The sequence below is a fragment of the Candoia aspera genome, chromosome 1 (assembly GCF_035149785.1).
Source record: "Candoia aspera isolate rCanAsp1 chromosome 1, rCanAsp1.hap2, whole genome shotgun sequence".
Classification (NCBI taxonomy): domain Eukaryota; kingdom Metazoa; phylum Chordata; class Lepidosauria; order Squamata; family Boidae; genus Candoia; species Candoia aspera.
This window is the reverse complement of record NC_086153.1, coordinates 231,691,471-231,763,093: the sequence shown is the minus strand read 5'-3', so window position 1 is coordinate 231,763,093 and position 71,623 is coordinate 231,691,471. Positions and strand designations below refer to the sequence as shown.

The 71,623-nt window shown below is 42.6% G+C and overlaps 3 protein-coding genes across 3 annotated transcripts; 1 reads left to right on the top strand and 2 right to left on the bottom strand.

Annotated features, from left to right (window-relative positions):
* The first annotated feature begins 32 nt into the window (after nucleotides 1-32).
* LOC134505637 (macrophage-expressed gene 1 protein-like) lies at nucleotides 33-3,544 on the top strand. Its single transcript, XM_063315500.1, has 2 exons — nucleotides 33-55; nucleotides 735-3,544. The coding sequence occupies exons 1-2, from the start codon at nucleotides 33-35 to the stop codon at nucleotides 2,935-2,937; spliced, it is 2,226 nt and encodes a 741-aa protein (XP_063171570.1). The 3' UTR covers nucleotides 2,938-3,544.
* Nucleotides 3,545-18,973: 15,429 nt separating this feature from the next.
* Nucleotides 18,974-24,774, bottom strand: CNTF (ciliary neurotrophic factor). Its single transcript, XM_063292739.1, has 2 exons — nucleotides 24,614-24,774; nucleotides 18,974-19,510 (listed from the first exon to the last, which is right to left on the bottom strand). The coding sequence occupies exons 1-2, from the start codon at nucleotides 24,725-24,727 to the stop codon at nucleotides 19,076-19,078; spliced, it is 549 nt and encodes a 182-aa protein (XP_063148809.1). The 5' UTR covers nucleotides 24,728-24,774; the 3' UTR covers nucleotides 18,974-19,075.
* A 5,207-nt stretch (nucleotides 24,775-29,981) lies between these two features.
* Nucleotides 29,982-55,205, bottom strand: ZFP91 (ZFP91 zinc finger protein, atypical E3 ubiquitin ligase). The gene is made up of 12 exons (XM_063289132.1): nucleotides 55,048-55,205; nucleotides 54,058-54,834; nucleotides 52,757-52,782; nucleotides 45,807-46,022; nucleotides 45,386-45,422; nucleotides 43,634-43,720; nucleotides 43,183-43,311; nucleotides 40,405-40,455; nucleotides 39,497-39,575; nucleotides 34,782-34,896; nucleotides 33,641-33,740; nucleotides 29,982-33,502 (listed from the first exon to the last, which is right to left on the bottom strand). The coding sequence occupies exons 2-12, from the start codon at nucleotides 54,435-54,437 to the stop codon at nucleotides 32,992-32,994; spliced, it is 1,731 nt and encodes a 576-aa protein (XP_063145202.1). The 5' UTR covers nucleotides 54,438-54,834; nucleotides 55,048-55,205; the 3' UTR covers nucleotides 29,982-32,991.
* Between the last annotated feature and the right edge of the window lie 16,418 nt (nucleotides 55,206-71,623).

Sequence of the window (71,623 nt, the reverse complement as noted above, 5' to 3'; positions counted from 1 at the left end):
CTGGGAGTTCTTTTGGTGGACAGAAAGAAGCCATGGATCTGGAGAGCCAAGCAAGGTAAGGAATTGATTCAAATTAATTTTCTAGAGTCCAGATGCAACCCTATTAGGGCCAAGGTGTTCAGGAGATTTGCAAGGTTTTAAACATGCCCAACTTTGTTTTGGAGGTCAAGCTCCTGCAGATTTTCTACTGAAACTGCTTCCTCCTTGCTGCTATTCCACCCCGCCACCTCCCACTCTGCCCATGCTGTGTAAAGCACTTTCAGAGGCAAATGGGCACAAGGAGGGTAATTCTCAGCAGAGAGCCAGAATAAAGTCATAACTTTTTGTCACAGCTTTTTCAACTAAATAAAAGCAACCTGGTTAACATGCATTATAAGAAGCACAAGTAATACTTTATTATATATGTATTGCAGCCATTCATTTTTTTTGCAGTAAAACGATATTTGAAAAGGTTGGATTATATATTAACTTCTGCAGCAATGCTTTTTTTTATCATCAGTTATGTCTACCATGGTTGGACTCATTTGTGTACATTTATACTTCAACTGAAATGCTACAGATTGTAATTGTAACATTTGGTTGCTGCCTTATGTAGCTTTCTTCCCCTTTAGCATCTTTGCCTTTGGTGATGCTGGCTGTGAGTTCTGACATTTGGAGCGCATCAGCTTGGAGAAGGCTGGCTGAAGTAATAACAAATGGTCTTTTAAGAAATGAAACTCCTTCCTGTTTTTCAGGGCTGTGCAAATAAGTGGCCTTTTTCCTTCCCCTACCTTTTGGCTTTGGCCTCTCTTGGTGTTGCTGCTGGCAGAGGGTGTAGGAGCTCAAGACCTAGGCTTCAAGGCTTGTAGACTTCAGGGTCTCAGTGAAAAAGTGCTAGAAGTGCTACCTGGAGGTGGCTGGGACAACTTGCGCAATGTGGAGATGGGAAAGGTCATGAGCCTCAACTACTCCCAGTGCCGCACCACTGAAGATGGTGAGTACCTCATTCCCAATGATGTCTTTGTAGTGCCCCTCAAGAAGAGCACAGTGGAGATCCACTCTGAACTTATTGAAGACTGGCTAACCTACATCGATGCAATTTCCAAATCCATCAATGCTGAGGCCTCCTACCTCACAGTACTCAATGGCAAGTTCTCCACCGGGTCCCAAGAAACCAAGATCCACAATGTCTATGATGAGACAGTCACCACAAGGGTGCAGGTACGGCATCACATCTATTCTGTGAAAGCTCATCCATCCTTCACCTTCCACAGGGACTTCCGTCATCAACTTGTGGGCATAGGCAACCAGTTGGAGAACAACCAGAGTCGGATTGCTGAGTATCTGGCAGAAATGCTGGTATTAAACTATGGCACACATGTCCTCACAAGTGTGGAAGCTGGAGCATGCCTCATACAAGAGGATCAGGTGAAAAAGAAGTTTTTGCTGGACAATGATGCTAAGAAAGCAGGCATCACTGCCTCTGCCTCTGCTACTTTTTTCAGCAAGGTCAATGTGGGAATTGGGGCCTCCCTGCAGGCTTTGGATAATCTGACTAAGGGCTATCTGGAAAACACTGTAAATTCCAAATTGGAGAGCTGGGGCAGTGTGCCCTTCTACCCTGGCATCACCCTCCAGAAATGGCAGGAGGGCATCCCCAATGATTTAGTGGCTATAGGCAAGTCAGGCTTGCCTCTGCCGTTTTTCATCACCCCTGAGGCCTTACCTGAATTGCCAGAACCTACAGTCCATCGAGTGGCCACTACAGTGGAAAATGCTATCCGCCTCTACTACGCAATCAACACCCACCCGGGCTGTGTCGAGCCCAGTTCAAAGAACTTCAACTTCCAGGCCAACGTTGATGACGGTTCGTGCCAAAACACCAGCACAAATTTTAGCTTTGGTGGAGTCTTTCAGGAGTGCCATGGTGTTTCGGGCCAGGACACAGAAGAGCATTGCCAGGCTTACCGTATCCAGAACCCTCTGACTGGCAACTACTCTTGCCCAGAGAACTATTCGGCTCTCCTGCTGCATGGAGAGCAGCGTACAGTGAGCCAGCCCAAGATGGAGTGCCATAAGCAGTGCCATTCCTGCTGGCTTGTGTTCACCTGCTGTAAGAGAGTGTGTGGCATCCACTACTACCCCAGCACAGTGAAGTTCAGTGCTTACTGGTGTGCTGCTACAGCTCCAATAGCTCAGAGCACAGGGTTTCTCTTTGGAGGACTGTACAGTCCTGGGAATGAGAACCCAGTGACTAACACCTATGCCTGTCCAGCCTACTTCTTCCCCTTGGTCCTATTTGATAATTTAAAGGTGTGTGTCAGCAATGACTACGAGATGGGCTCCCGCTTTGCAGTGCCCTTTGGTGGCTTCTTTAGCTGCCAGTCTGGCAACCCTTTGGCAGGGTTACGGAAGGGGCAGAGCCCTGGAATCCTCCAGGATTTTTTCTACCGGGATTCCCTTACTAAATTCCCCATGAAATGTCCACCTGGACATAGCCAACATAAGGCATACTTGAGTGATGGCTGTGAAATTCTCTATTGCTTGCAGGCAGGGACACTTTTTGCTCAGCAGTTGGCTCCCATCAAACTCCCACCCTTTCTGCGCACACCATCCCCAAATGTCAGCTTTTCTGAAACTATCCTGGTACGTTCTGATGGTAGCCAAGCCTGGGTCAAAATACGCCAGAGTGGAAGCTGGAGGCTGGCCAATGGCACAGATGAGAAGGAAATAGCTCTTCTTTTCCAGGGACACGATAGTTTGGGACTGTCAAGCGGGGGCATTGCTGGAATTTCCGTGGCAGTGATTGCAGTCTTGGTGCTCAGCTTTGTTTTCATCATGTTCAGAATCCGGCGTTCCAAGATCAGAGGCTACCAAGAAGTGACAAATGAGCCTCTAGTCAATGATTGTGAAAACTATGGAACCGTAGCAACACCTCCAGAACTTAGTGCTGCCTGAAACATCTTTTCATCTATAACTGGAAGTTAACATGTCAACTTTAAATTGTGGGGGGCTGAATCTGGGAAGTGGGAGGGACAGAATAATGGAGAGTTGTGCAGAGGTTGCGGGGAGTAAGCGTTAACTGTGGATGTATGTAACGATGTTTGGCTGAAATGATGATAACCAACTTCCAGAGGAAATAATTGGCTCTGAGTTGAGTGAATGAAGGTAAAATCAGCAATTTGAGAGGGAATTAACTAAAAGATCTAGGCTTTATGATGAATGTCCAGTTATATGAATGAAAGGCAATGAATTCAAATGTAGCGATACACTTTTTTCTTTGAGCACCTGCAGTTTTGTAGTTGAAAGAGAACAGATTACACTGACATAAGACAAGACAAGAAAGAAAAGTAATTTTAGCAGACTGAAGTAAGATTTAGAGCAAGAACAGCTCTTGCAGTAGTGTACTGAGAGCTCATTTTTATTTATATGTAAGGGAACTTATTTTACTTTTATTGCACCTTGACAGTCATCACTTGATATTTAAAGCAGACAAGCAACATTACTGAGTAGAAGTAAGCTTCCTTTGGCAGTCACTCGATAAATCTTTTGTCAATCTAATAAATTCTGTGTTGTTGTTGTTGTTTAAAAAAAACCACTTTGACCCCTTAGGTGATGACTTTTCATCACTGCTTTATAACATTAGTCCTAATCAGCAAGATTGAGAAAAACTGCTTTAGTCCTTGAAAGTCTGTGATTTATCAGCATTCTAAAGCAGTCTTTCTCAACTTTGGCAGCTTGAAGATTGTGGACCCCAGCATGCTGGCTGAGGAATTCTGGGAGTTGAAGTCCACACATCTTCAAGCTGCCAAGGCTGAGAAACACTGTTCTAAAGTATCACAAAACTCTACTTGTATTAGAACCCAGAGATCAATTTAGCTTTAAGCCAAATGTGCGTGATAATATTCTGAAACATTTTATTGCCAAACACTTTTGTTTATCTATCCCCTTGTTCCCCAGAATAAATTGATACCTTTGGACCTTTATGGTTAGTTACTTTTCTCGCCTTTCTGTCCTTAATTAGGACTGCCAGGGAACCCACACTTCTTCTCTCCTCACTTTGTCTCATCCCCAGGCCATGGCTGAAGTCTGGTCATCTTCCTGTTTACCACCTTGCAAAAAGACAGCAATTCCAAAACACCAACCAGAGTCACAGCAATTCATCAGGATGCTAGGATTTCTTCTCTGGGTTCCAATATGGGCCTCTGCTGCGGAAAAACTCTTAGATAAACAGCTCAGACATTATATTATGCTAAGAAAATAATCCTGTTCTGGTATTTGGCCTGAACAAGGTATTTAAATATACATAAAGAGGGATGGGATGGGACATGACACACTGGCCCTCACCCAAGTTGCAAACGTTGCCCATCGAGCAGGTAGGTTTGAAGGGCAGGAATGGAATTTGGCTTGCTAGAAATAATGTTCTCCTTAGCTTGGGTGCCTTGAGATGTTGGGGTGGCTGTGCCTGGAGAGCCATGGGGGTATTAACACTTGTTGACATGCCCAGTTCATGCTAAATGAGTGAACAGGGCAGGACTGTCGACAATGAATTGTTCAAGGCTACCCACAAGGTTTCACAGCTAGAAGACTCATATCTAGTATCTTTTGTTAAAGTCCCTCATCCCGGCTCTTCTGATAACATATTTCTTAACAAACTAGAATGGAATTTAAAGCTACAATTCATGCATGCTTACTTAGACATTGCTTCTCGATTAACACAAAAGAAGCTTCTTTATAGCAAATCCTATAATTGGTTCATCAAGTTTAGTACTCTGTATGTCAGCCTTTCCCTCTCAGATGTGTTGAGCTACAAGTCCCATCTTCCCCAGCCAGCATGTATTTCTGTTTTGTAGGCATGCCAGGGATTGAGCTGGGACCTCATACAAAGGATGGGCTCAGCCACTGAGTTACAAGCCCTTTCCTTGTGCAGAACTTTGAAAGTATCTCTCATGCTCTACCCTACCAGTCCATGCAAGACAAGCCTTGTTTTGCTCCTCAGACCAGAAAATAAGCATGTTGCAATTGTTCCTTTATTTTACCAGTAAGACAGCTGGGGGATTACCCAACCCTGAGAACAGAGAGCATCCAGACTCATGACCTTTTTAGCAAGTCAGTTGACTCATTGTTTGCTGCAGCCACCCTTGGTCACAGTAGAGCAGATACACACATACTTCACTAAAAGCCAAAATCACAAAGGAGCTTGTCTTGATATCAGAACTCTCCTGAATTGTGTCAAAAACTCATTTACTTGCAACCTGAGTGCTGGCAAGTACTGGGTCAGAGATGAGATAGCAATTCTCTCTCTTTCCAGCTTCCCCTACTCTGTATACACATTGCATTTGCAAGTCTTTGGGGATAGAAATCTGTCTTTAGCTGAAGCGCCAAAAAGACCCATAGTATTGTTTTAAAAATACCCTGTATTATTATTCTTACACTAAAAAGGCCTCCTGGTTTGGCTTTTATGGGAACTGTAAAACTCTTGCACACTCAAATAGCTTTTAGATAAAAGAGGTGACCACTGGACACCTTTCTGAAGAATTACCTGGTCAGACATGACTCGGTGCTTGCACAGGGGACCTTTAACTTTCACAATAACAACAAATCAGGCAGCTAACGGTCCTAGGAACTTCACCCATAGGAGGACTATTCCAGACCCCACAGAGTTATAGCTGATCTCTCAATCCCTGGCAGAAGGGCAGCCTCTGCATAGCAGTGGCTGAATGATCTGCAGCTCTTTGTTTCTTTGCCATTGGTGCTCCAATAGTAGAAAGGGTGAACACAAATCAGTAGAGTCTTTAGGATCAGTAGGCAGAGGGAAAATATCTGTCTAATGATTGGGGTACCAATTTTCCCTCCCATGAAATTATCTTCTTCTTCTTCTTCTTCTTCTTCTTCTTCATCATCATCATCATCATCATCATCATCGTCATCTTAAATACCACCCATTTCATTTGGGCACAGGGTAGTTACCAGACAAAAATGTACATTTTTATTCATTTGTTCATTCATTCATCACATTTATATAGCTGCCTATCTCACAAATGTGACTCTGGGTGGCATACAGTTAAAAAAGAAATCATAAAAAAGAAAACTACATTAAAAACATTCCATAATTTAAAAACATCAATATTATTAAAAGACTAGAAGAGAGTCTCTTTGATGTTATAGACAATGTAGCCATTTCACCAATTCTTTGTTTCCCGAAGATCCCCAAGCCTGCTGACATAGCCACATTTTGAAGGACTTCTGGAAGGTTACCAAGGATGAGGGTAGTCTCACCTCAGGGGGAATGATGTTCCACAGGGCAGGCACCATAGCAGAAAAGGCCCATCCCCTAGATCCTGCCAATGTGACTCCTTAACAGACAGGACCCGCAACATACCTCTTCTGCCGGATCTGATGGGATGGGCAGATGTGATCAGGAAGATGGAGTCTCTCAGTTAAAAACCTAAACAGCTAATAACCCAAAACAGGCACCCTGTACCCTAGTAGGCCCTAAATGCTTGGCAGAACAGCACAGTATTCAGCAAGGCAGAGAGGTGTTCCCGATCTCAGGAAGCAAGGAGGTCCATAGCATGGGGGCAGCTAAGAGAAGACTTCACATTGTGTGGGGATTCTCAGCGAGCAGTCCTTGCAAGAAGGCAGCAAGACTGCAGTTTTTGACAGGAAAGAGCCTCTAGGGCCTGGCAGCCAAGCCATGTAGGGCTTAAAAGGTGAGAAACAGCACTTTCAAACGTTTTGAAAAGAAGGGATTGGCAAGTAGGACAAAACAAACAATAAGCATCTTACTTGAGCTCTAGATTTGATGGTACTTTGGCCACAGATTCTTCTTCCTTAACCCAGTTAAGACTGCAGTGTTCATATTTAAATGACCCTTTCCTGTACAAGTTCAACACTTCATTTACACTCTCTGAGTAATCCCTAAAAAAGTAGTGTAAGGTAGATAGCTGGTATGTCAGTTTTGCTAGGAAATCCTTGGTTTTTCTTACCTCATCCAGTGTAAAAAGTAGTAAAGTAAAACAATGCTTGTATAGCTTCTGAAGCACAGCTTTTTTTAAAGTATAGTTTGAAATGAACTTCAGTTATGCTCAGAATATTACAAAATCCCAGATTTAAAGAACAAACATCTAATCCCTTGACATGTATAGTTCATCATCAAGTATTTAAAAATGCAAATCATCTAAGAAGGACTGAAACTGGTGAGGTAGGAACCAGAAATTTCTGGACCAGAGAGAGCCATTATATAACATGTCTCAACCAAGGCCATCAAGTTACCCAACAGGTGTCTATTAATTCAGAATAGCAGGAGGAAGATGTCTCACGTTCAACACCTCAAGCACAGATGTACAAGTCTCTGACTTCTTTGGACTGCAGTGGCAAACACTGCATTTGGACCTTTATTCTTATTGCAACATACATCCTAATCCAACCAAATCATGTCTGGCAGTCTTCTGCCATGTCTAACCAAGAGCTAACTATGGGGTTAAATGACTGGAGGTCTGCTATTTACTGCCAAGCTTGGGTGGGAAAGCTGGCAAATCCCATTTAAAGAGATTCAATTAAACACTTCAGCCTACACCTATGGGTGTCTGTGCCTGTTTAATATAAAAATATATGCATGTGACATTTTATGATCCTAAGGGGAGAAAAAAACATTCACTACACAGATAACTTATAACTCAATTATTCTTATTAGATTTGTACTGAAGAGAGGTTCTAGCAACCTATCAATGGTACCAAGCCCACCTCTGACACAAAACATTATTTTGTGCCAGAAACCACTTTATACTGAACAGGAGATAAAAACCAAAGATACCAGTGGTAAAAAAAGGTGAAAGGTGAAAGGTCCCCTGTGCAAGCACCGAGTCACGCCTGACCCTTTGGGGGACACTGCTTTCGCTATGTTTTCTTGGCAGACTATAGAGCGGGGTGGTTTGCCATTGCCTTCCCCAGTCATCGTCTTCCCCAGCAAGCTGGGCGCTCACTTTACCGACCTCGGAAGGATGGAAATTTACCAGTGGTAAAGTTGACTATATATCAGAATTCATAGTTTATCACTTCCACATTTCTATACCTCGTTGTCCCTATATAATATGGGTAAGTTGGGAGAAGAAGGAAATAGTATTAGGCTGCTCTAAACTTCCTGGAGTTGACCAGAGATTGAAATTAGACTTTTTAGCCTGTATTTATTCTTTTCATCACACAGGCCTGGCCTAAGCTTTATGGAAGGTGAGGCAACTCCAGACAGTAAAAAAATGGAAAGCACTAGAAGGGTAGCATTGGATTGTGGGAAGGTAGAGCAATAATGGCCTGCCGTAAAGAATCCCTTCACAGTGCAGGATTCCATCTCCTCAGCAGTGATGAAGATTTAGTTGCAGTACAAGTAGTTATTTTGTATTGCATAGGAACTGGGAGACTCTTCATCTCCCACCTCTGTCCAACTTTCTTCCCCCTGTGAGCACAATTTTCCCCTTGTGAGTAAAAATTTTTTCTCCACTGTTTTTTGTCCACTGAAGTCAGCGGCCTTAAAAAATTGGAGTCCACAGGGAAATCCAAAATACTGAAATAATTCTTGAAGTTTTATTTTAACTAATGCATTTTACCACCTTGAATTAAAAGTCTATCAATCCATTTTGAATACTGAAGCATACATTGGATGGTGCCTTCATGTATGGGGCCTGGAGCAATTGGACCCATTGAAACCCACCCCTCACAAATGAAAGAAGACCTCAGCTCCTCATTTCCTTCAGGCAACATAATATCTTAAGTCAAAACAATGTAGATTTATAGTGGAAGATAAAACTTTTACAGACTAATTCTGTTACACGTATAAGGCCAAAGGAGTATTCATGCTTCATCTCATTTATCCTCTCCGCAACTCTGCAACCTGGCTGATACTACCCTAAGCCTTAAAGTAATTTCTGGGGTTTGATTTAGCTTTACTCCTCCAACGTTTGAGGACTCTGTTGCGTTTCAGGGTGGTAATTGAGACATACCCAGAATTATTAGCAGATAGGAGTTACAATTCATTTTCCACTGTAGTTGCTGAAGTATAGAGAAACGAACTCATATCAAAAGAGGAACTTGGATTTAAGTGTCATACACAGTCAGGCATTTGCCATAGTTACAGGCTGGCTGAAATGGTCACCTCTGAACAGACTATGAAAATACTCTACGCAGCAGCTAAACTAAATACAGCACCTCCTCTCTCCCTAACATTCAGCCATGTGTTCAACGCACACAGCTTGCCAGACTGCTTTAATTACCTACCCTCGGTTATAATAAAACCAGCTGGACTTGCAGATGAGAAACGTTATCCATCTAAGTAGGAGACAGTGCAGCAGATGGCAACAGTGAGCTGACTGTGGCTAATTTCAAAAAAAAAAAGCTCAGCAGGGTCAGGCCTAGTTAGCTTTTGGAGGGGGGCCACCAGGACATCTCAGAGCTGTAGCTGTAGTCACAAGGTGACTCTGGACAGTGTACAACAAGACTTCCCATACCAAAGAAATTAAGAAAAGAGGGCGTTTCCAGGAAAAAGGCCAAATGTTGGAATGACAGACAGAAAGATCAATGATTTTTTTAGAATAGTAGGTTACTACTTCCAGACTCTTTTCTCTGGAATTTTGCTTCTGAAAAGCAGAACAAAGCAGTGCTCTTCAAGCGAGAGGCTGGGGGACCCGAGACTATCCTGGCTTGGATAGTTATGTGGATATTAGTTTGGCTTACTTGTACCTTAGAAAATTAGTACTAGAATAGTTGAAAATTGCAAGTAGCTAAATAGAAACATGCTTGCGATTGGTTAGAGGGACATCATCTATATTTAAGATGAGGTGAGACGCACACATAATATATTTTTGAAGGAAACTCATCGATAAAGCAGTGATAGGCAAACTGAGGCCTCAGGACTGTATACAGCCCCAAACCCTCTCTTTGGAGATCCCAGAAAGCATTCTATAATTGAAGGGTGTGTTGCTGAAAATTAACAGTTAAAATTCCTGCCTTTTTGCAATGCAAAAATAGGCAAAATGTGTAGTATGCGCCCTAATGAAAGCTTTCTGCAGTTTAGAAAACAAAGAAAAGCCTCAAGTGTACACATCAACCTGGGACAAGAAATGGAAAATTCCAGTCCTGGCTGTCTGCAGCCACTCCCAGTCTGCGTCGTCAACCCACCAATACGGCTCTCAGGCCCATCACAAGTATTAAGTGTGGTCCCCAGCCACAAAATTTTTCCCTGATCCTGCTGTATAGTCACAACTGAGCAAGAATGGAGCACAAAGATGAATGGGAAATGACCTATTTAATTAAATCAGATTCCTTACCATGGGAACATTTACAAAGATAATCAGATTTAGGTCAATGCCATGTTATTTCCCAAATTGTCTACTTCACAGGCAGATAGTCATTCATTGTTTTATCAGGTTTCCCAGCAAAGTTCACCGTGTACTTGGCTCTGACTCAGTGCTTATTTCAACTCATTTTTTAATCAATCAAGACTATCTTGTGCTCCAGTTGCTAAAGAGAGATGGATGGGAACTGAATACATATAAGGTGGCCAGCGGATAAAGCACAAGAAACCTCAGTTTCACTGTTTTCTTTTCTGTCTTCAGCACATTGTTCCAGACATTCTCTTCCACAAAAAACTATTAACGTGTAAGAAATTGCATGCCTAGTGCCTATCACTATTAACTTGTTTACACACACAGAGAGACACACACACATAAACTTTTGGTACTACAATTAGAGATTTACACACATGGAGGAATTTTATATGAAATGCAGTTGTAATTCATTTTTGTTCTGTGAATCATCAGGTCTGTTGTAGACCATTTTAAGCAATTCCCATGCAAGGAACAGAAACTAATTAAGAGGTGAGTTTTCAATGAAGCCTTTTCAGAAGCCATGAGACTGAAAGTGACTGACGCAGAAAAGTTTTAAAAAGTATGAGCCAAATTTTCTTTACTTTCAGTGAAGTAAATTGTCTTTACTTCACTGAACTCCCAGCCATGAAGAAGAACAGTGTCACAATAGAGCTTTGATATTTATTTTCACCTGCCCTGCACACGCGCGCGCACACACACACACACACACAATGCATGTTCCAGTGCTGGATATCAAATATTCACTCTTCAGTCTCTCAGCACTTATTCCATGAGGGAGCCTTATGAGTGTATCACTAGAGTCTAATTTTTCAAACCTAGAAATGATAGCCTATTCAAATAAATCGCCATGGCAAGCATGGGCTTCAGAATATGTCACGTTCCTCAGTAAAACACCTATTATGTCTGTCTATAACTTTTTAACAAAAAAAAAAAGTCAGATTCACTGAAGACTGCAGGAACAGAACAAAGATTTATAATAATATGCATACTTCTATATTATCCACCTTTCATTAACTTTTTTAGGAAGAATTCTGATTAGATGTTTAATCACAACCTTTATATTACAATATTTTCTCTGTTACTGCTTTTCAGGCCTTTAAATGTAATTTGTCAGTCCACTGTAGACAATGAAGAATTATGAGGCTCTTGAAACTTTTATACTTTCAATTAGAGGCTTCTTCCATACTTCTTTTCCTTGTTTGTTAATTGTTCAGCATTTGGATTAATAATGAACTGCATTTCCTTTGTACTTGTCAATTCCTATTTTTCATAAAGTAAAAAGATAGTTTCAATTTCTGATTTTCTTCAAATTTTAAAAATTACAAAATATAATTATTTCTTAATTTTAAAAAAGAAAAAAATAATAAAAGGAAATCATATTTAATGCTATCTTCCAGAGGTAGCAAAAAATAATTAAATACTGGACAAGAAAGTACTCAGTAATACTATGGCAGAAATTTCTGGTTAAAATTATGAGTGTCCTTTACTGAAAAGGACTTTTATCTGAAACAATATTATGAAAAAGATCTTGGCTATAATGAAGGGTTAATTTGCAGAATGGCAATAGCTCAAAAACACCAAAGATCCAACATAGAAACAAATTTTGAGAAATGTGAGTCTATATAGCAGCACCCAACATTGGAGTTTCCCATATTTAATGTTCTTCCAATCACAATTTATGACCTTTTCATTCCCCAATTATTTTGCCTGATTTGCCCTTCTTTTGCTGTAATCTTCCCCAACTGGGTATCTTCTAGATCATTGTTTCTCAACCTCAGCAACTTTAAGTTGTGTGGACTTCAACTCCCAGAATTCAGGGCTGGCTAGGGAATTCTGGGAGTTGAAGTCCACACAGCTTAAAGTTGCTGAGGTTGAGGAACACTGTTCTAGATGAACTGAAAATGGAACTCTCAACATTTTCAGCAAACATGGCCCTGGAATATGGTTCCCAATGTGCCCCTTCTCTTTGACCAGCTGCTGGTATTGGAGGGCATGCTTGTGTTTTGCCATTTATTTTTATAGATTGATTTAATTCTTTGATTTTAGCTATCCTGGAACACTTCATTAGCATGGAACGGTGACCCAGAAATGTGGTATAAATCATAGTTTATCTGGTCTTTAGAAGGTAGGAGGTCAGGTAACAGGGTATTTGAGAAGACTTAAGGTCTGACTTCATAGTCAATAACCAATGGGAGGAATAACAAATCATTTCCATTCTAAATCTCTATATCCACTGTCCATTCAAAAAGAATAGAACTATATCAATGCAAACAAGGATGGCAGCAAGGAGTCAGTTTTCTCTATCTCGTTGCTGCCATCTGGTGGTCATCTGGTTTTTTGTAGCCTGGGTATAGGAGACTGAAAGCACAGAATAACTTTACTACAGTAGGAGGAGAGGATTCAACTCCTTTTGTAGTTGTTATATGTCCTTAGGAAACTTAATTGCAGCTATAGAACTCCCTCTTCTAAGCAATGTTTCACAAATATAGGTATTTCCACATAGGCACCAGCCTCACACCCTTCTTACCTTATTTCGTGCTTTCAAAGCCTGCTATCTTCAGAGGCAGAGTGAACTGCTTTGTGGTATACCTCTTGGCCACTCACGGGCAACTGAAATGGGTTGACTGGGCTCTTATATTTGAACCTGGCAAACTGAACCCTGATTCCTCATCTGACTGATCCATTTTGAAACCATTTGGTCCATTTTTCAGGAACCACTTTCTTGGATTCCCATGACATGGACCAATCATGGATCAGGTTGCCAGGTTCAATCAATCAATTCCTCACTCTGTCTCTGAAGATGCCATCCACAGCTGCTGGCAAAACATCAAAACAAAAAAATAGACCACAGTCATATGGCCCAAAAGCTCACCACTGCTTCACTACCTCTCTTTGTGCATTTCAGTAACTGTAGGGGTAAACAAATTCATCAAAAATGTTTTTTGTTTAAAGCAGAACTTCAAATGGAGTTAAAATCCTGAGTGACAAGATTCCTTAAATAAATTTTGATTTGGAGTAAAAGATGCAGGAAATATTGGCCAGCATTATAGCTGTTCAGGAAGGATGAAATTCTAAAAGTAGAAAACATGATCTTGAAGATTTTTGTTATCACTGCTCTCTGCTGGTAGCAGTATTATCTGCATTCCTCTTCTCCTAATCCTACAGTTTATTAGCTGAAATATTCCACATGTTGAAATTATTTTACCACTTGAGTAATTACTACAAATAATTGAAAAAAATGCTTTGTTTTAAAATAACACACTTTATTTTTTAAATCTCCGGACAATTTCAGTATAATTGGATAAATAGCTCTCTGATTTGTTCAAATAAAGCTTCTTTGATAATATGAGTTACATTAATCAGTGAAGTAAATTTGCACATGAATAAAACAATCAGAGTGAGACAAAACAAAACAACCCATTGGTAGTCATTAACTGACACTCAAATGTGTCGTAGTCAGCATTCCTTCCAGTACATGCAAAAGGGAAGAAGAGGCATTCCTTCCAGTACATGCAAAAGGGGAATGTCTCTTCTAAAGTGGAATTTGCTTTCCACAATTTTTAGTACACTTGGATGAAAAGTAATGCGTTCAGCGGTATCCAAACATTAATTGACTTCTTTTTGTGTGAGGGAAGTTCCCCATCCTTTCGTCTTCCTTTGAATCACCGCAGATTTGGGTGGAGCAATGAGAGTGAAGAGAGAGAAGGAATTTGTTCCACAGGCAATTATTGATACATCTTAATATTACTAATTAATTTAAAATAATCTGCTACTTGCTTAATTATAAGACATCCTCTTCAGTAAATTAATTTTAACCAATCAATCTAACTAGTTATACCTGTCTGTTACAATTGAAGTCTGTCAGTATTATTTCCATTGATCAAAGAAATCACATTAAATGTTTATTAGACATTTTCTTCCATCAGAAATTCAGCTCACAATACAAAAATAAGGAATCACTCATAATGATTAATTTCACACATTTCAGTAGCAGTACAAACATGCTAAAAGAAACACTTCACATTGTTTTAAAAGAGGATAAATAAAACATTCAAGTTAGAAATAGTATAGGGCTTAGGCGGTCACTATGATGTGATGGGAAAAGAAATGGCATTATTTCTCATGTTTTTTTTCAATGTACAGGTTCTAGAGCTGTCCAGAGAAGAATTCTGAAACTGGATACTCCTCCCGACAGAAGAGCGAGCAGTGCTCGTCACCAGTTCCTTATCCACCTCCCTCCCTGTTCTTTGCCTGGAAATCTTTTCTGGAAGATTGGGGGATCCTTCTAAAACCACATGGGAGGCAGCTTGGAAGACTGCAAAAGGAGGAACTGAAAAAACTTACTTTCTCCCTAGTTTTTTTAGTGGGAGCCTCAGCAGAATATGAGCCAAAGAGCCTTTCATTAACAGAAGAGCAAATCTGGATTCAACCCAATGAAAGAACTTACAGTATAAATTGTAATAGGAAATAATGACACCCCCCCCCCCACACACACACACATACCCAAGAGTTCCACAGCTTGGATGACCATAGCTTTTATGGGAAAATAGCTAGAATTGTTTGCTCCTCCTCCGCTATCCCACACTCCCAGCAAAAAAAGTGAGGAGTCATTTTCTTTGTGTGCCAAATTTTGTACTATGTCTGTTCCATTGTACTGAATTTGGATGTTCATCTTCATGACAATGAAGTGAATATAAATTTAGGTAAATCCGTATTTGTAATAAGGATGGATATTCAGAGGGTGATCTTCTACATAACTTGGCTTTCCTTCATAACCATTATTCAGAGCAGTAAACAACTCACAGAATTTATGGGAATTATAATCCCCAGACTAAAGGCTCTTCCAAGTGGGGCTGCAGACACCTTCACCAACGTGGATAAAGCAGTTACTCCTCCCTCCAGCAGTCACTCCATGCCATTCCAGGGCCTTACTACTGGGCTACATCCTGGAGTCTTCCTGCCGTAATCTGACAGGTTTTGTCAAAAAGGGAGCTCCCATTTCCAGTCTTGCTGAGCATTATGGTATCAGGTATTCCAGGCAGCTGTCAGAGGGGGTGCTCTACTTCCCAATGTCTAGTCTCCCAACACGGCGATGCACATCAAAAATGAGTAAAGTGGCTGAAGAGGGCAGCATGAAGAGCTCTCCACCATCATGAGTGGACGAAAGACTCCTTTTTTTTTTTTACACTTTTTAGAGAAAGGAGGGTTTTTTTCCAGAGCAAAACTGGGGGCACAGACAATGCACTTCTTGCTGGCCAGCAAATTAACACTGATTAGCTGAGTCATCTTGATACTCATTCTCCTTGTCCATCAATTTGGTGCCAGTGCTGCAAACTTGCCATAACATAAAAATGCCCGTTGTGTCCTAAAATAACCAGTACAGTCCTGTATAGTCAGTACAGACCAAGCCCCACTTCTTCATTTTAATCTGGAAATCAGAAGACTTGAGCAATGAAATAGGTGGTTGGCTGGAAGTACTATAAGAGTGCAAAAACTGCTGTAGCCTTTATGACCACCGTCCCCTTACTCTCGTTCCTTCTATCCTTCCTCTTTTTTCCTCTCTCTTTCTTTTTTCACCAAAATGCTCCAAATTTAGGTTGACTGTGTTCACAGACCTGAAAAGCTCCACAGCAAAATACTTTGGCTTACTGATTTCTTTTTTGCTTATTTACTTTAGGTATTAAAAAACACACTCACAAGCATATTATATTACAGATCAGCCTAACTTTAAAATAAATTGTTTAACTTTGACCATACAAAATAATGTCCATCAGTTTTTCCACTGCATCAATATTGTTACTAATTTCTATTTACTCTTCCTCTGGAAAGCAACCCATGGATTAGTCTAGTGCAAAATCCTGAGAGATTATCACAAGCCCTTCCATACCTTCTACTACGTGCACAAATCCATCTCCATCATCGTCAGTTTAGAGAGGGAGGGAGGGAGAGAGAGGAGGAGTCCTTCCCCAATTTCTTTTGTGCATTAAATAAAGATTCTGTGTCTATATTTGTCCAAGGTCACCCAGTAGAGATTTCTGCCCCAACTAAAAAGACAGCCCTCAGTCCTACGTTACATACTTCCATTTGTTTTTAGGATTTAAGCATGCGGAACTATAAATACTATAGAATCCTATTTAATTTGTTATAGTTGTCTGAAACGGAATAGCCGGCTGGGTGACCTTGGGCCAGTCACTCTCTCTCAGCCCAGCTCACCTCACAGGGTTGTTGTTGTAGGGAAAATAGGAGGAGGAAGGAGTATTAGCTATGTTTGCCGCCTTGAGTTATTTATAAAAATAATAAAGGCGGGATAAAAAAATATAATATAATAATAATAATAATAAATAACAATACGCTTACAGAAATGATTCCTTGGGTAAATTCCTTCACACTAAATCCTGGAACTGTTCTTAATGGTACATTTCTTGCATTCTAATATGATGAGAATTTTTACCAAAGTTTCAAGAAATATCCTGAAGGCATTTGGAATGATTTAACATCCTTAGAAATATGCCTATTTGTTTTGTGTGCATATGAGCATCTTGGCCTATGTTGAGGAGGATGGAAAGGAGAAGCCCAAAGAAACATTCCTGAATGCCAGCTTTGGCAATATTGTGTTATAGATTTAGGATAACTAAATGAAGAAAGGAAATGTAACTATGTGCTTTGACCATGTTGGTTTCAATGACTGCATTAATTTGTACTCTTCTGTCTTAAGAAAAAGACTTTGCTTTCCTTGTTTACCTGCCCTCAAAGTTTCAGAAAAGAAATTATGTAATGAAACTAGAAGATGGGTAATCTGAATCTAATTCCTTTCTACTAAATCACAACTTGTTTAATCATGGTTTATTGACTAATCCACAATTGGCAGGTTCACATACTACCGTGAACAATGGCTTATAAACTACAATGGTTTATTTGCACAACATGCTAAACCAAAACCCAATGAATCATATTAAGGTTTCGCAGGATGCTTGGACTCTGTATGTAACTGTTGAGAGAGAAAAAGATTTCTTTGAGTAGGACCCTCAGTGTGGTTGCCCTAGGGCAGTGTTTCTCAAATTTTCTGCAATCATGGCCATCTAAAAGAATGATTCAGAGAAAATGTGGTGACCATCCAGTTAAACAAAGACTCTCTCCTTACACTTTTGTCTTTAAGAACGTGGAAGCTTGCCTTTTTTGGCAAATAAAATTATGATTATAATTGCATTTCTGAATGTCTTCCCAACCCCTGCATTTTTACTGTAAAGGCCTTTTAAAAATCAAATTTGTACCAAAAATGTAATCCAAAATCAAGTATCTCTTTATTACTTGAGGCAGGGGCTGAGTAGAGAGCTGACTGGCAAGGGGATTGTCCTGGCATGTAAAAAGCTGACCAGAACCTGCTTTCTACCCATCCCCACACTGACCAGAGTCAGCTGACCACCTGATTATCGAGGAACGTAGGGAAGCATGGCTGTACCATGGAAGGGGGGGGGAGTGATCCATCCCAGGTGCAGACAACAAGGAGGGTGCTGCCAAAGATGACAAAGAGGCAAGCCGCAGGTGTGGATTTGGGTTGCTGTTCCAGCATACCAATCAGCTGTGTGACAGTTGGCACAGTGCAGTAGTGGTGGAAGAAAAAAATGTGCCTTAGTTTTGACTTTGGCAAGTGCCCCTTGAAGTTTTCTTGGCACCATTTTCAGAAGTGGTTTGCCCTTGCCTTCTTCCTAAGGCTATGAGAGAGTGACTGGCCCAAGGTCACCCAGTTGGCTTCATGCCTAAGACAGGACTAGAACTTACGGTCTCCTGGTTTCTAGCCTGGTGCCTTAACCCCTACACCAAACTAGCTCTTGGTGAGAGAGGAGGGAGGTATGAAGAATGATCTGCTCTGGATGTCAAATATGCTAGGTATATCACTGGGCTGAAGTGGCATGGGGAGGCTGCAGCAGACTACCAGTGGTCCACGGACCACACTTTGGGAATCACTGCCCTAAGACAGTGCCCCTTAAAAGCTAACAGAGGGGCTATGGCTAGTCATGGTTAAGTTTTCAACAAGAAGGAGGCAACCAAAAACACACTCGTAATTTTGCAATGGAAGACAATTCTTTCCTCCTTGAAGAATCACAGGGAGGAGATGAGTGAATGGTATGTACAAAGGAGGGAATTAGTCTAGGCTGGAACTAGAGAAAGGCAAAGAGAGTTCCCTGGCAGAACTCCCAGGAAACAGGAATCCATTGGAGTGTTAATATTATCAACCCTCATCTGGTGCTCAGCCTGCATATATTTGTAAATAAGCTTTACATCGCAACAACGCTATTAGCCTATAGTGACAGTTTAGCATCGGTACACTTGAAACTCTTCACAACAGGAATGGGCTGCATATAGTAATCAGGCTAATATGAATGGGAGGGGAACCCATTCCAATCTTCTCAGGATGCTCAGACTGGCCATACTGCCAGGGCCACAACTGGGGGGGTGGGGGGCGAGCGGGGCATGTGCCCTGGACACCACGCTCAGGGGGGCGCCAAAATGAGTGCTGGGGGGGGTGCCAAAATGGGCGTGGAATTCATGTTTGCCCCGGGTGACACAGACCCTAGCTTCAGCCCTGCCTACTGCTTTAATCTAAATACCACAGATGAGGGAGATACAGTGTTTTAAAGCAGCTTAAGAATACAACAGAAGCCTCATTTTTCCTGGGCCTGAGCCAGGCAGTAACTCTCAAGTTCAACGGATGATGCCTAAAGAGATTTAGAGACTTGGTGTAGGTCTCGGACTGACCTGACGGTCCATTGGGCAAGTTCCTGAAGCACCTTCATGCCCCTTATCTTCCTTTCAAACAAGCCTTTTTCATCACAGTCTTTTCTACTTTTTACTTCTTTGACTGGCACATTGTGCTTCAGCATTACCATTAGTTCCTCCAGTTGGTAAGCTAAAGCAGAAACTTGCAGCAAAACTGATTGGATAGATTCATGGAAAGCTACATCCTCTGGGGTTAACTCAGTCCTCTGCTCTTCCAAGATTTGATCCAATAAAGTCTGAAATGCCCAATAGGCTTGTAGGTTGCTTCCCAGACGCTCAGCATCTGAAATCTCACTCCACTCTTCAACAACAGCTAGAGGTACCCCATCGACTGAATCAAGGTTGAAGGTTTGGTCCAGCCCTTGCTTCTCAACCTAAAATGATGGGGAATGGAAAGAGTGAGACTGAAGGAGGAAATGATTTTTTTAAATAGTAATTTTATTAAAAATTACAATTACAACAATAAAAACTAATACAAACTAAAGAAAAGAAAAATAAAAAATAGAAGGTACAAAACTTATGAGGACTTGCAGGGAAGAAATGGCTGAGCTGACAACTACGCCAGAATGAAGAGCTGGCAAGTAGACTAGCCCTTCATAATTCCTCTCCAGACAAGGAGAGGACTTGAGATCGCCTACAAGTGCTCCAGACAGCTGCTGCTTGCGAGGAGACCACAAGACAGTGGTCTCCAGTGGGTTTAGAGCTCTGGGAGATGAGGGAACGCCAACTTGTTCAACCCACATTTGGCACCTTTAAAAGGACACTGGGTTTGCATACTTCCTTTTCTAATCACTTTTGGAAATTGCTTGTTAATTGCTTTTCAGTTATTAGGGACCTTTGGATCAACAAGTTTTATAGCACCAGGTGAGTTTCCTTCAATCCTTAGCAAAAAAAGTTTTAAATACAAGTTTAAGGACTTAAAAAAAATTTTTTTTGGAATAAACAGCTAGAAAATTACAAACAGACTAAGGGTCCAGATAAATTTGAAATAAGATTTTGGAATTAATTATAAAGAATCCTTCCCATGGGAAAATGCTTTTGTTTTGAATTCTTTAAAAAAAACCCATAAGATAAGACTTTAAAAGCTGGACACTAGAGGGAACTAGAAGGAACTAAAGATTACAATTAAAAGGGAAGAACACTCACACGTGACTTACAAATACAGAATGAAGTAAAATAGTTTAACACTGGACAAATTGAAGGACATTTTTGAACAATGGACCCAGAAGTTAATTTTAAGAGTGTCTGCCTCTATAGATTGTATTTAAAAGATGTTAGGAAGAGGAACAAGTTTCACCTGACAAGATTGAGACTGATTTGAAAGTGGGTTTAAAAATGGCAGGCTACAAGAATGACATGGGAAAAGATGTTACACTGGACATACAAAAGAAACTGGTTGATGTGTTAATAATTAGAAGAGATATACAAATAACAAAGCATGAGAGTGACCTGGGTAATTTTCTGATATTGGATTTACAAAAGAGGCTTGTTAAAGCTTTGAAGAATTTTGTGAGAAGGCACAAAGAAAAAACGAAAAGAAATCAAGTTCTAGGACATTATTTGAAGGGACTAAAGATCAAGATTGTTAAAAGTAAAAGAAAGGAATATAAAGTTGGTTTATTTGACCAAGGTTAAAATAGACATGTTATTTCTGGTAACCCTTAATAGACTGTTGCTGACATCAGGACTGAAATGATGAGGTTTTGTGGATTTGTTTATAGATAAGATATGGCCTATGGGAAGAAAAGATCATTTGTTGTATTTTAAGGGAAGGTGAAAAGTTACTATAATCATTTATACTTGTTGTGGTGGAGGGGGAAGCCATATCTTTATATATTTCTTTTCTTTCTTTTTTTCTGTACTATATTATTTTTTCTTTTCTTTTTTTTGAGAAAATGATTTTTTTTAAAGAAAAAAAATTAAGAAAGAGCCAAAATGGATTCATTAGGACCAATACATTGGGCCTCCTAGCACACTTTATATGTGTTTTGTTGTTTATTCATTTAGTCACTTCCGACTCTTCGTGACTTCATGGACCAGCACACGCCAGAGCTTCCTGTTGGTTGTCAACACCCCCAGCTCCCCCAGGGACGAGTCCGTCACCTCTAGAATATCATCCATCCACCTTGCCCTTGGTCGGCCCCTCTTCCTTTTGCCTTCCACTTTCCCTAGCATCAGCATCTTCTCCAGGGTGTCCTGTCTTCTCATTATGTGGCCAAAGAATTCCAGTTCTGCCTTTAATATCATTCCCTCAAGTGAGCAGTCTGGCTTTATTTCCTGGAGGATGGACTGGTTTGATCTTCTGGCAGTCCAAGGCACTCTCAGAATTTTCCTCCAACACCACAGTTCAAAAGCATCGATCTTCCTTCTCTCAACCTTCCTTATAGTCCAGCTCTCGCAGCCGTATGTTACTACGGGGAACACCATTGCTTTAACTATGCGGACCGTTGTTGTCAGTGTGATGTCTCTGCTCTTAACTATTTTATCGAGATTTGTCATTGCTCTTCTCCCAAGGATTAAGCATCTTCTGATTTCCTGACTGCAGTCAGCATCTGCAGTAATCTTTGCACCTAGGAATACAAAGTCTTTCACTGCTTCTACATTTTCTCCCTCTATTTGCCAGTTATCAATCAAGCTGGTTGCCATAATCTTGTTTTTTTTTTTGAGGTTTAGCTGCAAGCCAGCTTTTGCACTTTCTTCTTTCACCTTCATCATAAGGCTCCTCAGTTCCTCTTCGCATTCAGCCACCAAAGTGGTATCATCTGCATATCTGAGATTGTTAATGTTTCTTCCAGCGATTTTAACTCCAGCCTTGGATTCCTCAAGCCCAGCTTGTCGCATGGTGTGTTCTGTGTACAAGTTGAATAGGTAGGGTGAGAGTATACAGCCCTGCCGTACTCCTTTCCCAATCTTAAACCAGTCCGTTGTTCCGTGGTCTGTTCTTACTGTTGCTACTTGGTCGTTATACAGATTCTTCAGGAGGCAGACAAGATGACTTGGTATCCCCATACCGCTAAGAACTTGCCACAATTTGTTATGGTCCACACAGTCAAAGGCTTTAGAATAGTCAATAAAACAGAAATAGATGTTTTTCTGAAACTCCCTGGCTTTTTCCATTATCCATCGGATATTGGCAATTTGGTCCCTGGTTCCTCTGCCTTTTCTAAACCCACCTTGTACATCTGGCAATTCTCGCTCCATGAATTGCTGAAGTCTACCTTGCAGGATCTTGAGCATTATCTTACTGGCATGTGAAATGAGTGCCATTGTTCGATAGTTTGAACATTCTTTAGTGTTTCCCTTTTTTGGTATGGGGATATAAGTTGATTTTTTCCAGTCTGATGGCCATTCTTGTGTTTTCCAAATTTGCTGGCATATAGCATGCATTACCTTGACAGCATCATCTCGCAAGATTTTGAACAGTTCAGCTGGGATGCCGTCGTCTCCTGCTGCCTTGTTATTAGCGATGTTTCTTAAGGCCCATTCAACCTCACTCTTCAAGATGTTTGGCTCTAGCTCCCTGACCACACCGTCAAAGCTATCCCCGATATTGTTATCCTTCCTATACAGGTCTTCCGTATATTCTTGCCACCTTTTCTTGATCTCTTCTTCTTCTGTTAGGTCCTTGCCATCTTTGTTTTTGATCATACCCATTTTATATGTGTTAGGACCTCCATTTCAAGAATGTCCCAGCTAGCATGGCCAAAGGCAGGCTGGGAATCACAGTTGCAATACCACTGGATAGTATCTGGTTGGGTAAAGCTGTGCTGGTTCTGGATAGGGGTCTACCACAGATATTACAGACTAATGTTCACAAAGTGCTTGCTGTATGCTTTCACTCATCTAAAATTCTTCCAAAAGAATCTCCCATTTCATAGACAGCTGTCTTCTAGTAGATCAGACCATTTACACATTTAGTTCAGAAGCGTTTTCACTAACTGCCATTGGTTGTCCAGAATTTTAGACAGAAAGAAGTCTTTATCAGACCTACCAGGAGATGACCAGAGTTTGTTTTTTTCCCAAATGAGTATAAGACACTATTGTCCAATTAATCAGAGGTAAGTACTTTTCTTTTGTGAATATGGTGGCACCACTCAGGTAATTCTTTTTCCAATACAGATGCTGTTGTATAAACTCAGTGTCCCAGCACTGACCTTTATAGTTTAGTAGCCTGGGATCAGCTTTCATGAAGACAGAACCAGCTCTACTATGAATAATGAATGGAATTATTTCATGACATCTTATAATTTATTTTTGAGATGAGCCTTTGAAGATGGGCACCTGATATAAGTGGGGAAAGGACTCATCCCCATCCTGTGTGTATCTTCAAGACTGCAATGGACATACTTATTAATAATATTTTAGAGTTGCTAAGTGACCATGTGAAGAAATAGATCATCTGATCAATGCAGCAAAAGAAGATGATCAAACCTAACTAAAAACGTGGTTAACCATCTTTCCATCTATCCTCTAGGAGCTACAGTGGAGGTATATAGGGATCTCTTTTGATTGTATCATCCCCAAAACCACCATGTGAAATACGTTAGGTCAAGACAGTCATCAGTGTGCCTGTTAGATTCCCTAAAATAAATCTTATATAGACATGGTTTTAAAAAATCATTTTTATAGTCCCCCACAAGGTGGCATTCTATCATAGGATTTGATTTTTTTTTTCCTGTACCCCCCTCCTTTCCTGACAAAGCCAGGCCTACCTTAAAATAAATAAAATTAAGCCCCTATTCCATCTCTATCTTGACTTCTGATAAGAAGTAGGTTCCCAATCCCTAAGGCAACAAACGGCAGAACATTCCTTTTGCAAGAAGCAGTTCATAATTTTTGTGTATATACACAGCTTGATGGGCATGGAGTCTAGGACATCGATAATTTCTTTAATTTGTTAAGGCATTGTTCAGCAATACAACGTTCTACACTGTTACTTGAGTTATTTGCTTTCTGCAGTCAAGCATCCAGTCGTGGGTGGATGGCTCTGCCCCTGGGCAGGAAGAGGGCCAATAGACATGGAATTTGTCCATTCCAATTATATAATTCAGTATGCCAATAATTCATCCCCTAATGTCAGATAGCTTTTTAAGGGGAGCTGGTGTGAGGAGGAGCTGATGAGTCTTCAGATCAATGGTAAAAAATACCCAATGGAGCAGCACAAGCTTGGTTGGGGAGCTGCAGTTACCACCGGTATACATTTTGTTCAGACGTCAGTGAGGTGATGAAAGATCTTACTTAGGTATCATCATACTTAAAGGCAATTATAAATCTCTAACAGGTGTTCAGCGTTCATTGATTGATAGCGTTAACAAAACTCCATTGGGAAAATTATTTAATTTGTGACGGAAGCAATGGCACAACGCTCTATTTTCGCGAACATACCCTATCCCCACCAAACCTGAACCCCAGCCCTAAAACACAAATCTCTCTTGCGCAAACGCGCACAGAGGCACGCACGCAGCAGAAAGACTCACATAGGATTCCAAGAGGCCGCTGACATCTGAGCGCATCTTCCTCAGAAGACGAACTGTTTGGCGACAGGAGTCCTGGTGTTGAGGGGTCACGGGGTGCCGCTCTGAGGAAGCCATCACCCGGAGGGGACAGCAGGGGCTGAGGCGCCGCTCGCGCGAGGAAAGCTGTCTGGAGCCACGGAAACCCCTTGCTCAGCTCCTACATTCCAGCCTGAGCGAGAGAATTCTTCCCTGGTGCGCCTGGCGCGCTCGCGCGCTCTCCTTCCGTCCCCCGCGGCCTGAGGAGAAACTGCACATTCCTGCAGCGAAGCTTAACCCTCTGAGAGCAACTCCTGGCCCTTTTTTCGCCCCCGGTGATTAGCTCGCTCGCTTTGGCCTCTAATCTGCACACTTTTCTACGGTTTGGAGATTGATTGGCGAATAGCCCGATGGGTGGCCCGCTAATCCTTGTAAATTCAATCCTGGAAACCTAACAATCCACAATCAGGACACAAAAGGAGTTGAGATGCACCTCTGAGTCCCTTTTAAGCAGGATTTACTTTCCAATTGTGAAATAAAGCTGCTTCCTGCCAGTAAACCATTCACAACCTTGGTGTTTTGGAGAACATTGGTAATATGAATCTCATCTCTTTAGGCACAGCCTAATTGATGCTGTTGTAGTACTGTGTTGTCTTACAATCTTCTCCAATTTCCTGTTTCTTGGCTCAGAAAATTAATTCAGCCAGGTAGGTAAGAAACAGGGGAGGCAGCACTTTTCCCAACCAACTTGAAACAACAGTGCTCAGGTGTAGAGGTGGAAGAAAAATATTTCATTCGTTCATTTTACAAAGTTCTATTTTGCCAGTTCTAATGATGCTGTGTGGTTAAACAATCAAAAAATCAATATAACACATAATCCCCAAAGAACTCCCCTCAGCTTCCCACAGAAACCAACCCAACCTATAAAAACAACAGCCAAACATAGCCCAGTTGCTTTAAAATGCTTTGAACAGATTGGGAAATAGAAATTGAGCTGTGGGATATCAGTCCCCTGAGAGATCAATTTGGCCACTGGGTCACATGCATCTGGATATGAGGCTGCCTTTGAAACATTTGGAAACTAACTGGCACAAATGTAGCAGCCAACATGATACAGGACAACTAGGACACCCTTTTATTATAGCACACTGGCTGTATTAAACCATGATTTACAGCTCACAATGGCTATTCTAAACTGAACAAATTATGTCCTAGTTATTCTGTGACACAAGCCAGCAGGGTAAGCCATATTGTCATTTGTTTTAGCTGAACATGTTGCTGGAAGGAACACAGCCATTGTTCTTTGTTATAGTTGAGCATATTGTGCAAACTCAGCCCTTTGCTGGCTATTGAGCCATTTCAAGAACAATTCAGTGCCGCCATACACTTCCTAGGATCAGGCTATTTGAAATACGCCATTTCCCAGTCTGAGTTCTAGCACCTTCTAGACCAGGAGAGGGTGATGTGTGCCCCCTGAGACCTGAAGTCCATTTGAGTCCCTGAAGTCCCATCTGAGCTTGAATGCTGAAAATTGGTGGCACCTTTTCCCTACCATTTTAAGGTACAAAACTACTGTAGGCTAATGCTATTTAAACAAGGAAAAGCTCTAAATCCCAAGACATGGAAAACCTCAGCTGCATCCACCTATGTATGTAATATACCCTTTCCCACTTTGCGTCAACATCTCACCAGTTGTAGCAATTGGGCCACCAAAGAAGTCTTGTTCCAGATAGACCAACTTCTCTGCCCTACCACTACTGGGGGCATGTTTGGTAGAAATAGAAAATATAGTGTTTTGGTGGCTGTTTCCAGATCTGGCTAACTGGAACTCAGTGCCAAGGAAACGTCTTTGCTGCCCTTGTTAAGGGTAAACATATATTTTTACCTAGGAAACATTTAGCAGCTTAGCTCAGTCATTCTTAAGCATTCTCCAAAAAACTTGAACATGTTTCATGAGTACCTTTAAAAGCCCTAAAGGTTGTACTACTTTTTCTTCAGTTTAACTTTGCGGAAAATGGGCTTTTGAGCACTCACTATATGCAAGACCAAATACTGAAATTAGGAATGTGCAAATCATTCAAAGGAGGTGTGAGCAGTGCAGCCTTCCTTAAAACATCCATATCCTTTGGATGGCTTCACCTGCTTTGAAGGCTGTTCCTTGCTGTTTATGCACTTGTGTGAAGAAAGAGCTGTCTGTGCAGAACCCTGATGGAACCAGACTGAATGTTACACCAACTCTATCTTTAACCAACCTTACCCAGATGATGGTGAAATATGCAATCACAGGCAAATTCATACATTCAGTATCATTTGCAATCAACATGTAAAATGTAAGGGGAAATAACAATAATGTTTTAATTCAATGTTCCTTAATTTTTTTAAAGTCAGTCATAGATGTTACCAAAAATCCTGTGCAGTGTTTTCTGTTCTTCTGTTCTGCAACTGCCATCATCCCTTGCCTAATGCGCTTGGTATATGGCTTGGGGAGCCTCTGGAGTCAGCATTTTCTATGGGAGCAGAAACGTCAGCATTATCTAGGAGTGCTTTACATCAATTACAGTCATGTATCAAAGGGGCCTTGCTTCTGGAAGATTTGCCCTGGCTAATCAAGATGGTTTTAAACAGTCCAAAAAAATTTATGCGGTGCAAAATGTGTCGGGATGAAACATGAAGGAATTAGCCATTTTGAACATACTTTATTCCGTACAGGTTTCATTGACTGCACAATTTAAGATGCTATTTTTAAATTTTAAAACTCTTAAACAGCTTAAAACAAGCTGATCTGAAGAAAGATCCATAATATGATTTTGCCCAAAAGTGGTGATTGACTTCCAAGGTCCTGTAAGAGCTTTTAGACTGGTTAGTACTAGGGTCAGTGCTAATCTCTAGTTGCATAATTTTCTATAATGTGCCCAACATTAAGAACTCTCAAGTAGATCCAGACAACTTCCCCTCTCTATTTTTAAAAAAGACTTTTTAAAAATCCGTTTGCCTTATTTTATACAACATGTTTTATTATTTGATGTTGTACTGTGTGTTTGATGTGATTGTTGCTGTTTTAATAATTGCCCTAAAGGATTAGCTGCCGTACAAGAATAAAGGGCAAGCTACTAAATAATGTAAATAAAGTTACATTGTAGGAAGATGAAATATAAAAATATTATCACCTGCAAATTGCCCTCAAACCAAAGTAGTTTTGAAGCAGAAAACTGCCCATCAAACTATTGCTAGGCATGGTTGTATTATGTCATGTGGTCTCAGTCAGCTTGGTAGAGTTCTGTGGCTCTTGTTTTTATAGCCCAAGAGGAAAGTAAACTGAATGTTTTAGTAGAATCCGAAGTACAAGATAACCAAGGTCCAATTTCTATAAGGCAGTAAGCTTCCTTGTTCTAGTAATCTGAAGAAAACAAACCAGCCTGATACTGAATTAACTTTAAAATCTTCTAATGATCTATCAAAAGACTTTTTGTGGAGTCCTTGGTGCTCTCTGAGCTTGTCAAGTTTAGAGAGCACCAAGGACCCCACAGTTCAACCCTGAGCTACCGATATTCTCTTCTGTTGAAAAGACTTTTTATATTCTGCACAATTCAACTTAATTCCCCAAAGGAACTACAATCCCCCATCAAGCATCTATAAAGTCATAAACTTTTCGAGAGGGAGTATCAGAGCTCCCATTAAACCATGCTAGATTTGGGAGTGGAAATTTAACTCATAATTGCTTCACAGTTCATTTCCAATAAGCAAAATGAGCTATATTATGCTGCTGTTTTCCTAATAATGGTACACTTCTCAAGGTTTAAGATGGCATTGAAGTTTCCCTATTCTAGGTTGGTTTCTGCATCGTGTTCTTGTCAATAGTTGCAAGTGCTAAGTGTATAGTAACTCCAGCAGTATGAAAAAATCCTACCCGTCAATGTTGTTGTCTAGCATAGACCACCTCAAAAATCTGGCTTGAACTCATTGGCTTTCGCAAAACATTTCATTTTAGCCCCTTCCTCTCTAATGTGCCACATTCCCATATGGTGCAATTGTTTTTTCTAAAAAACACACTGATCCAGCCACCATGTTTGACATACTTTGAAACAAGCCCTATTATGTACTAGTAATCTTTTAGCCCTTTAGTACCCTACTGCATCTTAGCAGAAAGGCAAATAAGGCAGATTGCCCCGATTTCCTTCATCACTCTACTATACTGAAATTTGTTTAACCAATTTGTATAGCTGCCCATCTCAACAAGTGACTCTGGGTGGCAGAATCCTATACAACCCTACAGAATACTTCCAAAAAATTTAAGTTGGGATGACGTGCATCCAACTTGGTTTCCTTTTTCTAATAGATACTAAAAAAAAATATGGGTAGTACTGTTGCCTTTGTTATGAACCTTATTTTCTATGGCTCCTTGAACGACATTTCAGAACTAAAGATTGATTTATTCCATATTTGGAGGGGTAGTCCAAATTCAAATGTTACAGGGTCAATGTCACTGACATAGTCAATGCATGCTCAAACACCATTCCATTCCCTTGAAATGTCATCTCTGGAGCTGATGCACATAATCTCCTATACTGGTTAGAGAGAGGAGGAGATCTATTACTCAGAACATTCAGGAACCTAAGAAAATGGCACTTTATTTACTCTCTTCTGAATTTTGTTCACAAGGCATGCATAACTTAATTTGTTCAGTTAGGGATCATGATTTTTTTCCTGACAGCTCCAAAAGAATTATTCACTCATGCTTATTCTCTCTTCAAGCTGTCACCTTTAAAACATCATACTGAATAAACAATACTCTTCTATTAATTCTATACTCTAGTTTCTCTACAACTTTGTACTGGAAGCAAAAAATTATTTCCAGAGATTTTGAAGATCAATATAGAAATATTGAATTTATTATGATGGGAGAGAATAGGTTACCTCCTTTGTTAAAAAGAATGCAGTAGCATATTAATCTACAAACACAGCCACTTTTTAGGAAACTTCCAAAAGTAATGCACTTTTTTGGACAGTTTCAAAATATATTAGAGGTAATTTCACAGGAGTTATGCAAGTTAACCAACCATTCAAATAGGAGCAGCCACATTTTTTAAAACATGCATTCCCTGGCGACAGTGGTGGTTGATTCAGGTGCTGCATTTAGTCACTTCTCATTATTGCTTCTTTCATAGGCAATAAGCAGCAGCAGGGCATTGCAGAAAGACCTGCACTACTGTGGTGTATGGGAAACAACTGCATTTGTGCTTGAACATTTTCCATGTAGCTGGTATGTAACATAACACAGAATGCTCTTCCTTTTAAGTATTTATTTTGGTTATGGCTTCCCAAGCTTAAAGACATGAGATGAAAAAACAAAGCATCCCTTTTAATTGTTTTATTTACTTCTGTATACACAAACCTTTATCGACATGGATCACTGCCCCTCCATCCTGGCACCCCTCTAAATCTCCACCATCACTTTGTGGAAATTTTGTATGCAACAAGGCTTTTAAGGAATCAAAGACTTGTTAACTCAACCATCTGTTACTTAATGCTAAAAAATAGGGGTGTGCCACAACGCAACACAGGTCTGTTGCCACTCAGTGGCTACTACTTCAGGTAGTTCTGCTAAAAATTGCAAATCCTGTCCTCTCTCCGGTAGGATTCACAATGCTAGTGCAGTTCCCCCAGGTCTTCACTACCATATTACTAGGGATCTGACAAATCTCTCCAGCTGCAAAGACTTCAGCATTGTGCCATTTTTCAGAAACTATTTGAAGTAGATGGACTATTTTTCACACAATAGAAGACTAGTCCTTGAAGAACACCTGAACTTCTTGTTCTCACCAGTTATATTTGTTGCTGTTAAAATAAAAGTCTAAAAAGAGAATCCTTATTCATGTGACAAGAAAAATGCTCTTTTGTCAGCTTCTGACAGAGGGTGATATGAACCATCCTTTAATATTAACAGGAAGGGGATCCAATGCTTAGAGAACCAGAGTGAGCTAATAGATGTTACAAGACTACGGAACTGTATATGGAGTGGAAGAATGTTAAAACTAGTTACTGTAAACTATTCACCTGGTAGAAGGAAAATTATACAAGTTCAATTCTCAGCACCATGCTTCTTCCCGTGAAGGAAAAAAAGGGGGGATTTACTAGAAGAAAATACAAATAATTTGTTGCAGCTGTATTTGATTGAATCAAAACTGCATGCTTATGATGGGAATGACACAAAAGGAATATTTTTAATTGTTAAATGGTTTTATGTCACAAATCTAAATCAGACATTTTTCACCTAGAGTGCAAGTGGCTATCCTGGCTAAATACAAAAGACTGTTATTTTAATAAAACCAGACTTGCACCCAATGAAAAAAAAAAGGGGGGGGGGCAAGAAGCAGACAAGAGATTGATAGCCAAACTGGGTAAATACTTCAAGTAATCCACCAAACAGGGCTCATATTATAATTTGTTCATAATGATAGTAAAATACTGCAGTCAAGATAGAAGACAGTTTCCTCAGTAGTATGCACACGCTTTCAGCTCCAAATACTTTTCTCGCATCAACTTTAATCACACAATAATTTGTAGCAGTCTTGTGGAACATGCAGCGCCAAGCTGCATGCAGTACCACCTACACATTATAATCTGAGTGGCTGCCAAACTTCCAGCCAGGCAGCAGTCATAGAAAATATGGAATGGGTTGCAGTAACTGCTTCACTTTAGACCCTGTTGATTTTTAGCTTCGACCTAACAAACAAACTGTTAAGTCTTCCCTCCAGATAATTAGCACTGTAAAAAGATCTGCTGGGAATAATTGCAGTTAATGCCAGCCAGCACTATACGGCAGGGATTAGAACTATACAGGATATAGCTCCAGAGTAAAGTTGAAGCTGCAAATTCATTTTACTCCTTGATCTTATGAGCATGTCAGGTCATTAAAAGAGAGTAGTACTACCAGGATATTGTACCATCATAAGTTCTCAGATAACAGTGAAGAATTTATGTAAATCATGTGCTAAATACATCTTTAAAATATTTTTTAAACTCTGTCCCCCCCAAATCTAGACCTTTCTGGTGATATTTCAAACTACCAAATTCCACAGAAACAATTGTATCTATTTGAGAATAGTGAATATAATGCTGAGTAAAGCTGGTGCTGCTACTATTCTAGGTGAAATAATGTCCCTAAATGAAGTTTGAGGGATTACATCAGTGTCAGAGGCAGAGCATGTTAGCAGCCAAGGTTTTTTTTTAAGCAGTTAATATAACTTCCTCAAGACAAAGCTTGCCGTTAATGGCATTAGCCCATCAACATTGGAGAGAAAGGAAAAGCACCACAGTGTAAGTGAGCAAGTATTAGGGAAGTTGATGAGGGAATATATGACCCCACTTTCTTAAACAGCCACTGTTCCTTAAACAATAAATGCTGAAGCAAACAGGAGCCTCACAGTTCACTAGAAAGCGTGCTAAAGACCTATCCTGCTCGTAAGTATTTCCTTCACTCAGGCTGAGCAAGAGTTCCTATACATGGTTTGTTGAAGAACCCCATTCTGTTTTATATCCCTTACACAGGATGTTCAGTTTTGAAAGAAAACACTCCCTAGACAGCAACTAAAATAGACCCCTTTAAAAAGGCAAATAAATAAGGAATTTATCACAACTTAAAAAAAGATATGTTCAAAGTGCAAGTTTTCTTTTATAAGCCTAGCACCCATTCTGATTCTCCCACAGGTCTTTTGCACCAGAGCAATTATATAGGATGGCACTCCTCTTTTAGAAAGCAAGCACCAAAATTTCAAGATCCCTTTTCTTTTCTTATGGATGAGAAGATGCAAAAGATGGGGAAAATATGCTGTTTTACAGCTCATCCTAAGGAGGGGTTCTAAAGTGCCAAGCTATATCCCCAAACCCTAAAATGAAAAATAAGAGCCTGCAAGGGTCAGAATTTAGTGATGCATAGAACAGGTTGGTACAACTGGAGGAACAAAATACAGTTTCGAGAATGATATATTGGTCCAGAGTATAAGCATTTTCAATCTTGCAATATGGTCAAGAAGCAGGAAGTTTGCTTACATTGGGAGGGCTAGGAGAGGGATAGGCTCTGGTTGCTTCCCTCCCCTGCATTGCAAGAATTCTTTTGCTTTGTCAATCTCTGTGTAAAGGCAACATTCCTCTCCAAGAAGGAAACAGTGAAAAAATATGTAGTGTAGTGATCCACTCTGGAAGAAAGGGGTGAGCTGGGGCAGAAGGGGGCAGGTCCTTTAGTTATCTGACTAGTAATTTATTTATTTATTTTTAGCTTCTCTATGTTGAATAAGTTGTTTTTCCCCATTTATTCTTTTAAATACAAGTTCAAGTTGTCCCAATACACATGTGCTCCTCTCCCACTAAGGTCCTGTAGAATCAGAATCCTCAATTAGAACTTCAGTGGTAGCTCCAAGAATCTCTGTATTGATGACCAGCCCTTCTGTATTCTCACCACTAGCACTGCCAACAAATATTTTTCCATCAGCCATCAGGTTGACCCGATCACCCCCACTGCAGTATGCCTTGGGCATCCCATCAGGGTTCAGCAATAGGCACTCTCCAGGAGTGGTGTTTCCAATGGGATCTGGAAGAAGGGGAAGGCCCTGGCCATCAGTGGGTTGGACAATAGACTCTGGTTCAGAACCCAAGATGTCAGTGCTGGTAATGAGAGCCCCTGCATTGGCTGCCAGTGCTTCAGCAATAAGCACTTCTGGGTGACTCTTGGCTTTATGTGCTACAACGCTGTCTTTTTTCTCAAACTTCTTTCCACATATATTGCATGAAAACTGGTAAAAGGTATCTGCATCATGTTTTTTCATGTGCCAGTTTAATGAGGCCTTCTGCCGGCAGGTGAATCCGCAGATCTCACATCTACAGAAAAATGAGAGGGAGCAGAAGACAATTCATTCATCAGAATAAAATCTGAGCAATATAAAGGAAAACAAGCTATTGATACAGCTGGTCTAATTCCTCATGAAAAAAGTAGGCAAGGACAAGGACACTACTCACTGTAATGGCTTCTCGCCTGTGTGGATCATTCGGTGAACTGCCAGATTGTGGGAACTTTTGAAAGCACGGGCACAGTATTCACAAATGTAATCCCTTTGATCTGTAAAGTAGCACACAGTATTTCACAACAAAACATGTATCTAATCCAGATCCATACCTATTCAATAGGAATCTTCTATTCCCCTAATCACAATTTTAAGGAAAATTAAAAAGATAAACATGGTTTTCTAATAGCAGTGAGGAAGTATTTCTTAAATACGAATAAAATGTTATGGAAACAGTCCCATTGTTATTCTGCGAAATGGATTTACACATTCTAGTTTTCCTCCTCCTCCAAGGGAAAATAAATAAATGCAAATCTTTCTCATTATATTTAAAGATCTATACATATTATTCATTTGGTGCCAACAAAAGGCAAATATATATTCTATGAACGTATGAAGATTCACTGCTCACTGTTCAATGACAGTGGGACCATTGCTATCCATACACCAGTGGAATTATGGGAGTTCGAGCTTATACCAAGAGATCACCCAGATTGGTGAAAGCAGCTAAACTTAATGGAAATATATGCATTTTTGCTCATATTCCTTCAAAAACTTCATATAGTACCTAAGGAAGTTCAGATTTTATGAAAATAGAGAAAAAATAGCAGGGGATATGAGAAGGTAGTCAGTATTGCCCAACCTTGGCAAAAGTGACATTTTTTTTTGGTCAAAAGTGAGTTCTCTGTCAAATAAGCAGTCTACTCCAATTACCTGATTTCACATACTGTATTGTTCCTCTTATTTATATCAATTGCAAAGTAATAATTCATTACATAATACCTCTTATATTATGAAGATCAGAATCAGTGTAACTATGCATATTCTAATCTCTATCAGAGCTAAAAGAAATGAGGAAAGGAAATATTAAGAGACTGGAAGCAGTAATATCCTAATTGGTTCCTACAGTATGGGTCATTCTCATCATTTTAAATGTAGCCATAGAACAACACCAGTTTATCTGTCATCAAGCAATCTGTCATCAAGCAAATGCATCAACTATGCATTTTATACCAAAAGACTTGGATATTCAAGAAGAAATTTACTTTCCTCCTTTAAGAGACAGAGTGGGGATTTTGGTCTGCAACCCACATTACCTGTGTGATGTTTGGCATGCCGCAACAGTTGTTTCTGGAGCCGGAAAAGCCGCCCACAAGAAGGATGAGGACATACATATTTCTTTTTCAGCAGATGCTGATATTTGATGTGATGCTGAAAACAAAGAAAACTTTGAATTTTTATTACCTGTGAACTTGATAGGAAAAAATATAGTGATAAACTCACATCTAATATTCTAATAGCCACCTTGTACTTCAATATAAATGTACAGATTAAAACATGAAGAATTTAAAAATCATATGCTGCAACTGTTATGTGTACAGATCTTGTGCAATAGGAACATTTCCTTTTTTTGATCCCTTTGAGTTAGTGGAGACTCCTGGCAACTGCCTGGACAAGTCCCTGAAGTTTTCTTCACAAGGTTTCACAGAAGTGGTTTGCCCTTGCCTGCTTCCTAGGGCTGAAAGAATGTCAACCAGTTGGCTTCATGCCTAAGGCAGGACTAGTCTCCCAATTTCTGATACCTTAACCACTACACCGAACTGGCTCTCTTAATAGGAACACAGTCACAGAGAATTTGGAAGGTGACTATGAAATATGGAGAACTGAAGCTTTAAGATTTATGTGTCATCTCTACCTTGTATCCAAATTCTGGAATTAATTTCTTTTTAGCCTCATGACTATAAAATGATTGTTTTCTGAGTGATCATGCCTACAACAGTCGTTTTGTGAATGGGTTATATCCCAATTTCAGAAATTTTGTAACAGGCAGGTGATCTCCCAAAATTCTAGTACCTACCATCCCAAATAGTTGGAAATACTGCAAAAAGGTACAGGATGAGGTGAGTGGAACAAAGCTTCTGGGAAAATTTGAGACCACTGATTTGTTCCCTGATAGCCCATTAAAAGTAAGTAAGTAAGTAAGTACTTACACACACACACACACACACACAGTCCAATGTATCCATTATCATGTTCTTAATTAATTTAAGAATCATTCTCCATTTCCCCCTTGGGGGGGGGACAGTTTTCCCTTAAAGTAAATATTGTAGGTGCCAAACAAGATGAAGGGCAAGATTATGGTGGTCTTTAAAGATTAGGACAAGAAGTTAATGTAGGATCTGTGAGAGGACAAGTAGCCAGTATAGGGATGTACTGTAAGGAATGAAGTAATATATTCAGAATGATGAGGACAAAATAATATTATTATTATTATTATTATTATGGTTGGTTGCATAGTCAGCCAGCTGTTTAGACTGGATTTAGCATCTTTATCCACCTATCAAGTCCTTCCCAAGGACCCAGGATAGGCAGACGTTGTTGTTTGACAGTATTAAAGGTATCATCGCAAGATTACTCGGTGGTCCACTGTTTCTTCAGCTTCTTTGCAGAGGCAGCATTCGATGTCTGTTGCTATCTTCTCAATTCTGGCTTTATGTGCATTTGTTCTTATGGCTTGGTCTTGTGCAGCCAGAATTAGTCCTTCTGTATCTCTCGTCAACTTTCCTGCTCTTAGCCATTGCCAGATCTTGTTATCCGCTTTGCCTGCTAGGTTTTTTTTTTAAATGTACTGGCCATGTAATACTTTGCCTTGCCATGTCTCTTTTCTATTCTTCATTTGGTCTTTCTTATAGGCCAGTTTGGTCTCTCTGGTATTCCGTAAGCCTTCATAGTATACTAGCTTCAGTGCATCTTCTTTGCTGTCCTTCAGATATTCTTCCAATGCCCATTTTTTCTTCTTTAACTGTCTGGTGTACTTGCAACTTTCCACGCCCACCTATGCCCTTGGTAAATAGTCTGTCAACATCACTGCATGGATGAAGGGCATGATTCATTGTCATTATTTTTCTGGTCTTCCTATCCAGGGCTTCTACTTCAGCTTGAGTCCAGTCCACTATTCGAGCTGTATATCTAATGACTGGAATTGCCCAGGTGTTAATCACCTTGAGTATTTCTGCCACAGAGTTTGGACTCTTCTTCACTCTTCTGATGTATTCACTATTAACCTTCTTCTTAATTTCAGTGTGCTTGATGATGTCAGCCTGAAGGATGCCCTGGTATTTGTAGTGATCTTCTTCATCCAGACTCTTGAGGTTATTTCCATAGGGCGTCTTGATTCCTTCAGTTTTCACTATTTTTCCCTTGTTGATGGTAAGGATGGCACATTTGTCCAGTCCAGACTCCATTGCAATATCTTGCCTGTATATTCGGATAGAGTTGAGCAGTAATTCCATTTCAGATTCTTCTTCATCATCATCATCATCATCATCATCATCATCATCATCCACTTTTCAAAATATATATCAATATTTGGTTAACTCAAGGTGAAAAACATATCTAACACTCCTGCCTATTTTCCCCACAACAATCCTGAGAAGTGGATTGGGCTGAGAGTGACTGGCGCAAAGTCACTCAGCCAGCTTTCATGCCTAAGGGAGGCCTAGAACGCATAGTCTCTTGGTTTCTGGGCCAGTACCTTCACCACTACACCAAAGTGGCTCAATGCTGTGTTGGATGTGTGTAAATGGGCGAAAGTGCAATAAAGGACCAGAAAGATTGCAATAATCAAGGTAAGAGATTATTGTGACAAAGAAAGGAATTTTGCTGAAAAAAAAGAAAGGAAGGCTGTATTTTTGAAATCCTGTGCATGGAGAAGCAATGAGAGTTAGCAGCAAAACTTAACAGGAGGTGGAGAAAGGAGAGAGGAATCAATAAATCCAAGGCTCTGTCTGATTATTACGATGAGTGAGAAAGTTTTCAGTGGATGCCGAAAATGAGTAAGGCTACTAGGGAAATACAGCATACAGAAAGAACATTAAAAATTCAAATCCTTAAATATAAAGGAAGGGAATTCATTGAAGTAAAATCATGGATGCGGGACATGAAGGGAATCAATTCGGAAAGAGTAATCAACTACAATGAAAATAGCAAAAACAATGAAGGTGTTTTTTTTGTAAAAAAATCTAGTAATGAAGGTCATTAGCAGTAATGTGAAAGATGTTTCACTTCAAATTGTTTTGAACTGAAATATTTTGCATACATCTTGTCCCTGGTGAATTTTTTGTGAGTCCAAATTCAGCAATAAGATTTAGGTGTGAGAATATTGAAACTATGAGAATAAAAAGTAGTTTCCAATAGTTTAGAACTAAGAGGAAGAGACATTAAGTAGTAATTGCAAAAGAAATATATACTTGAGTACAAGAAAAACAACGGTGTATCCAAATGCTAAAGAAAGAGATAGAGAAAAAAGAAAAGTTAATTTGTCAAGAATAGGGTGGATAATGAGAAAAAAGAATTTTGAAGATTACATAAAGAGGTGACTTCCAACTTTCAGCAACAAGAATATACAGCAATTACCATAATCAATCCCTTATTCTATATCAAACCAAGATCTTTATGTAACCTTCAAAATTCTTTTTTCTTGTGTTTTACACTCTTTTGGTTCTTTCTTTCTGTAGTTTTTTGCTTTTTTGTAGTTTTTATCTTTGTCTTAATAAAATTCTTACTAAAAAAAAAAGAATAGGTGGATAATGGAGGATTTGGTTATGCTTAGCGTCAAAACAGGACAAGATCAAGGAATCCTGCATAGCATAATGCAGGATTTGATAATAGAATTAATAAAATGAAATAGCAGAGGAAAAAAAGAGGTGAAAGATCATGAAAGAAGTAGCCAGAATAAATAAGTTACAATTTAGCATTTGAGGAGAAAGAATCATGAACAGGGATGAGAGGTAAGCTTTACCAAGGTACAAAACAAGCATTTGGGATTCTTAGAATTTGGAGCATCAGAGAATTGTTGCAGTGTTGAATACACAGTTGGCTTATTTGATCAAGATTAAGATAGATAGTTTTATCTGGCAATCCTTACTGGACTTTTGCTGATAAGGAACAAATGACGAGGCTTTTGGGTTTTGTTTTTAATTAAGGTATGAGATATGGGGTGAAGAGAGTATATATTGTGACTTAAGAGATGGTGATAAATTACTAAAAAAAAGATGAATGGAAAACAAGTTGTGGGATTTGAAGGGGTTAAAATTAAAATTGTTAAAAATTCAGGGAAGGAATTCAGGGTAGATTTATTTGATCAAGGTTAAAATAGAAAAGTAGTTATATCTGGTTTCCCTTACTGGACTTTTGCTGACAAAGAACGAATGACGATGCTTTTGGATTCTGTTTTTTAGTTAAGGGATGAATGAGGGGATGAAGAGAGTGTATGTTGTATAAAGAGATGGTGATAAGCGATTAAAATTGTTTTTAATTGCTGGGATGAAGGGGGAAGTTACTTCTTTTTTTCTTTTTCTACACTTTTTATTTTATTTTATTTATTTTCTATCCCTCCTTTATTATTTTTATAAATAATTCAAGGCGGTGAACATACCTAATACTCCTTCCTCCTCCTATTTTCCCCACAACAACAACCCTGAAAGGTGAGCTGGGCTGAGAGTGTGTGACTGGCCCAAGGCCACCCAGCCGGCTTTCATGCCTAAGGCGGGACTAGAACTCTCAGTCTCCTGGTTTCTAGCCCGCTGCCTTAACTACTAGACCAAATTGGCCAAAAACTGACCAAACTTTTTTCTTTTTTTGTAGTCTGTATTTTTATTCTATTTGTAATTCTGAATAAAATTATTTGGGGAAAAAAAAAAGAGCTGTTGCAGTGCTGTTTAGTACAGTCCACAGAACAGAGGGAGAAATTTATAAAGGACAAAGCTGGTCATCTCTTTTTCTGTCCTTTGCTTGTAAACATTATTCTTACCTGTAGATAGCGAGGGTGTGCAAGAACTGTGCCACATCCTTCCATTTCACAACGTACATATTGTATTGGAGGCTTCTTCCTAAAATGCACACAGGTGAGCAACAGAGAGAAAACTTTGACAAATGTTATAAATAAACCACAATATCCTTTCTAATGTACACATTAGTAGATAATTTTGTGTACTGTAAAAGGTGAGCAGTGTTAAAAGCCACATTAAATGGTTTAATTTCACTACTAACATATAATACATGTTAAATACATCACAAGTAATTTAGAGTAAGTGCAGTCTTTAAAATCCACTGTAAGAAAGTATATTGTATTCTGCTTACGTTTTGTTCCACACAATTTCTCAGCCCTTTCTTTAAAAGATTAAGTTGTCAACCAGAGATACAGTTCTTGAGAACAAGTTGTGAAAACTTCCAGAGATGTTGTTATCCTTTTAAATCATCGCCTTGCAATCAGGTTTACTGAATTTGCTATACTTATTGTGACTTATTCAGCACAGCTTTGACTAAATTAATTCAACTACAGATGTGATAAATGGCATAGATTCTACATTCTTCCTTAGATGACCATGTCTAATAAATGCATAGGAAGACTGAATTTTAATAACTCCTGAAAATATACTATATTTATAACATTTAAAGATCCCTGAGGTAAGGCTAAATGCAATTTAGCAAGGTATCACCCTAAGTATGGCTTCTTTGCAAATAGCAAACAGCAGATGAACTACACATAGACATGCTACATCTATCTGCTATCTCAAGTTTCCTTTCGTTAATTCCACAGAAAAACAAAAACAAAACAAAAGAAGGCTCTTTAAAGAGAAATATATCATTAAATAATCATTAATTAGGTAGCTAGACTTGTTCTGGATTATCTTATTAAGCAATACAAAATAAACTTACCTTCTTTTAGGAAGTCGTGGGCTTTTGTCATCTTTTCTCCGCCTTCCTCTCCTGAAACATCAAGACAAAGTAAAATACTGAAAATAAACTGCAGATATGTAACTGTACTTTAAATGCATTGATTATACAAAAATCCACCACTTAAGGAATTATAAGGATAGGAAACAGTAGTTTCTGTACAGTGCATTTTAGCTCCATAAATGTTTACCATTTATTTAATCTGCACAGAACTTGCCCTAATGTACCTAATTCTCAAGCAACCAGGCATATCACTCTGCATACTGGAGATTCATTCTAGCAGTGCAATGTCTCTACAACGCAGAAAGTATGGCTTGGCTTCCTAGCCAGTCTTATATATTATTACAAACACTTCTTTCATCTTGCCATAAAACAGAGCTGAAAAGGTCTTTTGCCCACCAGGAACAATCCACAGAACAGTGTAGGAATTGTAAGTACAGCATTCCTGACAAGTGGCTGCCCTGCCCAGCCCCTCTATCTGAATAGATCTAGTGAAAGAGAACTCATCACATCCAGAACTACTTTGCTCCATTTCTGAACTGCTCTATGAGAAAGATTTTTTTTTAAATGCTAAGATTCAACCTGCCTTCCCATATCTTGTTCATTATTCTGTGTCCTATATGATGGGATGGAATGACGGAATAGATTGTGGCTCTTTGCAGCTACATTACACTGCTGACTCATATTTTGAGTCTGTGAGCTACTGCAATTTCAAAATCCTTTTAATGCATACTTTATCAAGTCAGCTATCCCCACTCTATAAATTGATCACTTTCTTCCTAAGTGAAGAACTTTGCATTTGAGTGATACACTTTAATCTGTTATTCTGAGCCTATTTCTCTAACCTATCAGGAAAAGTTTGTGTTTTGTTTCTGTCTTTTAGAATGGCCACTTGTCTTCCAGTGGATTCCAGCTTGTTTTTCCACATGATTTTAAGGAATTTATTTTGGGGAAGTCTTCCTGTTCTATCCCCACCTTAGAACCAATAAAAAACAGGCTAAAAAAATTGACTGTACTACCTTTGATGTTCTAGCAGCACTACTGCCTTTGGCTCTTCAGAAAGACAGGAGGTTGAGTTACAATCCTTTATCCTACAAACATTACCCAGCCCTGTTGCAGAGGTTGTTCTGTCTTCCTGCATAAAAATATTGGCGTGCAAAAGGAGACCCCCCGCCCCTCTTCCGAGTTCTCAGGGAAGGGGTAAATTCTCTCCACAACAGAGGGAGGGCTGCTTACTACTGACCAGACAAGTGAATGTATGTAAGCTAGAAGTTACTAGAGAACTAAAAATACTTTTTAAATGTTTAGCAGTATATGACATTTAATTAGGAATTGTAAGATACATGACAGTTAAATTCAGGATTCCTTGAAAATGATCAGTACCATCAAAATATGACAGTACTGACATTCACTTCTTAACATTCATTTTTTCACTAGATCAAGGCAACAGCATATAAAAGTACCAGTGGGAAAGAAACAGCATGCTGCAATGTGGGATGATCTTGTTTAGAGTTCAGGCAGCCATATCTTTTCTAGAATATGCTAGTCCAACTTTTACTCTCATCTCATTCTGTCAATCAGCATTCTCTGTCACTCAGCATGCTCAGACCTCATTTGAGCAGTCTCTGGAGTTTCCCACTTAGGATTCTTTTTTCCCCTAAAGCTGGGAGTAGTGAAAACTGGCTGATACCTCCACCCTATTTTTTTAAGGTAGTTAAATAGAATAGAATCAACTAACAACAGAAACAGAGAGGTGCTGTGCTTACACAAGCTCTGAAGCAGTTCTTCCGAATAATTTCTGAGACATGCACAGCCCTATTCATTAGTTTTCTGCAAAGATGCAGAAGCACTTCAGAATAAGGCATTTTAGAATCCTGAACATATTAGGAAACAGGCCCTAAATTCAGTAAACTTACAATCCAAACTACAGAATTCAAACCATATTCTAGTTCAAAATGTTTCTACTTAAAATGTATGTCAGGTGCAAATTTGACTTCTTTAGTGGCATTTTAAGAGATTACAGCTTGGAGTAAAATGATAGTGAAACATTCTGTTTCAATATTCCTGAAAATTATGTTTACTTTTGTACAAAGCACATGGTCACAAGATCTAGTATCTCCATAACAACAGCAACAACAACAAATGACAGGTTTGTGTTTTTTCCTGTGTTAATCAAGATCTGAAAACAGGACTGCAGGACATTTCCTATAAATGCTTAGATACTACACAATCTTCTGAAAATTAGTTTTCCTAAACACAATAGTTTCTGGATGTCCATGTTAAAGGGTATACTCCGTAAGAGTTAATTTTATAATTATAATTTGCACTGACATCCGAGGTACAGTTATCTCAAGTTATATCACATGTTTAAAACACTGTAGAATAAAAATGGGTATCCATATGTTTAAAACCAGTCTGGAATAGCCAGGCCTGTAAAGACCATTTAAAACAGTAATGGAAAGAGATCTATGTGAATCTCAGGACATTCCACAAGGACAGGACCATCACAGAAAAGGATCTACTATTCTACCAGCTTCATCTTACATGTGAGGTGAGCAAGGGTTCTGGAAGTTAACCTTTGAACTTTGGCATATTTATATAAATCTTGCAAACTCTGTAAAACTAAAGATGTAAGAATTCTTTTTGACTTCCAGTTATAGCTAAGGCATTTGCAGGCCTTTAGTTTCTTTCAGAGTCTGGTATCACTGAAGGTAACAGGGCTACATCCTAATTCACAGCATCTTACACTTGGATACTTACTTCCTAGGCGGTTCCTCATCTTCCCGAAACTCACTTTCTTCTTTAACTTCCACCTCCACTTTAATTTCTTTCTGTTTCTCTTTTTCTTCTTTTCCCTTCCCAGTTTTTTTCCTTTGCTTTGGAGCATCCCTGCAAATAACCAATATTATGTATTACACATCCAAGAATGTACATCCTTTCTAGATGAATACTATAGTTAAATTTCATACTGAAGTTTTTAGACAGTTCCTCATTATAGTTTTTTTTGTTTTTTTTTGGTATTTGTCATTTCTGTAATTTTAAATATGCATACTCCTGATCTTAATTTTTTAAAAATAGTCTATTTGCTTATGATAGCAGAAACTTAACATACTAATACTAAGAGTTCTAGCAATGAGACAGTCTAGCCTGTTGAAAACTAATAGACTGACAATATACAACTGGTCTCTGGGCTTAAAATAAAATAGAGCACCTGTCTAAATGGGGTTTGTAAGTTTCATCTCTGGGATCATCTTTGAAGGGAACTTCTTCTTCACTGATGAGCATTTCTTCTTCATCACTTGATGAAGGGAAAGAAAAAAGAAAAAACTGAATACAATCTGTCCATAAATTAACATCTTTGGATAGAGAAGAGAACAGTCAAGAGCCATACTTGTAACCTCTATCTTACAAACTTTTCAGTTGCATACATTGGATAAGTGGCAATATTTTATGGACATCTAGCCCTCTATTAATGCAAACCTATCTCTTCCAGAACATGTGCTAGAAAGGGTATGTTAACATATTCTCCTACTAAGGAATCATATTAGCCACAGTTCCAATTAATTTAACAACATCAAGTACTAAATATAAGCAGAACATTTAGACCTTACTTTCTAACAAACTTTGTAAGGACATATTTTCTGCCTTCCTATAATATTGGACAGTAATTTAGGCCCAGAAGAGAAAACTTGATTGAGCTTGTCATCAGTTCAGAAAATGTATAAAATAGAGACAGACATCAGCTGACTATGGTCAGTTACTAGTGCAAGTGCCACCAGAAAACCAGCAGTCTGGGATAATAATCCTGAATCTCTCTAGATATTTTTTCCAACAGCTATAAAGAAATAAGATCCTGATATAATGGGATAAGATTTGCCAGACACACCAGACATATGTTTAACAATTTTGAGGTTCAAAAGAATCAAGTTTATGTTAAGAGAATGTCTGTCACTAGAGTTACTGTGAAAGTACATTATAAATGATTCTGCAATAGTCCTGTAGGAGAATTCAAAGTATCATGTGTTTATCCCATGGGATTCCCTTAATGAGGAAATATGTAGTAGTCACTGAAGTTTACAAAACACATACACACACAGCTACATCCTGGAGTTAAAAACAACCATTCTTCTAAGTCAGGAAGTGAAGGGTTTACCTGGCCTTTGGATGCAGCCTACAGCATGCCACTTTTTAAATGGACAGAGCCAAGAGAAAAACAAAACTAGTATTTTAAATCATCTTAGCAAGATAAATTTCTGAACTGTGTATGTTGCAACTAAATGGGTTCTTTTCCATACAATGAATCAATTCACTGCCTTAACAGATGTTTATTATACAAGTGAAAACTCAATTTAATGGAACCCCATTTAGCATTCCTCAAATGCAGGTGACCAAGTTATGATCCTGAGAGCCTCCAGAAATAACACACAGGTACTTGCATGCAGAATATCTGGATGAGGCAGTCCATGAAATTTACATCTGTGACAATTTGTATGACATCAATATATGACAAAAATTGCCACAAATGATGTAATTTTACATCACTTGCATAATAACATTGCCCAAATTGCAGCAATAATGTACTTTTGTATTTAATAATAATTCAGGAACAGATACCCGCTCCCCTCAAAAGATCAAAACAAAGTTTCATTGAACTTCTATTTCTCCTAGCAGTTGACAGCACCCGGTTGTGTCTAGACTTGGAAGCTAAGCAGAATCAGACCTGGTTACTACTTGGATAGAGGACCAAATACCATAGGCTGCACTCAAAAGCTGAAGAAGTTCTTAGAAGATGGCAATCCTAAGATACTTCTGTAACATTATCAAGAAAACTATGTGGCTGTGCCCAATTGGTTACCAAGAATTAAGCTCAACTCAAGGACATTTTTTAGTTTAAAAACTATTGTCTATGAACCAAGATATTTCGTATCCTAACTAACCTTCCAGCCACTGTAGAGCTCCTTACCTGATTCTAGTTGGAGATGAATGCTCTTCAGTAACTTCTAAAAAAGAAACATATTTAGATATAGAAATATGCACTTACATACATCTATTAATATGCTATGTTAAAGTGATGTGACACGTTAAGCCTAGCCTCCAAACTATAATATAGGCAATTCTTGCTCAAGACAAATGTAATAGTAAAATTATATACACATACACACGTACACATACACACACACACACACTACTTCACTGAATACTTTTGCTTTTGAAGTCTTGAAGTATATTCTGCTGCATGTGATTAACCAAAATTATTTTCTCTTTATGAACACAATACAACACAATGTGTGACTTTATGTATATTTACTTATCTATTATTAGCTTCACACTGACCCACTGAGAATACTATTGTTTTATTTCCCAGTAACTGAAAGCAGCCATACCAAATTCTAGCTGGTCTGAATTTGGTTCTGACTTGCAGATGAGTTGCAGGGACCCAGTCTTTGATCTGGAACTCCGCGAATTCTCTGCATCGCATTGCTGAATAGTAGTGGTTGCCCTGTTGCTACGCCAGCCCCGGCTGGGTTTAGCTGTAGTGACTGGGGCACCAGCTGCAGCAGCAGTGGAGAGTTCCTTCTCTTCTGTCTCTTCTTTGGGATCTGTGTTATAAATATACATAAAGTACACCTGGATCAAGAAAGGAAACTTCTATATTTTTAATATCACAGAGCTGAAACAGATCAAAGTAGTATTTGTCTTTCTTAGGAAGGCAAAACCATTCATTTATTTTGTCTGTTTCTAAAGAACAAGCAGGGTTTTAGGATCCTCCCAACAAGGCAATGGGTAATAGCAGAGATAGAGGAGAAAGAAAAGTCCAGCCAAGAAGGCCTTATTCCTCTCTCTTTAGGGTTTTGTCCCACAGAGCAACTAATAGCACCAGATCCTATTGGTATATGTTATCCAGACCATAAATAACAAAACATGAGAGGTTTCACTGTTAAATATTCTGAAAAAATAGCTCATAATAATTCCCACAACTGGGCAGAGTGTTTTAATTAACTATATCTAATAAAGAAGGCAGGAGTTATTAATTAATGAATAAAACAAATAATCTATTTTATGAACCTTCTTTCACAGTAAATGCGTTAAACACTGTTGTATTCATTTCTCTTACCTAAATAGGACCAAGACTGGACATTACTGTACAATTTAATATAACTCTGTCAATTGTACCAGACTGCCTGTACCTGTGTGTTTGATCTAATAAAGTTCAAGCTCATAAATGAGAATTACTACTAAATTCTCACCAACCCTAATAAAGTCATGAATCTCAACAGTATAACAGAAAAAAAATAATAAAAAGTTGATCCTGAATACTACTGCAGTGTGATTTAGCTAACACAGAACAGCTTTATCTCTCTCTACATAAAACTGCAGAGAATTAAAGACTCCATAAAAAGCTTTTGACTTTTTATTCACACTTTTGTTTTGGATAAAACATGTTTAATCTCTGTATTTTTCCCTGAATGTTTGCTTTTCAGAGAAATAAGACTTAGACTTTCAATTCAGTGATCATTCATTCCTTATTAGTAGAAAAAGCAGCAAACAGGTATTTATACAAAACTGAAGTTTTCCTGAAACAAACTACTATAGAGCCATTTAATCTCAAAACCTAACTGGCTTGCAGAACCAGCTTTTAAAGTCCAAGAAGATGCTGATCAATTCCCCCACCCCACATCCACAAAGGAATAGAGCATATAACTTATGTTAAAGGCAATAGAATTAACAAGTTTTATTTTAGAATAACCTTAATGAAAACTTAAGAAAGCTCATACAAAGGGCACTAATCCATCCCATAAGTTAGTACAGGTAGTCCTTGTTTAAAAACTGCCTCAGACAGCAACCATTCATAAATACAAGGGTAATAAACGGTAGTAAAGAAACCATTTTCTGACCAATGCACACATTTACGCCCAAATTTCTGCCTGACAACAATGCACACCATAGTGAGAGTGATGCTGGCATGAATGCACGAAAGAACTTTAAATGAAACAGCAGCAACCAGAGATCTTCACAATCTCTCTATCACATGGTTCGCTTTGCGACCATTTTGCTGGAATCAACAGCAGTTGCTAATGAGGACAACCTGTACAAGGAAATACTCATCCAAATACAAGAAAAGCAACATCACATGACCGTGCCTGACTTATGGCAGTCCTGACTACGGTCATTAAGCAAGTCACTGCGGTTATTATGCATGTCATGTGACTGCAACTTGCATCTTCCTGCCAGCTTCCCCACTGACTTTGCTTGTCAGAAGCTGGCTGTGAAGCACGCAAATGGCGACCCCAGGACATTGCAACCATCATAAATGCATGCCAGATGCTAAGCGCCCTAATTGTGATCATGTGACTGCGGGGATGATGCGATGGCCACAAGTTCGAGGACCAGTAATAAACCTCCGTTTTCAGCACCGTCATAACTTCCAATGGTTGCTGAACAAGCAGTCAGTAAGTGAGGACTACCTGTACTGTCAATATAATTTTATGGCAACCACAGATTAGGCTGCTTTTTAAGACGGTAAGTTGGGCCAATGGAGTTGGAGAAGGCAGTCCGGTAGGTGCTCAGGTGCCAAGCCAAGGAGAGCTTTATGGCCTTTTTTTTCTTTTTTTGGTGCCTTCTAGTCAGTTGTTTTTTATTCCTGGTGACTGCCTGGACAAGTCCCTGCAGTTTTCCTGGCAAAGTTTTTCAGAAGTGGTTTGCCATTGCCTCCTTCCTAGGGCTGAGATAGAGTGACTGGCCCAAGGTCACCCAACTGGCTTTTTGCCTAAGGACAAAGGTCTTTAGGTCTCTTCACAGTCTTCTGGTTTCTCGCCTGATGCCTTAACCACTACACCAAACTATAGGTCAATATTAGCATCTTAAATTGTACCTGGAAGCTTTTTGGTAACCAGTGAAGAACCTGCAGAATTGGTGTTATATACTCCCAATGTTGGTAAGGACATGGGCTACCACATTCTGGCCCAGCTGCAGTTTTCAAAGAATAAGAGCAACTAAAGCGATTGCAATTATGCCATCAGGTGGTGATGAGGGCACAGGTCACTGTAGCTGGATCCTTCGGCACCAGGTAGGGGTGCAATTGGTGCACCAGTCAAAGCCAGGTAAAGCTTTCCCTAACCACAGCCTCTATCTGCTGTCCTAGCAGGAGCCATGAATCCAGGAGGAACCCTAAATTGTAAATTTACTCTTTCAATGCTAGTGCCTGTCCATCGAGAGATAACACTGGCATCAACAGAGAATCCAAATGCATAAACATAATTCTGTCCTACTAGGGTTCAACTTTAGTCTGTTCTCTCCCATCCAAACTTTTACTGCCTCCAAGCATAGGGACAAGATGTCAGTGGCATTTCCCGTACAGCGGTAGTTCTCAAAGTGTGGTCTGGGGAGCCCTGGGGGTCCACAAATAAATAACTTTTAAATTTATCAGTTTTAATTTCTAATACAGTTAATATTGATAGTTATAAACCACATAAACCAAAGCTCTTTGAGGTCCTCAATCATCTTTAAGAATAGAGAGGCGGCTGAGGCCTTGGACAGGATCGTGCCTGTGCGACCTCTCTTACTTCATTGTACCCGATGCTCCCCATGGTTTACAGAGGAGCTGAGGGTTCTGAAGAGGATTAAGAGACGCCTAGAGTGCCGCTGGAGGAAGACAAAGACCGAATCCAACCAAACACTGGTTAGGGCTGCTATTAAGGCCTACCTGGTGATGATAAGGGCAGCGAAGTGTCAATACTTTTCCGCCCTTATTGCGTCTGCAGAATGCCACCCAATGGCCCTGTTTAAAATCATGCAATCTCTGTTGGGGAGGTGGGCGCAGTGACCCACCTACAGGGCCGTGTAGAGGAGTTTTCGGAGCATCTGCAAGACACAATCGCTCAGATCCGTTCTACGTTAGATTCCAAGCATGAGGCATGGTCTGTGGAGATACCCAGGGATCCTACTTACCATGTTATCTGGGAACAGTTTGATCCTGTTGGACCCAAGGAAGTGGACAGGATCCTCCGGACAGTAAATGCCACCACTTGTCATCTAGTCTCATGTCCCTCCTGGCTGGTGAAAGCTGCCTGGGACGTGACATGTGGCTGGGTCCAGGCAATGGTCAATACATCCTTGAGGGAGGGGGTGTTTCCAACTGCCTTTAAGGAGGGGCTAGTACACCCTCTCCTCCAGAAACCATCACTGGACCCTACTACACTGGATAATTTCTGTCCAGTCTCCCACCTCCCCTTTTTGGGGAGTGTGGTTGAGAAAGTGGTGGCATTACAGCTCCAGAGGGTTCTGGAGGAAACGGATTATCTAGACCCCTTTCAGTCAGGTTTCAGGCCCGGATATGGGACAGAAACGGCATTGGTCGCACTTATGGATGATCTCTGGCGGGAGCAGGATGGGGGTAGTGCATCCATCCATGCTCTTCTTGACCTCTCAGCAGCTTTCGATACCATTGACCATGGTATCCTTTGGGGTCGGCTCAGGGAGTTGGGGGTGGGTGGCGTGGTTCTACACTGGTTCGCCTCCTTCCTCCAGGGCCAGTCCCAATCGGTGGTGATAGGGAGTGAGAGATCCGACCCTCAACCCCTCCTTTGTGGGGTGCCACAGGGTTCGGTTCTCTCTTCTCTCCTATTCAACATCTACATGAAACCGCTGGGTGAGATCATCCGTCACCATGGGATGAGGTATGATCAGTATGCTGACGATACTCAGTTGTATACCTCCATCCCAAGTGAGGTAAGTGATGCCGTAGCTGACCTTTCCAGGTGCCTGAGGGCTGTAGGGGCCTGGATGGGGAACAAAAGGCTTCAGCTGAACCCTGGTAAGACGGAGTGGCTGTGGGTTAAGAGCTCTTCCGTATCCAGGACTTTGTCATCTTTGGTTCTGGATGGGGTTGCACTGCCCCAGACAGACCAGGTGCATAACTTGGGGGTCCTTGTGGACTCACAGCTGCTGCTCGAAGAGCAGGTGGCAGCTGTGGCCAGAAGGGCCTTTGCACAGCTTCGTGTTGTGCACCAGTTACGCCCGCCCTTTCCTGGATCAGGAGGCCCTTTGAAGTGTCACTCATGCCCTTGTTATCTCCCATATAGATTACTGCAATGAGCTCTACATGGGGCTACCCTTGAAGAGTATCCAGAAGCTTCAGCTGGTTCAGAATGCGGCTGCGTGGACTATTTTTGGCACCCCTAGAAGGGCGCACATAACACCTTTGCTACGCGAGCTGCATTGGATACCAGTTTGCTTCTGGGTCCAATTCAAGGTGTTGGCTATCACCTATAAAGCCCTACATGGCATGGGACCAGGTTACCTGAGGGACCGCCTCTTCCCCATTACATCAGCCTGTCCCACTTGATCATGCAGAGAGGGCATGGTACAGACCCCGTCGATAAGAGAATTCTATCTGGCGGGGTCCAGGAGGTGGGCCTTCTCTGCAGTTGCACCCGCCCTCTGGAACATCTTGCCCCAGGAGGTGAGATTAGCCCCATCGCTCCTAGCCTTCCAGGGGAAGTTGAAGACCTGGCTCTGCCACCAGGCTTGGGGCAGGGAGGAGAACAGTTATACTTGGGGCTGGCTAGAACCTTGAAGTGCCCCTCCTATACAACGACTAAATGAGACCATAGCCATCTGGATTTTATTGTATTTGGTAGCTCTGTGAAATTGTTTTATAATGTGTTTTATATTGAAATTTTATTGTGTATTTATTGTTTTATATTGTAAACCGCCCAGAGTTCCTCCACTTGGAGGAGATGGGTGGTGACAAATAAATAAATAAATGTAAAGGAGTCCTGAGACCAAAATGTTTGAGAACCATTGCCCTATACAACCTATGGTGGTGATGTCATCAGCATATTGGTAATGTACCCTGAACCATTGAGATGACCCTACCCAGTATGCTTTGTGTCAACATTAAAAAGTATGGGAAAGAGGACCAATCCCTGTGGTACACCATAAATCAGAGGTCACCAGACCGACCACTCACCCCCTCTCCGACTGAAACTGCCTACTATGGATGAAGCAGAACCACTGCAAAACTGCCTCCAATCACCAAACTCCATAGGTGGTCCACTAAAACACAGTATCAAAGGCTACCAGGAGATCCAAAAGGGTGAAGAGGAGTACACTGACCCCATCTAAGTCCCAACATCAAAGACTTGTGTTTCTGTCCCATGTCCAGGCCTGAAACCAGACTGAAAAGCGTCCAGATAATCCACTTCAGCTGGGATACTGGTCTGCTACCACTATCTCAACCATCTTCTCTCAAAAGGGAAGACTGGAGACTGAATGGTAGTTTTCTAAACCCATAGTTCCAAGGACAGCCTCTTAAGAAGGGGGGCACACCACATACTCCTTCAAGACTGCCAGAAACACCCCTTCTTGGAAAGAGCATTGACAATTTCCTGGATCCAGGTGGTTCCACTTCTTACAACAGCCAGATGGACAAGCAGCAAGAAGCAGGTAGTAGATGAAACTCTAGACAGCACTCTGTCTACTTACTGGGATATCACAGACCAAAAGGAGTCCAGGATATCAAAGAAGGTGCCATAGTCACTATTAAGGATTCTGCTTGAATTTATCAGCAAAGTGCTGTGCAAATAGATCACAGCAGCCAGATGGGAGATTTTCATGTTGTCTCTTCCTCAGAAAGGAATTAGTTACTTTAAATAATGCTTCTGAATGACAGCCCACTGGTGCAATAAGGGAGGAGAAATAAGCACATTTTGCCTTCCTTACTGAAACAGTGTAGGCTTGAACATGGGCACATATCCATGCTCAGTCAGATTTGCTTCTTGTCTTCCTCCACTGGCACTCCAGGCATCATTTCTGGCACTTCAGTTCCCAAAGGGCTGCAGAAAAACAAGGCACCAACTGAGATTGGGGGGGTGGGGTGGCAACCAAGCTGGGATATTGTCCACTGCCTGGAGTGCTTCCTTTTGCCAGTTATGTACCAAGCAGTGGACAGAACTGCCTGCCAGAGTGCTGGGAAACTCCCCAGCATCTGCTAGAAACCAATTAGTTGCCTGAGGCAGACCATCCAAATGGGTTCCACTGTCCTGAAAGGTCAGGAGTGGCACTGAATTGTAACTGGAAGAAGGAATGATTTGATCATGGCAACAAGGAGATGAAAACACCCTCCTTCTCCAGATCACTTCAAGCTCAGGGAGGGATCCAGCCAGGCAGCATAGCAATTGGTACATTAGCAGGATCACAAGCTTGTCTCTACACCCCAATCTAACACAGAGATGCTCATATCCCATTATCTCAAGAGCAATATTCCTGACCATTGATATAATGTGTCTCTAACAATCAGCAATCTCTCCCTGCTAGGTAATTTAAATCTTACCTTTCACTGTTGCTTTATCCAAGCACCTGAAATAAAAATTAAATATAAGATGTGAAATTCTGCTACAACCATAAAGACAATAGCACAACAGGTAATACTCATTTTAAGTACTATTAGAATGTCAGCAAGACACAATACTTGCTATGTTAATTTTGAACTATGACAGAAATTGCAGGTACTAAGCCATGAAGCTCCACTTGGGCAAACATTCTCAATTTAATCTATTTCACGGGATTGCTGTAATTATAAAACTAGACAAAACAACACTATGAATAGCCTATTATAATCTTCAGAAAAAGGCAAATATAAAAATAATAATAGGAATACAATTCTGATTACAACTGTTGATATTACAACTTCAGAAAAAATATTAAACTGTAGATGCTTATGAAAGATTTTATTTATTTATTTAATTTTTAACCCTTTATTATTTTTATAAATAACTCAAGGCGGTGAACACACCTAATACTCCTTCTTCCTTCTCTTTTCCCCACAACAACAACCCTGTGAGGTGGACTCGGCTGAGAGAGAGACTAGCCCAAAGTCACCCAGCCGGCTTTCATGCCTAAGCCGGGACTAGAACTCACAGTATCCTTGTTTCTAGCCCGTTGCCTTAACCACAAGACCAAACTGGATCCTAAATCCCAAATGTGTGCTTTTCTAGTCATCTCACTCACATATCTACCCTATACACTCAGACACCAGGCCTGCCCAAATCAAGGATGTTTATCTTTATTACAATACAACAGCAAAATTAGCAGTATGACAATTAGGTGTGCAAATCTGTTTTCCCCACCAATATTCCCACCCCCCACTCAAAGCATACCTTATTTCCAATCTGAAATAATTTCAGGGATATTCACTCAGAAATCTCACTGGACAATATGGGACTGATTTCAAATAAAGATGCATATAGGTATAACGCAAATTGGTTAGAGTTATATAAACAGGCACCAATACTTTTCTACAACTTATTATGCAGTTACTTGGTAAAAGATAAAATACTGATGTTACATAATTTGTTGAGCAACACCACATTTCCATGGAAAAAAGTGATACAGAGAACAAGAAAGCTTTCGTTAGGATGCAGTTAGATAAAGGCATCCGTCAATCAATATCCTTCCAAACACAATCTACAGCAAACGTGGAAGGCAACTTTCTCTCTAGAATGGAACCAGAGAAAACTCAATAGTAAACTTTACGTTGGTATTATCAGCAGCCGGATATCACAGATCGCGCCCGCGCCACAAAAGCCAACAACTTTCTACCTCCCCCAAACTCTAAATGGCTTCGATACTTACGAGCTGCGTGGCGTGCCCTTTCTACCGGTAGTCCCAGGCGGCGCGGTGGCGGACGGCGGCGCTCGTGCCTCAACCCCGGGTGCAGGCGTCAACACCTCCGGCTCTTGGCTCTGCCGGGCGCCGGGACTGTTGCGGCGACGGCGTGGGTACTCGGCCTTTCTTCGGCGGGATGCGGCCGCAGCGGCGGCCGCAGCTCGTCCGCGCTCCCGACCTCCACGGAGCACCCGACTGCCGCTAGACTCCGCCCTCTGCTCGGTGGAGACTATAGGAGGGGGCAGGGGACGCCGGCGGCCGCTAGGAGGCGGAGTCCGTTCCTCTTCTCTCTCTTGCCGCTGTGGCTCTTCCTCCTGGGTCTCCGCCTGCTCGGGCGCCCCCGGCATCAGAGCAGCTAGCGGAGGAGGCCCCAACAGCGGCTCCCCCTCTTGGTCCTGACAGCAGCACCCGCCGTTCACTCCGCCTCTGTACGGCAGCTCCCTCCCCTCGCGTGGGACTTTGACCAATCAAGAACAAGTTCGGAGTTCAAACAGGATGCAAGATCTCTCCGTGTCACCCAATCGGGAGAGAAATGCAAAGACACACCTCGTCCACCTCTCTCCCAAGCCAGCCAATAACAGCAGCAAGCCGGGCTGGTTCTTTCCAGGCCAATCAGCGGGCGAGCTTCACCGGGAGCGCGCGCGCGGGTGCGCTGTCGGAATTCTGGCCGTGACGCGCGCTTCTCATAACTGAGCCGTTTTAACAGTTACCTCTCGCGCGCCAAATTAAATGTCCTCCGTTGCCCTGCAGAAAACGCGTTTATAAATGTCCCACGCGCTTTATCTTGAACTCCAGAACATTTGTTGCTCTGCGGTGACAGCAATAAAACTAAGAGTCGCTCGTCCTATTGCCGTCGCACCCGTCCCCCCTCCTCTTCCCCTCACAACACGCCCCGCGGTCTGGCCGGTCTGGTATCCCCAAGCTTCTATTTTCAAGAGTGAAACAGAGAGGAGGTACCTTCCAAAAACTTGTTTCCTCGTTTTCACATCGACCGCATTTTCCGGTGTTTCATACTTGCAGGGGATTTTAAAAAAAACATTGTCGCTTCTCCTTTAAGAAAAAAAAGCACCGTCGTGTGGCGGGTGAAAGTCGGTGACAAAATGGCGTCCGATGGAGAGAGGCGGGACTTGTGGAGTACGCACGCATTTCCGTTCTCATCGTTGCCACTGCGCACGTCTAAGAAAGCATTATGGGAGTTATAGTTTTTTTAAAAAAAATTCACAGGCGACTTGTAACCTCGAGGTGCAGATTCTGTTGTTTTCATTGAGGCGACTGGTTGGTTCTCAAATGTATTTTGGAGAATTTAAGATGTGAGAAGCAAGAATTTCGGAGACATAAAATTAAAATAAACATAAAGGGTTTGATGTTCTTTTTCACTATATTGCTTTGAAATAATCAGTGACCTTTTTTAAAGTTAAAAAAAACCAAGTAAAAAAGTGATATAGTACATATTAACATTTCTGGTGGAATGTCCGTTTAGTTTGGTTTAGCTTTTGAAGAGATTGGAAAAGTTACATAACAGCTGTAGCTTTACTGTTTTCCCCGGACTTATAAAATGGTGCAACACAGGAAATTAATATTACTTTGTTGTTGGCTGTCAGATTTGCTAATGCAAAACGTTGAAAAACGAAATTACTTTCCTTAAATCAATGCTACTTAGAAACGAGGGAAATGGCAGTGGCTGAAGACATAATATATGTAAAAAGAGTACAGACTTGCTCACATTTACTTTCTATTTTTAAAATTATATTGTCTAAGCTGTAATTTAGTCCATTTGATACAAATGTCATTGGGTCTAAAAATGAATATGGATGTCTAAAATTATGTTTCATTGTGATTACAAAAGTACTTACACATTTCCACTTGTTTTCTTTTACATTTCTTGCATGTTTTCTTTTTTTAATCTTCAATATTTTGTTGATCACTGATAAAACAACAGGCTAGAGGTATATGGCACATCTTTGGAATAGAATTTCAGTAGAAGAGAGGAATAGAAAATCAGTCCATCCAGCTCAATATTTATGCCAGGCTTCTCCAGCTTGTTGCCCTCTAGATATAGAAATATAATTTTCATCATCCCCAGGCACTAGTGGCCATAATGCTGGAGTATAATAACAAATGAAGTCCCAACACATTTGGAGGGCACTATGTTAGGAAGGGCTTGTTTGTTCTGATGGGCAGCAGTTCTCCCAAGATTTTCCTGGCCCTAAATGGAGATTGAACTTAGGATCATTTGCATGTAAATCATATCCAGTACCATCAAGCTACTGTATAACCCTTCCTTCTGCATTTACAGTATGTTTATTTAGAGGCAAGATCTGGTGAAAATACATGATGAAGCAAGCATCTATTTCAGTTCCATACAATCTGTATTTAAAGGCAAAGAAAGATAATTTCTTTCTTTACAATGCTTTAAAAAGCTACATATGGTAAAAATGAGTGGAAATCAGGAGCCCTGTTTTGTAACAGATACTCATTTAAAAAGCCCTCACTTATGTGTAGAAGACAGTCGCACAAGGAATTTCACCACTCCAGAAGTAACTGCACCTGGGTGATGTCAAGCCATTGTCTCATTTCACCAGCTGAGCTGATTTATTTCTGACTCAGCTGTAGAGTATTTACAATTGCAGGAAAGATGATCTTGCTATTTGCAGTGCTAAAGCTCCATATATCTTATGAGTGGGTCATTATCCAATTGGTCAGCGCTTGGTTCAGCCCAGCCTCTCCTCTATCCCGGCAGAAATTTTGCTGCCGTATGAAACAAAGGGATAGAGCTTTGTGATTTTGCAACTCCCCCTCATAGCAGTGGATAATTTATGGACAAATGCACACAATATGAGCTGAACTGTGGGTAATTACTGAATACTGGTTTTGCACTGTCCTATTGGATAGCTGGAAGAAACAACTCATGCTGTTTTCAGCAATCCAAGGATGCAGCACTGAAAATTATTGTTTGAACTGCTCAGAAAGGATTGGGGAGTAGAAATGATGGTGGTGTAGAAGTGCACAGATTGATAGAGAAATTGTTCAGAATGTAATGTAGTTAGAAAATATATTTCAGATGTGTAAACTGGGATATAGATAGATGCTTAAGTCAAGCAGGATATATTTGGAAGCTTCTGCACGTTTATTTCTCTTGCAGTGCAGTTCTGACACCCAGTGGCCAGTTTAAATAATACAGATTGTTTTATATTACTGAAGGCCAAAGCATGCTGGTAGCAAGTTCACTATATGAAAATAATAAAATGTTGCAATAATAAGGCTTTTGTCTTTTCTGAACTGAGTATAAATATCACTAGATGAAAACAAATTTTAATATTATGGCAGACAAAATACTTCTCGTTTTTATCACATTCTACTTAATTTATAAACTATTATACCCCACATTATAATTTTTTCTAAACTACAGAGCCCCAGTTCCTTTGTAAGGAAAGTGGTGCAACACTTTCATCATTCTGTCCTATTCTGTATCTTTTCCAGATGCATTATACTTTTTTTGAGATAGAATAACCAGAATAGTGCAATATTCCAAATATGTCTGCACTCTTGATTTATGAGTGTTACAGAGCTGGTCTGGTAAATCTAGAATGTTTTACAGATTAACTATGAACAAGAAAAAAGACACAGTGAAAAAGGAAGGAAAAGAGAAATTTAAAAAAGGGTTCTATTATAAATGGTATAACATGCAAAGAACATGGTAGAATAGATACACTTTAGAGAAAGGAGGGATCCAAAAGCACTAGTTTCTAAGCAGATTCAGTCAAGCGTTTCCAGTCCCTTAATCATTTTATTAATACATTTTAAAATTGATTCCCCATCTTCTTCTATATATTATGTTACTGCTAATTTCTTCTATTAGAATGTGTTATTTATTTTGCATTATTTCTGTTATTTTTTTCTTTAAAAAAATAGCAATATAATTTGTTCCTTGTCATAGGTTGTTTGCACCTTCCTTAATCTTCCCTTCTCCTGTTTCAGTGTTAAATAAGCTAAATTGGGGAGTGGGGGAGATGGGCGGTAATAAAAATATGATAAATAAATAAATTATCCAGAAGGTTGCTCAGTGTGTAGAGTCTTTCTTCAATTTCCTTCTAATTTATCTTTTCAACATTGTTTTTCTTTCTTTCAGTTAAATGCAGCCTTGCTTAATTTCTGGAAAACTTTCTTCATATACATATTAATTTATTAGTTCCTCTAGGATAGTTATCCACTTGGCTTGCAGAAAGGTAGCAGTATCATCAGCATATATGGAGATTAGATTATGAGCTAGAGACAAAGTGAAAATCAGCTTTGTTAAAGGCTTGTATGATATCATTAATATATAATCTAAATAGCAGGGGCCCAAGATATATCTGTTTGACTCCTTTGGATGTTGGGATAGCCTCAGTCAATTCTTTGCTATTAGTATGTCTAACCTTCATTGTAGTGTTCTTATGAAACATTGTTAGTTGAAGAAAATGATGACCAGCACAAGATGCTGCCAGTTTTCACCATAACCTCTCTGAAGGAAATGAATCAAATGCTGCCTTCTGTCAGGGCCAGCCTCGCTTCGCAATAAGACACAGACTCACTTAATGGATATTAAGGATTTCTGGTTTATTGGAATGATAGCTGACAGAACGAAAAACGGGAACGGGGTAGGTAGTGTGGGGGTGCCCCTTTTATACCCTCCTGTATTCCCCCGGGCTTCCCCACCCCTCGATGCCCCGATCCCTCTTGATGGGACCCTTGATGGCTGCTTGGGCGTTTTCCCCGGTGTCCTCTTTGTCTCCCTGCAACGGTTGTGTCCTCCGGGGCACCATGTGCTCCTTATCTTCACTCCTCTGACGTCTCTCCTTTCAGTTGTTTATGGGATCATGGGTGTGGGTGTCTTTGGGTGCTTGTGTTAATCCCTGGTTTGATTATCTTCTTCCCCCTTTTCCTTAATGATCATGATCCACGTTGTGAGGCTCTTTGTGCCTTGCAACGAGGTCATGACATGCTGCCCCCCCAAAGATGTTCTATGGTGCTGGTTTCTCCGGGTATGCCTCATGGAACTGTCTTGTTAGTTGTCTAGCCATGACGTGTCGTGCCTGGACCCACTCTGGGTGTGAGAAATGTTTCCATCTCACGAGGTATTGTAGTGTTCCTCTTTGCTTTCTTGAGTCCAGTATTTCTTTTACTTCAAAATGTTGTTGGTTGTCTATCATTATGGGTGGGGGTGGAGGTTCTTCCGTATGCCATTTGGATGTGCTCGTTGGCTTCAGTAGTGCACAATGAAACACTGGGTGGACCCGTCTCAAATTGTAAGGCAGTTCCAGTTTGAAAGTAACTGGGTTGATTACCTGTATGATTTTAAAAGGTCCAATGAATTTCGGTGCCAATTTCTTCGAGGGTTGCGAGGTCTTTATGAACTTAGTGGAGAGGTAGACCCTATCTCCCACTTTGTAGTTCGGTGCCTCCGCCCTGTGGTTGTCCGCATATTTTTTGTACGTTGTTTGTGCGTCTGCTAGGGCCGTTTGGATGATTGGCCAGGTTGTTGCCAGCTGTGCCGCCCAATCGTCTGGTGAGCAGGGCAGGGTTTCAGGTTGCGGCAATTCTGGTATCGGTACAAAGTCCCTTCCATAGACCACCTTAAAAGGGGTGTGGCCAGTGCTCTGGTGTACCGCGTTATTATAGGCCACCTCTGCAAAAGGTAGTAGGTCTACCCAGTTGTCCTGTTGATAATTTATGAATGCCCTCAGGAACTGTTCAAGTGTTGAGTTTAGGATCTCTGTGGATCCGTCCGTGTTTGGATGCCACGCAGTGGACAGTGCTTGCTTGGTTCCGATTAGTTTTAAAAATTCCCGCCAAAACTTTGACGTGAATTGTGTGCCTCTGTCGGTCACCAACCTGTAGGGGGCGCCGTGGATCCTGTATATGTGTGTTAGGAATAAACGTGCCAGCTGTTGTGCGGAGGGGATAGTCGCGCACGGGATGAAGTGTGCTTGTTTCGAGAAATAGTCTTTTACCACCCATATCACAGTTTTTCTTTGGCTGGGTGGGAGGTCCACAATGAAATCCATGGAAATTTCTTCCCATGGCCGGGAGGGGCTGGCTACCGCCTGTAGCAGCCCGTGGGGTTTCCCTCCTTTACGTTTGGTGGTGGCACATATGGGGCAGTTGCCTATGTAGTCTTTTATGTCCTTTCTGAGGTTTGGCCACCAAAATTGCCTCCTCGTTAGGTGGAGGGTTTTTACAAACCCAAAATGCCCTGCAGATTTGTCATCGTGCGCTCTGTGTAAGATTTCCCCCCGCAGTGATTCGGGCACGTACAAGGCTTTCTCTTTCCAGGCGATGTTGTCTTTGAAAGATACATGTTGTTGGTTATTCTGCAACCATGTATCTTGCTGTAGTGCTTGTGTGAGTCTTTGTTGCCAGTTCGGTGAAATTGAGCGTCGGCTCCGATCGCTCCCCGCCGTTCGTGCTGGCGTGCGCTGATTCCTTGTCTGGCTCCGCGTGACAGCTGGGCAGCCGAGCTGTTTCTCGGTCCATACTGTTCCTACGATGTCGGAGGCTTGCGTGTCGTCCTGTGGCCGTCGGGAAAGGGCGTCTGCCAAGAAGTTTTTCTTGCCCGGTATGAATTTCAGCGTGAAATTGAACCGGCTGAAAAACTGAGCCCATCGCACCTGCTTCGGGCTGAGTCGTTTTGGTGTGCTGAGTGCCTCCAGGTTCTTGTGGTCCGTCCAAACCTCGAAGGGGCAGGAGGCCCCCTCCAGCAGGTGTCGCCACGTTTCCAAGGCTGTCTTCACTGCAAACGCCTCCTTTTCCCATACGTGCCATCTCCGCTCCGTTTCGGAGAATTTGCGGGAAAGGTAGGCGCAGGGCTTTAGGTGGTTGTCGGAGTCCTTTTGGAGCAGGATGGCTCCGATGGAAAAGTCGGAGGCATCTGCCTGCACCACAAAAGGCTTGGTGGGGTCGGGGTGTTGTAACACTGGCTCAGCTGTGAAGAGGGTTTTCAGTCTCTCGAAAGCCGTTTGACAGTCAGCTGTCCAATTCAGTAGCGCCCCCGGGTTCCTCGATTTGCGCGTGTCCCCCAAGCCCTTAGTCTTTAGCAGGTTAGTTAGGGGCAAAATAGTCTCTGCCAGCCTGGGCGTGAACCCCCTGTAGAAATTAGTGAATCCCAGGAGGCTTTGCAGCTGTCTCCTCGTGCGTGGGCGTTCCCACGCCAGGATGGCTTGGACCTTGCTGGGGTCCATTTCTATCCCTTTAGCAGAAATCCTATACCCTAGGTAGTCAATTTGTTTTTTGTGAAACTCGCACTTGGAGAGCTTTACGAACAGCTCTGCCTTGCGAAGTTTCTTGAGCACGTCCTTTACCAAGCGTTCGTGCTCACGTTCTGTTTCTGTGTAGATCAATACATCATCCAGGTAAACCAAAACCCCCTTAAAAAGGTGGTCACGCAGGACCTCATTAATTAACTGCATGAATACCCCCGGTGCTCCTGCCAATCCGAATGGGAGTACTTTATATTGAAATGCCCCCAATGGGCAATTGAAAGCAGTCTTCCACTCATCCCCCTCCCGTATCCATATGCGGTAGTAGGCTTCCCTTATGTCCAGTTTGGAGAATACCTTACCCTTTACCAGGTGGGACAAAATGTCCTTTATTAAGGGTAAGGGGTATTTATTTGAAATGCTTGCTGCGTTTAATCCGCGGTAGTCTGTACAGAGCCGCAATGACCCGTCCTTTTTCTCGCGAAAGAGGACTGGCGCTCCCACTGGAGAGTTTGCTGGCTCAATAAAACCTCTCGCCAGATTTTTGTCTATGAAGTCCCTTAATGCAGCTAGCTCTCGCTGGGTCATAGCATATATTTTTGGTTTGGGTAGGGGTACCCCCGGGACCAGTTCAATGGTGCAGTCCGTCTTTCTGTGGGGGGGGAGTTTGTCCGCCTCTTTCTCACCGAAAACGGCGAAATCCCCGTATTTGGTTGGCAGTCCCTCTGGCAGTGCTGTCTCTCTGTGTTCCGCAGTCGTCGTCGCCCCCCCCATGGCTGCTCGGGGAACCCTGTTCCCTGAAGGTGCTTGGTAACGCCCGTCAGCAAACTTAATCTCTCTGGTTCTCCAGTTGATGACTGGGTTTTGCTGCACGAGCCATGGGATCCCCAGTATGAGTCGGGGTTGCCCCACCGGTGCCACGATGAAAGCCAATTTTTCCTCGTGGCTGCCGAGCCGTAGCGCGGTTTCTCCGGTGTATTGGGTGACCGGGCCCCCTCCCGCTGCAGATCCATCGAGCTGCGAGAACACCAGATGGTGCTGAAGTGGATAGCAGCGGAGGTCGAGTGCGGCTGCCAGGTCAGGGTGCATGAGGCTTTTGGAGCAACCCGAATCAATGAGTGCCCAGACCTTTTCGGTTTTATTTCGATGGGTGAGGGTGACACGGACGTAGAGGGTGGGGCATTCCTCACTCACCCCTTTGTCGAAGCGCCTGTCAGTGTCCTCCACCTGTCCTTCAGCGCCCCTTAGGCCAGGTGGTTGTCGTTTCCCGCCGCCTCATCGGGGTTGCTTTCCTCCTCCTCTGAACTGTAGGGGCCGTGTCTGCGTCGGTACTCCCCCTTTGCTGCTGGTCGCTTTCTTGGCGCTGGGGTTGGTGCTGTTTGTGCCCTCCTTGGGCTCTCTCTGGGCGTCGTTTTGGGGCATGCGGCTGCTTTGTGATCTTCCCTGCCGCACGTGAAACATTGCCCTTTAGCGAAGCGTCTGTCCCGTTCCTCCTTCCAGGGTTGGGGTCTCGCCCTCACCTGCCTTGCGCTGGTGCGTGGGGGTCTCGCTGTCTCCATCTGTTGCGTTTCCCTCCTTGCGTGGAGGAACGTGTCGTGAGCGTTCTCCGCTTCCGCTGCCAGCTGGATCCACCCCGTGAGGGAGCTGGGGTTGTCGCGGCCAAGTGCCCACCAGAGGACGTTTAAGTTGAGTCCGTGTTTGAACTTCTCAATCAGTGTCGATTGAGACCAGGTGTCCACTTTTCCGGCTAGGGCTTGGAACTCCATGGCATACTCAGCCACGGAGCGCGGGCTTTGTCTAAGTGTCTCTAGCGCCCTTTTTGCCTTTTCTTGCTCCAGGGGGTCCCTGAAGTGCCTTTCTAGTGCCTGCAGGAATTCAGTGCTGTCCTGCAGCGCCCGGGCGCCTGATTGGCACAATTGGACATACCAATCGGCGGCCCGCCCTTTTAATTTTATGGCCAGGGCATTGATTTTTCCCCGCTCAGTTCTGAAGCAGGGACCCCATTCTTCGAGGTAGTACCTCGCGTTAGTCAAAAAAAAGGAAAGTTTCGAGGGGTCCCCATCGAACTTTATGCCAAAGTCTTTGGCGGGTGTCCTGGTCTGGCTCCTGGCCCCCTCTGCGTCGTGCCTCGGGCTCTGCGGGAGCTGCTGCGGGTCGGGGTGCCTCCGGTTCTCTTGCGGCATTGGTGCCTCTCTCTGGGTCTCCTCGCAAGGTCGTCGTCCCGTCGCTCGGGGGGGAGGGCGGGGTGTTCTCCCTCGGTCGGGCTCCTGGATCCAGGCTCCGCCGTCGCCGTCGCCGCCCGCCGGGTCGTCCCTCCGTCTCTCAGCCTGGCGCATCTCCCGTCGTGGGGTGGGCTCCTGGGGCTGGACGCCGCCGCCGCCGAGGTTGTCCCGCCGTCTCACGTCCGGGCGCGCCTCCGCTCGTTGGGTGGCCTCCTGGGGTCGGGTCCCGCCGTGGTCGCCGCCGTCCGCTGGGTCTCCACCCCGTCTCGCCTCCCGGTGCGCCTCCGGTCGTCGGTTGGGCTCCTTGGGTCGGGTTCCGCCGTCACCGCCGCCCCGCTCGCCCTGCCGCCTTTCGTCCGGGGGTGCCTCTGCGCCGCCTCCGTCGCAGAGTCCCTGCGCCGCCGTCAGCTGTTGGAGCATCTGCCGCACCGCCTGCATCCCTTCCTCCAACGCGTCGAGCCTCTCCGCCGTCCCTGGCTTCCCGCAGAGGTTTTCGCCGCTCCGCTCGCCCTCGCCGTTGGCCGTGGTAGAGGACGGATCGTCCCTCGTTCCTGCCGCGGTGCCAGGCGCGCCCTCGCCTTCGAGCGCCCAAGGTGGCGGTTCGTCTCGCGCTTCCTCCGGGGTTGCCTGCGGGCTTGGAGAGGGTCCCCTCGTCTTGCCCCCGGTGCCTCGCGGGCTCCGGGGCGCCGGGGTGGGTCCCTCCCCCGCTGCTTCCCCCCAGCTGGGTCCCATACTTACCGGGGCGTTGCATCGCCCGGACCTCAGCTGCATCCCGCCCTGCGAGAGTGGGGCTTCGTCGCCGGGCGCCGAAGGGTTGCGCCTCCTCGGTTCCTGGTTCTCCATGCCTGGCTGGGTCCCTCACAAACTTGTTGGATAGGTACCAGGTGGAAAAAAAATTTTTTGGGGTTCCCGTTTTTATGTCAGGGCCAGCCTCGCTTCGCAATAAGACACAGACTCACTTAATGGATATTAAGGATTTCTGGTTTATTGGAATGATAGCTGACAGAACGAAAAACGGGAACGGGGTAGGTAGTGTGGGGGTGCCCCTTTTATACCCTCCTGTATTCCCCCGGGCTTCCCCACCCCTCGATGCCCCGATCCCTCTTGATGGGACCCTTGATGGCTGCTTGGGCGTTTTCCCCGGTGTCCTCTTTGTCTCCCTGCAACGGTTGTGTCCTCCGGGGCACCATGTGCTCCTTATCTTCACTCCTCTGACGTCTCTCCTTTCAGTTGTTTATGGGATCATGGGTGTGGGTGTCTTTGGGTGCTTGTGTTAATCCCTGGTTTGATTATCTTCTTCCCCCTTTTCCTTAATGATCATGATCCACGTTGTGAGGCTCTTTGTGCCTTGCAACGAGGTCATGACACCTTCAAATTTATAAAGGGATCATAGAAAGAGGCTCTTGGTAGAATAACATACTTTGCAGACAGGTGGTACAAGGTGATACAGTGATCAACTATTAAAAAGACTAGTCTTAAGCTAGTTTGTTCCTCTGCAGTAGTCCCCAGGTTAAGAACACCCAGTTTATAGACAACCCATAGTTAAGAATGGGGCCCATTGTAGCAAAATTCAAGTTAAATACACAATGGTTTGAGTTAATAACATAATACTGCTTATACAGTATTATACAATAATACTGTTCCATCTAACATACAAATTCAACTTAAGGAGAGACCTTGGGAACAAAACTCATTGTTAAACTGGGGACTACTTCCTGGATTGATCCAGTCAGCAAGTTTTGAATAAAACTTCTGAATAAAGCTGTTGTGCTGCTTATATGCAGCCTAATTGGATTATAGTTATCTGTGTTGATCTTAATTGTCTTCCTTTTCCTTTTTTCTTTTTCTTTGGAAATCAGTACTGTTATGGAGTTATTCCATTCTTTAGGACTCTGCAGGGAATAATTGAAGTGGGTGAATAAGGAGGCCAAGAGAGAGGTCCACCATTTGGGATTTAATTTTACCATATCGGGTTAAATTAAGTCCCCCTTGGAGCTTTACCATTTTTCAACTGAGCAATTAATTACATGTAATCTCTCTAACTTAGAAACCAGTGGCTTTTCAGGTAAAGGATTAAAAGGTGCTTGGTATATATACATGTCTCTGACTATTGTTTAAAACAAGGTGCAGTAATAACTTATGCTAAGTTATTAACCTTTGTTGAAGGAGAACCTAAGTTAAAAACAAGAGAAGAACTGGAAATGGAGGGTTATACATTACTTGTGCACAACTAACAGAAAGATTTGGATAAGATTTATAATTTTGCAAATGAAAAAACCCAGTTTGAAGTGGATTTCTGTACCAATGATGAACATATTATTGCTAAGATGTGTAAACTTTTATTGCAAATGAATTTAGAGGATGAATATGTTAAAGATTGTATGATTAAATGGGCAACGATTCTGAATATAATGTTATGCTTGACCAATGGGAGAATACGTGGAGCAAAGGTTTGAAATTTACACTGAATTATTGTCATGATCGCCGTTGCGATGTTTGTGACATCGCAACAGCTCGCATGACAATACAGGGATATGGGTCCTGAGCTGATAAGGCAAGGGCAATAGAAAACCACAAAAAGAAGTAAGGGGTTTAAGGAAACTATGTAACGACTGAGTCCGGCAGCCCAGGAAGCAACAATAAAAGGAAACTGACATGAAATTGAATAACAACCAAACAGGCGAGGTTCGGAAGGGCGCGCCCGGGCTTTCGAGGAATCAGAAGCCTGATCACCCGGCAATGGATCATCACCGCACAGGAAGGCGATCGAGGCGATGCCTGGGGCGCAGGGGGCTGGACGACCTCTCACCTGGCAAGGACGAACTGTTGGGACTCGTGGGGTGCACCTGGGGTAAGGTGGGGTGGAGCGCTGACCAGCGCGGGCTATTTAAATCCCGTTCCGGCGCGCTCCCCTCACTCTCAGCTTTCTAAGGGCATGCATTCTATTCCCAAATAAAACCAGAACCTAAGTCTACTCTAGCGTCTGTGTGTTTATTGGGTCTCAGGCAGAGCTTGACATAAAGCTGAGAGTCATTTAAAACGAACCTCGCTGGTCTCCACTGGAAAAAAAAATTTTCCGCAGGAGAGAACACCGGCGATGACGGAACCGGGGACGGCCATGGAGTCGGCGCTTCAGACCGGAGGTGCAAAAGACGCAACGCACGTGGGAGAGACGACCAGACAGCTTCTGGAGTCGGCACGCCTGAGAGGGGACACGGGCTCCCTCTCTGCCCACACCGCACCCCAGTTCCAAACCTAGAGCTCCAGCCCGGAGTGGAGAGCCCCGATGGAAGAGGAAATCGGGAGCCAACAACTCTTCACTTGGGACGGCGTAACGGGACCCCGGCCGGGGGCATCCTACACCACCTGGAGACTCCACTACCCCCAAACGCCCGAGAGGGAAGTCGCAGGACTGCCGATCGGGCAGCAACCGGCAGCACCGAGAATGGACGACCCTGTCACACCTGACAGGTTCAGAGCCCTGGAGTCCAAGGTACAAGCCCTGGAACACATGCTCCAGTCCATGGCATCGGTGATGAGCGAGCTCACAAAGACTGCTACTGCACAGGCGGTAGGGGGGATCGTGGCACCCCACCCACCCTATCGACAACCCCGAGAGGAAGGGGCCAAGCACAGGACTCTTTCTCAGGGCCCCGTGGTCCCATTCCGGTGGGGGTCATCCCTAGCCACCCACAGGTGGGGGTCTCGCAACTTGGGGGGTTCACCAAGGACTTCCCCGTGAAATTTGACGGAGACCCCACGAACCTGTCGTTCTTCATGACGAACGCCATGAACTACATGATGCAATATGGACATTGCTTTGCAACGGAAGGGGCCAAAATCTCGGCGGTGGCCACAAAACTCAAGGGCAGGGCTGCGGACTGGTACGTCCAGATGTCAGAGTCCGGAGCCCCAGCCCTGGCTACCTTCCATACCTTCCTAGCCACTCTAAAGCGGTACTTCGAAGACCCCCTGGCAAAGGAAAGGGCCAAGAGTACCCTTAAAGGACTTCGCCAAGGACAAAAAGCGGTGGCGGACTACGCCCTTGAATTTAAGGTCCTAGCGGGGAAAATCCCAGAATGGTCCGAGGCCACCTTGATCGACATGTTCAAGGATGGCCTCAACCATGAGGTGTTGCAATGGGCACTATACAGAGACGATCCAGACTCCCTGCACGAGTGGATCTGTCTTGCCGGGAAGGCTGAGCACGCCCAGCGCACCTTCATGCTAGCGACTGAGAAAGACAGACCCCCTCCCAGCGGGAAAGGGCCAGTTCCACAGTCGGGCTCGACATGGGACGCGGAGCGACAATGTTGGTTTGCCCGTGGGCAAAATGTCAGATGTGGGAAGACGGGCCACTGGGCAGCTGAATGCCTCAAGGCCAGAATGACAAATCGCCCGCCCAGACCAACGCAAAAGGTGCCGCACAAGCCACCCAACCCTCCCAGATGGCTGACAGGAGCGCTAGCGACCCTGGACGAGGAAGAGGACACCTACCTCACAGGGGACATGTTGGACGCCCAGGAGCAGCCGGCGGGAAACGCCTTCCACCTGCCCTAAGCAGCACCGTCGGGCAGGTGGTGAAGAATGGGCGCGACACCCCCAGGGTGAGTGGGGATTGTCCCATCCTGGCAGGGGAAATCGAACTGACCTACGGCCCCAAAGCCATCGCGGTCGGAGCTTTGGTGGACTCTGTGTGCTCCAGAAACCTGATCCACCCGGACATTGCCGCCGCATTAAGCCTACCCTGCTTCCCCCTCCCAAAGCCGCTGACCTTTCAGCAACTCGATGGCTCCACGGCGGGGGGGGGGGACTGGCCACCCAGGGTACAAGGAAGGTCACCCTGAAAATGGGCACCCACAAGGAGACCATAGACTTCGTGGTCACCCCGGTAAGCAAGCCCATAGTGGTGTTGGGGATCCCCTGGCTAACCCGCCACAACCCCTACATTAATTGGAGGACCCGTTCGATAACATTCGAGGACGGGTTCTACCAGGTGCCAGCAAGGGAGAAATCCTCCGCTTTGACTGTGGGGAGGGCTGAGATTGTCGACCACCAAGCCCACGCTCCCCCCCCCCCCGGAAGAACTGCCGGAGCAATACTCGGACTTCGCCGACATCTTCGGGGAGGAGGAGGCGGACCAATTACCCCCCCATCGCAAGACGGACTGTGCAATTGAACTGCTCCCGAACGTCCCACTACCCAAGCCCAAAATTTACCCCATGACTCAGAGGGAATTGGCAGCACTGTGAGACTTTTTAGACAAAAACCTTGCTAGGGGCTTCATTGAACCGGCAAACTCACCGGTTGGAGCGCCCGTCCTATTCCGGGAGAAGAAGGACGGCACTAAGACTATGCACAGATTACCGTGGGTTAAATTCTGCCTCCCTGTCAAACAAATACCCCCTCCCCCTCGTAAAAGATATGCTGGCACACTTGTCAAAGGGAAGGGTGTTTTCCAAACTCGACCTCCGCAAGGCGTACTACCGAATTCGCATCAGGGAGGGGACGAGTGGAAAACAGCGTTCAACTGTCCCTTGGGCTCCTTCAAGTACAAGGTACTGCCTTTCGGTCTTGCGGGGGCCCTGGGGGTCTTCATGCAACTAATCAACGAGGTGCTGCATGAACATCTGTTCAAAGGAGTCTTAGTTTACCTAGACGATGTCCTAATCTACTCTAAGACTCAGAGGGAACACGAGAGATTAGTGAGACAAGTTCTCACTAAGCTCCGGAAAGCCAAACTCTACGCTAAGCTCTCCAAGTGCGAATTTCACAAGTCGCGCTTGGATTACTTAGGGTACAGAATCTCAGACAAGGGCATAGAAATGGACCCTGCGAAGGTTCAGGCTGTTTTGAGCTGGGAGTGCCCACACACCCGGCGCCAGCTTCAAAGTTTCCTTGGGTTCGCAAATTTCTATAGGTCCTTCGCAAAAGGGTTTGCTGAAATTGCCCTGCCCTTGACCGATTTATTGAAGACCAAAGGCGTCGGAGAGACGCGCAAGGTCAAAAACCCAGGGGCCATACTTAATTGGACTCCCGACTGTCAAACCACTTTCGACAGGCTGAAAGCGCTGTTCACAGCGGAGCCAATCCTGTCCCACCCCGACCCCGAACGGCCTTTTGTTGTGCAGGCTGACGCCTCCGACTTTTCAATTGGGGCTATCCTACTGCAAAAAGATTCTGCCGGAATCCTGAAGCCCTGCGCCTATCTCTCCTGGAAATTTTCCGAGGCAGAGAGGCGCTGGCACGTGTGGGAGAAAGAGGCATTAGCGGTTAAAGCAGCACTGGAGGCTTGGTGTCACCTTTTGGAAGGGGCAACTTGCCCTTTTGAGGTCTGGACAGACCACCGCAACCTCGAGGTGCTCCGTACGCCCCGGCGCCTCAGTCCCAAGCAGATACGCTGGGCTCAGTTTTTCAGCCGGTTCAAATTCCAGCTGAAGTTCATCCCAGGAAAAAAGAATTTCCTGGCAGATGCACTCTCCCGACTACCCCAGGACGCGGAGCCTATCTCCGACGTCGTAGGGACTGTGCTTTCTGACTCCCAATTGGGTTTAGCAGCTGTCACCCGGAGCCGCGCTCGAGGACAGCCTTCCCCCCCTTGCAAACGACTCTAGTGCAGCCTGCCCCGAGCCGCAGGCAACCACAGATGCCAGGTGGGTTACGTACAGATTTTATAACAGCATTAAAATCTGACCCCTGGCTCCTCGCCAACCCTAACAAAGTGACTATGGAACAGGACCTCGCCTGGGTGGAGGGAAGGTTATATGTCCCTGACTCACAAAGACCGACTATCCTCAGCAGGTCGCATGATAGCAAACAGGCTGGTCACTTTGGGTTCCTAAAATCCCTCCACCTAACTCGACGCCAATTTTGGTGGCCCTCGCTGAGGAAGGACGTCAAAACGTATGTGGTGTCCTGCCCTGTGTGTGCGATGGCCAAGTGACCGGCCGGTAAACCCCAGGGGCTGCTGCAGTCCATGGCTGAACCTTCACGCCCTTGGGATGAAATCTCAATGGATTTCACCATGGACTTACCGCCTAGCCAAAAGAAAACGGTCATCTGGGTAGTCAAAGACTACTTCTCAAAACAAGCCCATTTTATCCCCTGTGCCTCGATCCCGTCAGCACAACAGCTGGCGAAACTTTTCCTGGTACATGTGTACCGCCTCCATGGCTGCCCCTCCTGCTTGGTGACCGATAGGGGCACACAATTTACCTCGAGGTTTTGGCGGGCTTTTTTGAAACTAATAGGTACTCAGCAGGCCCTGTCAACCTCCTGGCATCCCCAGACGGACGGATCTACAGAGATCCTTAATGCCACACTGGAACAATTCCTCCGCTCCTATATAAATTACCACCAGGACGACTGGGTAGACTTACTCCTGTTTGCAGAGGTCGCATACAATAACCCGATACATCAAAGCACGGAACAAACCCCCTTTGGGGTGGTGTCGGGTCGGGAATTCATCCCCATCCCAGAGCTCCCTCAGCCCCCGTCCCCAGCAGCGGCCGCCTGTGACTGGGGTTCAAAACTCGCAGACTCCTGTCCCGTCATCAAGGACGCGCTTAAGGAGGCACAAGCTGCATACAAACTGCAGGCGGATAAACACCAGCGCCAACAACCAACTTTTTGGGTAGGGGACCTGGTTTACCTATCCACCAAATTCATTAAATCACTGCAACTGTCTAAGAAACTGGCCCCCAAATTTATTGGGCCATTCCAGGTGACACAAATCGTGAACCCAGTCACGGTGTGCTTGGACCTGCCCCATAATTTAAAGCGGCTGCACCTGGTGTTCCACTGCAGCTTACTCAAGACGGCAAGTGACTCCTCCCGGTGGCACCCACGCACTCCCCGCCCCCCAGTTATGATAGACGGACAGCAACATTTCGAGGTCAAGGAGGTACTCGACTCCCGCAAACTGCAGGGCTCCCTCCAATACCTGGTAAAATGGAAACACTTTCCACACCCTGAGTGGGTCGCTGCCCGAGACATCCAGGCTCCCGAGCTAATCCGCAACTTCCACACTGCATATCCCTCCAAACCCTCGGCTTGATTTTTCTCAAGGGGGGCAGT

What these genes read in the sequence shown, in the direction of transcription:
- LOC134505637 (XM_063315500.1), top strand. Translation starts at nt 33, where the DNA reads ATGGATCTGGAGAGCCAAGCAAG. An exon ending in GATCTGGAGAGCCAAGCAAG is followed by an intron (nt 56 to 734) that starts GTAAGGAATTGA and finishes CCTGTTTTTCAG; the next exon opens with GGCTGTGCAAATAAGTGGCC.
- CNTF (XM_063292739.1), bottom strand. Translation starts at nt 24,727, where the DNA reads ATGGCTTCCTCAGAGCGGCACCCCGTGACCCCTCAACACCAGGACTCC. An exon ending in GCGGCCTCTTGGAATCCTAT is followed by an intron (nt 19,511 to 24,613) that starts GTGAGTCTTTCT and finishes CCATCATTTTAG; the next exon opens with GTTGAGAAGCAAGGGCTGGA.
- ZFP91 (XM_063289132.1), bottom strand. Translation starts at nt 54,437, where the DNA reads ATGCCGGGGGCGCCCGAGCAGGCGGAGACCCAGGAGGAAGAGCCACAG. An exon ending in CACACCCTCGCTATCTACAG is followed by an intron (nt 34,897 to 39,496) that starts GTAAGAATAATG and finishes CTTTGTTTTCAG; the next exon opens with CATCACATCAAATATCAGCA. An exon ending in ACAGGCGAGAAGCCATTACA is followed by an intron (nt 33,503 to 33,640) that starts GTGAGTAGTGTC and finishes ATTTTTCTGTAG; the next exon opens with ATGTGAGATCTGCGGATTCA.